This window comes from Vigna umbellata, chromosome 9, assembly GCF_029865625.1.
Source record: "Vigna umbellata cultivar VRB3 chromosome 9, Vumbellata_1.0, whole genome shotgun sequence".
Lineage (NCBI taxonomy): Eukaryota > Viridiplantae > Streptophyta > Magnoliopsida > Fabales > Fabaceae > Vigna > Vigna umbellata.
The window spans coordinates 5,160,389-5,232,477 of NC_142173.1; the positions used below are offsets into that span (position 1 = coordinate 5,160,389).

The 72,089-nt window shown below is 37.9% G+C and overlaps 4 protein-coding genes and 1 long non-coding RNA gene across 5 annotated transcripts; 4 read left to right on the forward strand and 1 right to left on the reverse strand.

Moving 5' to 3' along the window:
• The first annotated feature begins 11,437 nt into the window (after positions 1 to 11,437).
• LOC148192386 (uncharacterized) lies at positions 11,438 to 16,395 on the forward strand. The gene is made up of 6 exons (XM_088099179.1): positions 11,438 to 11,778; positions 11,896 to 12,338; positions 12,648 to 13,006; positions 13,214 to 14,110; positions 14,894 to 14,988; positions 16,323 to 16,395. The coding sequence occupies exons 1-6, from the start codon at positions 11,438 to 11,440 to the stop codon at positions 16,393 to 16,395; spliced, it is 2,208 nt and encodes a 735-aa protein (XP_087955305.1).
• A 2,588-nt stretch (positions 16,396 to 18,983) lies between these two features.
• Positions 18,984 to 20,852, forward strand: LOC124821646 (MLP-like protein 43). The gene is made up of 2 exons (XM_047293562.2): positions 18,984 to 19,208; positions 20,425 to 20,852. Exons 1-2 carry the CDS (start codon positions 19,022 to 19,024, stop codon positions 20,712 to 20,714), a joined length of 477 nt encoding a protein of 158 aa, XP_047149518.2. The 5' UTR covers positions 18,984 to 19,021; the 3' UTR covers positions 20,715 to 20,852.
• Positions 20,853 to 25,794: 4,942 nt separating this feature from the next.
• Positions 25,795 to 29,528, forward strand: LOC124821645 (uncharacterized). The gene is made up of 2 exons (XM_047293561.2): positions 25,795 to 25,945; positions 28,062 to 29,528. Exons 1-2 carry the CDS (start codon positions 25,816 to 25,818, stop codon positions 29,321 to 29,323), a joined length of 1,392 nt encoding a protein of 463 aa, XP_047149517.1. The 5' UTR covers positions 25,795 to 25,815; the 3' UTR covers positions 29,324 to 29,528.
• A 5,268-nt stretch (positions 29,529 to 34,796) lies between these two features.
• Positions 34,797 to 41,870, reverse strand: LOC148192387 (uncharacterized). The gene is made up of 4 exons (XM_088099180.1): positions 40,170 to 41,870; positions 39,600 to 39,704; positions 38,804 to 39,164; positions 34,797 to 34,975 (listed from the first exon to the last, which is right to left on the reverse strand). Exons 1-4 carry the CDS (start codon positions 41,868 to 41,870, stop codon positions 34,797 to 34,799), a joined length of 2,346 nt encoding a protein of 781 aa, XP_087955306.1.
• A 28,826-nt stretch (positions 41,871 to 70,696) lies between these two features.
• LOC148192388 (uncharacterized) lies at positions 70,697 to 71,812 on the forward strand. Its single transcript, XR_015781880.1, has 3 exons — positions 70,697 to 71,185; positions 71,440 to 71,477; positions 71,765 to 71,812. It is a non-coding gene; the product is annotated as an uncharacterized LOC148192388 (long non-coding RNA).
• Positions 71,813 to 72,089: the final 277 nt, after the last annotated feature.

Consider the following 72,089-nt stretch of genomic DNA (forward strand, 5'->3'; position numbering starts at 1 on the left):
TGTAATAGGCGATGTACTCTTGAAGCGTTGCAAAATTCAAGAAAGATTCATTATTGTTTCATATATGTTGAAGATGAATTTGATTTGTAATGTATTGAAGGTATACATCATTACCTCATTCCAGTCATCTGTAATGACAGCTCGAATGATGGTCTTAATCCAACACATCACATAGAAGCCACATTCCCATGAATCTAGCTGCTGGTTACACTAAAATCACAAACTAAATAGTTAAGAATTTAGATCATTCAATAACATAGAAAATGAATTAGAAACTATAAATGACTTACAACCTTTGGATACAAAATTTGAACCAGTTGACCACGAGATTTACCAATAACTCTGTACAGTTTGAAAACACAAAGTATAATTAATATGACTATTTTATCATAAAAGTTGAAGGTGAACATCAAATTCAAAGTCATTTTTGGAGAAACACTTACCCTTGAAGCATGGTTCTCAACTCATTTTTCATCCTCTTGTGCAACAAACAAAACCATATAATTTTACATTGTTTGGGAATGATGACCATCAACTGCCAGTGCGACCTATGACGAAGGACAAATAGTTATTCAACTAATTAAGGAAACTATAATAATGAGCTGACCACATATAACAACACCTACCCGTCAATGTATGGCACAAGGTATACGTCTCTTTTTGACTCATCCATCCATGTTTGCAAATAATGTTGTCTGTTTTGAAGTGTGTTACCAGACGGTTGAATGGTCTGAGGTTCAACAAATCCATACATGGAAGACCGACCTTGGTCTACAGCGATTGTGTCCATGTACCTAAAACAACAAAGTTAAGTTGTTAGAAACTATAACAATGTAAATAAAAGTAATATGAAAGACCAAATTGACTAACTTACATGCACCACAGCTGAATGATGGAAATATTAAACATCCTGTCTCCCCCAATCACCTCCAATGCATCAGAAAATGTGATATAAACTGGCACATGTGGGGGAAGACCAAATACCCTCAAATCCCAGTATAGTTCTAATGATGCTTTCTTCAATCTGGGTAATTTTGTCATTAACTTTGATAGAGGATCATCCTCCGCTTCAGCCATCTCATCATCTTCATGTATGACTGTATCATGAATTGGTTGCTTCTGAGGACGTGTGAACTGAAGATAAGAATTTACGTCAAAGATTTATCAACAATTATATGAAGAATAAACATAGAAATACTAAGGAAAAAGACATTATACCTGTGGAGTAGCAATGTGGGACATGATCAATTCTCTAGGCCAGGCAATACATGATCCTATGGCCTCCCCCACAAAGTTAATTTATGGAGTGGGTACAGGCACCTGAGCCTGGGGATCCCGAACCTCGTCAATGGTCACACGCACGTGCTGGGGTAATATGGCAACACCATGAATGGTCTGCCCTCCCTCAAGCACTCGTCCGACAGCCACAATGCGTGGGGGATCCCCATCAACCAACAGCTCATATTGACCGCTATACTGAGTGGGGTCTACAGCAGAGCATGATCCTCTAGTGCTGACACGAGGTGGTGTGGGAGTTTCATCGGCCCCCATGTTGCCTTGCGTCATGGAATGCAGCTTTTCTTCAAGCACTCTTTGTATTTGTTTTTGTTCTTATAGCTGCTCCATGAATCGTTGCTCCATTGATCTCATGCTTTGGTTGAGTCTTTTCTCCCACTGAAGATCCATCTGCCTCAATGTCTCCTGACTCATTGATTGGGGGGTTTTCTGTGTAGGGCCAAAGTAGTCACGAAGACCAATCGCCCCAGGAACTCCACGTACACGTCCTGGGTGCTCGGGCCTTCCAATGGCTGTTGTCAGAATGTCGTCCTTACCTTGGCCAGCAAATGTGCCCTGAGTCTGCTGCTCAACCAACTCATCCTACACATAAAAAAACCAAGCTACTTAGAAGACATGCTGTGATAGATACACAATCAAATAACTGCTTATAATTTGAACTTACAATTCTCTGTGAGATCAAGGCAGCTGAGGAAGATGTCATGTTCCCATCAGATTTAGTCCGAGCAGCCTTCCACAGCTCGTACCTAGCAGGTGCAGGTGCTAGGTTCGGCGACTCAAGTCCCAAGGCATCCGCTCTAGACATTCTCAGTTTCTTCTCCAGTTTTGCATATCCACCTCGTGATAACAAGTGGGGTGCGTCGTTTAGCCTTTGTCTTTCTTGGGCGGCTAACCTTTTATCCTGTGAAACCATGTATATAAGTAAGTGTAAAATCATAAAAACTCAATGAAAGATGATCTTAAGAAACATACCTTCCATTCCTCAGACTCTCTAGATGCACGAAACTGCATCCAATCCTCCTCTGTGAAGGTATAATGCTGACATGGATTTTCATGTTGTCTATCTCGAAAGACATATAGTCGTGTCAGCCTTGTCTTGAATTCCCTCCATCTTATTGCTATATGCGATAACACTTTCTTTCTGATTTGCATTGTGTTTGGAATATCAAAATGTTGCTGTTTAAAACAAAAAACTTGTTACCAAAAGAAAACATAACAGATAAGTATATCACAAATTGCATGAAGTCTAAACATACCTGAACATCTTGCCATAAGAGGTTCTTGTCGACCTTTGGGACGTCATCCCAACATGCATGAAGGATAGAGACATGACTTTTTGCTAACTTGCCCAGATAACTCCTAAACCTATCATCATTTGGCCCTGATGGATGACCTGATCTGGGGTCGATGTCAACATGCCTCCTCTGACCATCCACGCGTCCGGATGTCACATCTGCCACTCGGGTGACGCCTCGTCCACGTCTGCTCTTTCCCGATCTTGAGTCTGAGGCCGACATACCTGAAAAATTATACAACGTTAGTAATAATTCAATTATGATGAACATACATATAAAGTCAATAAAAGTGAAAATATTAACCTATTAATTAATTGTTTTTTCCCAAATGCCTTCGTTGTGATCACTACGAATTGCCTGCATTACATCGGCAACGTCATCAACTGGGTCTTCAGTGGGTCTACATGCAACAGATGTTGTCTCAAGTATATCAAGAGAATCGTCATCATCATGTCCATGCATGTTTCTACCTTCTAAAACCACTGACCATTTGTTATTCGATGGATCACTTACGTAGAATATTTGTCTTGCTTGACTAGCCATGATAAATGGTTCATCAGTGTAATTCATCTTGTTCAAGTCTACCAATGTGAAACCAAGGTCATCCATCATGACACCAGAATTTATATCAACCCATTTACACTTGAAAACTGGGACTCTAAAAGTGACGTAATCAACTTCCCATATTTCTTGTATTATTCCAAAATAACTGATGGATGCTGTGATTGGATTTTTGTCTTTAGAACTAGCAAAGTGCACAACCTCAGCTTGTAGTGTGACGCCACTATTTTGAACTCTGCTTTTGTCATCTTCTACCTTTGTCTGAAAAGAAATATTGTTTATATAGTACCCACCATATGTAATGAATTTGTGTTCGGCCCACGAGATAACCTCAATAAAGTTTCAGAAACATGTGGAGTCGCATACATCTTTTTCTTAAACCATTGCAAGAAGGTTTTCACATGTTCATTAAGATGCCATTTTTCACTCATTTTTGGGTTTGCTGCCTTTATTTCATTAACGTGGTCAGAAATGTTTTTTTCACATGTATCTTTCGATATTCAAGACCCATTGGACATAATTTTTTGGCCTCGTAATTACGAATAGGTAGAGTATTATTTTCTGGAAGCATCTCCTTCAACAACTCCAACAACTCGGTGAAACTTTTATCGGTCCATCCATTCCTTGCTTTTAAACTAAACAACTTTAATGTTGAAGACAGACGTGTAAAGTTCAAGCATCCTGGGAACAACGGTTGCTCTGAATCATTAATAAGAGAATCATACAAATTAGCCCTTCCAAAATTATCTTCACCGACATCACGTATCATGTCCTCTAAATGGTCACTCATCCATTCTTCCACATAATCCGTTCCCCGTGACGTGGTAGGCTGGTCCAGTACTTCTCCATGCCAACTCCAAATGGTATAAGTCCTCATTATGCCGTACATGAATAGATGGTCACGCACATTGCCTAAGTCTTGCCGTATTTGATTAAGACAACGGACACAAGGACAAAAATATGTCCCGTTGACAGACTTAGCATTTTGTTCAACGTATTGCAAGAACTTCGAAACACCTTTATCATATTCTTCACTGATGCGACGTTCGTTCGTCCAGCTTCGATCCATACTATGTTCGTAAAATCATCAGTTCAAGTTTTTTAACTCTCACAAGGTTAGGCCCTACCCATTCAAAAAAATTAATTTTCATAATTTGCTCAAACACGTGCATTGAAGTCTACATCATAAAATTGATAAGATTTCGGCAGCATTTCGCGTTGGTCTCCGAAATACACGAAATGAGAGTAGTCAACGATGACCACAATCAAATATGCATCCGGAGAACAACACAAGTACTGAACCGAAATTTTATCAATCTTATCCATAAACTCCAATTGACATGTTATTGCAAATTATGAAAATTAATTTTCTCAAACTGTCCAATCGGACAATTCAAAATTTAACACAAACGATTAAAAGATTAATCGTTTGTGTTAAATTTCAAATGGGAACTAAGTGTCACTCAATGATTTGATACTTATAATAACACAACTAATACATGCATATTCAAAAGCCAATAACACATGCACACTTTAGAGTAAAAAACATGCATACACAAAACCCAATTACATGCATATAAAAATTTATCAATAACAACAAGCTAACCTGAAAAGTAGATTCGAAATGAAAGGAGGGAAATCGAGGAGGGAACGGCCTAACACCTCGTCCAAAAACAATCAAAAAAGCCGCCCAAGAAAACGATTTTTAATCGGTTCAAATCAAAGATATTTCATCACAAAGCAATGTAATCGGATTGAAAGTCAATTTAAACGGTCCAAAAGAGAGAAAACGCACTTGGAAAATCAATGGCAGACAGCGTTCGCGGGGGGACGACGATGAACAGTGAGTGTTCTGCTCGCGGGTTCGCGTTTCACGTATTAATACTGTTAGACGTCCGGGCCCCAGAGTGCCGGACGTCTATAATAGCGTAGACGTCCGGCCCGTCACTAATATGACGTCTATGGTAATTTAAAATTGATGTTCGCGGGGTGTTTTAGACGTCCGTGATGCGGGGCACGGACGTCTATAATATTATAGACATCCGTCAGTGGGGGCGGACGTTTAAGGGGCTGAACAACTTAACGTTTCAACTACCCTGTCAGCCCCTTAAACGTCTGTCCTGGGGGGGCTGACGTCTATAATATTATAGACGTCCGTTCCTGGGGGGGCTGACGTCTGTCTTGGGGGTCGGACGTCTACAGTTTCACTTATTTACGAAAATGCCACCGGTCAATTATTTACGTTGGGGCTTTTGGGAACGGACGTCTATGGGGGGACGTTAAAAGCCTATTCTGCACTAGTGACATCGCTACTCCATAGGTATAATGTCTTTGTTATTAGTATTTCTATGTTAAGTTTAAAAATATTTGTTGATAACTCTTTGACGAAATTGTTATCTTCAGTTCACACGTCCTCAGAAGCAGTCGATTCATGAAAAAGTCATACATGAAGATGATGACATGGCTGAAGCAGAGAATGATCCTCTATCAAAGCTAATGACAAGATTACCCAGGTTGAAGAGAGCACCATTAGAATTATACTGGGATTTGAGAGTATTTGGTATGCCCCCCCATGTGCCAGTATATATCACATTTCCTGATGCATTGGAGGTGATTGGGGGAGACAGGATGTTGAATATTTCCATCATTCAACTGTGGTGCATGTAAGATAGTTAATTTTGTCTTCCATATGTCTTTTTCTTTGATTCCTATACTTTCTAACAACTTAACTTTGATCATTTAGGTACATGGACACAATCGTTGTAGACCAAGGTCGGTCTTCCATGTACAGATTTGTTGAACCTCAGACCATTCAACCTTCTGGTAACACACTTGCAAACAGACAACATTATTTGCAAACATGGATGGATGAGTCAAAAAGAGACGTATACCTTGTGCCATACATTGATGGGTAGGTGTTGTTATATGTAAAAGTTCATTATTAAAGTTTCCTTAATTACTTAGTTAAATAACTATTTGTCCTTCATGATAGGTCGCACTAGCAGCTGATGGTCATCATTCCCAAACAATGTAAAATTATATGGTTTTGTTCGTTGCACAGGAAGATGAGAAATGACTTGAGGACCATGCTTCAAGGGTAAGTGTTTCTCCAAAAATGACTTTGAATTTGATGTTCACCTTAAACTTTTATGATCAATATAGTTATGATAATTTTACTTTGTGTTTTTAATCTGTACAGAGTTATTGGTAAATCTCGAGGTCAACTAGTTCAAATTTTATATCCAAAGGTTGATTGTCATTTATAGTTATAATTCATTTTGTATGTTATTGAATGATCTAAATTATTGACGATTTAGTGCATCATTTTAGTGTAACCAACAGCAGGATTCATGGGAATGTGGCTTCTATGTCATGTGCTGGATTAAGACCATCATTCGAGCTGCCATTACAGATGACTGGAATCAGGTAATGATGCATACCTTGAAGACATTACAAATCAAATTCAGCTTTAAACATATATGAAACCATAATGAATCTTTCTTCAATTTTGCAGCGCTTCAAGAGTACATCTCTTATACTAGAGGAAACAATTAGGCAAATAAGGCAGGAGTGGACAGCTTATCTTCTGCAAAGATGGAGTTAGGAACAGTTTTATTTATTGTTGAACATTGATTAATTTTAGTTTTATAAGTTTATATATTGATAGTTTTGGTATTGGATTATTTTGTACATTAAGTATAACTTTCTTTATATGAAACGCAAATATACTATACTATATATTGTTCTGGGACAATTTTCTGCTTTTCAGGTGTGGTTTCAATGCAAAAATAAATTCATTTTAAAAAAAAACGCCAGTAGACGTCGGTTAGTGCACAAACGGACGTCTATAGACGTCTGACAGTGCACAAACCGACGTCCAAACCCGTAAACCCTAAACAACCCGTTCAGCCATATAGACGTCTGTTTTGGCACAACCAGACATCTATATAGACGTCTGTTCTGACAGAGACAGAAGTCTCTATAAACGTCCGTTTGTGTCAGAACAGACGTCTATATAGACGTCTGGTTGTGCCAAAACAAACGTCTATATAGACGTCCGTTTGTGTCAGAACAGGCGTCTATATAGACGTCCGTTTGTGACACAACAGACGTCTGACTAACGTCACCCACAAAGACGTCGAGTGCAGGTCGGACGTCAAAAGGCCAAAATAACAGACGTCTAAAGCCCTTTCTGCACTAGTGTATGCTTCAGTTTCGTAAATAACCGAGGCAGTAGAGAGCATATGCTTCGGTTGCCATTGAACCAAGGCGTATAAGTTCACCTTAATTACAAAAATACCACCGCGTTTTAATACTTCAGTTTTGTGAAAACCGAGGTGTATTAAACACGTTAAAGACTGTTTTTTTACTAGTGAATGATCTTTAATTCACTAGCATTTTCCTCTTTTGGCTTCTCATAGAACAATCGTGGGTTGATGTATGATCGTTGTTATTGCAGTAGAAGAGGTTTGAAGGAATTTTTTGTCCAAGGAATTGAAATGTTTGTCCGGATAGCTCGACAATATAAATATTATGCTCTTGATGGAGGGATTAGATACTGATGCATAAAATGTGAATGTAGTAGAATTTTGAAATATTAAGTGGTAAAAGTTCACTTATACAAAAAGGATTCATATCAAATTACAAGATTTAGACATTTTATGAAGAAATTCCCTCTACCTCATCTATACATGAAAATTGGTAGCTTTTAGGTTCAACCACTTTTATGCATAACAATGAGATGAATCAATTTATGTATACACAATGGTGAATAATTCTTATTTAACATGCTTCATTAGCAGACAATAGATGTGTAGAAGAGTTTCCTAATGAAGCCAATAAGAGGTTGTATAACTTATTGACAGAGGTAAAATGTTAATGAGAAACGTGACTTGATAAATAATAACATGATAATGATTATATAATAATTTATAAGTTTATAACTTTTTTATGTTTTCATGAAACATATTTTAAATTTATATTTGACTTTTTATATACTCTTTTTATAATGTTGTAAAATTTGAATTAAGTTTTTGTTTTTGGAAATGTTAGTTTACTCAAGTGAAATTCCACGAGGAAATTGTGTAAAACCCTCTATAATTAGCAATAATAATTCTGTGTCAAATCAAATTAATTCACACCACAAGCAATGTTTAAATTCTCTTAAAAACCCCCTTACTGCTCGGATTTCATCTCTGCTGTGCACTGAAAAACCGTGCCACAACATTCTCTGAAACACGCACCACGTCACACACACTCAGTGCATTAAAAACGCACCAAGCTCTGCATGCACGCATGCCATCTGTCACGTTAGAAGCTTCTAAAAGCTGTAGTGGGATCCAGGTGGCAGTGCGGGAGTGCACGACCGTTTGACGAGGAAGAGAAAATGATTTCTCTGAAAACATTTCACTCCATTCTATGCATTCACCTTCTTCCTCACGAAACCCTGGCCATTTCTCTTCTCCAGCTTCTCTCTAAGAACCTTCATCTTCTCTCTACCATTACTCACTTCTTTCAACTCCAATCAACTTTCTGAAACCGTAGAAACGTTCACGGGCCAGTAAGCTTCATTTGGAGCCGAACTTCTTTTGATCCTGTAACCGGTAAGTTTCCAGCCATAACCTAGTTCTGGAATTTCTAGGAACACTGTTTCAATTGCATGCAAGGATAAAATCTGAGTTTCTGAGTTCTCTTTGGTTAAACCTAGTTGAGGAGCGTAAGAAAGAGCTTGTCGGGTAGAAATTCCTAGTTGGGAAGAATCAAGTTACACTGTTAAACGTTCACTGCTAGACCAGGTAAGGGAAGCATATATGTTTAATTTATACTGTATGTTGTATGATCTGAGTTACATGTATGAAAAGTATGAAGTTTGAGCTGTTATGGACGTTTGCTGATATCTGATATGATTTCTGGTTTTGATTGATCTGTCATGAACGAACACTGCTCGTATGTACTATATATGTTGTTGATTTTGATTTAAATGCATGTTGATTTGATTATGTATGGATGGAGTATGGTTATTGTATAGTTGGAATGATTAAAATGTTGAAATCTGTATGATGATGATGTTTACAGTGAATTAAATCTGGAAGGAAAGTTGTGAAGTTTATAAAATTGGAAATCTGGAAAATTCGGTTAAGATTGAAAGATCTGAAATTTCAAATCATCCCCTCTGATAAATGACGCTCGTCACTGTACGGTCTTAGACCGTTCGGTTTTCAGTAAAATAACTTAGATTGGGATTCTTTCATTTGGAAGGAATTCTGCTCGAGAACGAGCGTCCCCAATTGAATTATCTGAGCGTTCGTCTAACTCAGCAGTATTTAAATATTTAAAACTTTATGAATAAGTAACGCTCGGTCTTATACCGAAGCGTTCGTCCTTAATATCGTTCGACCTTATGTCGAACGTTCGTTCTACAGGGCGTTCGGTCTTATACCGAAGCGTTCGTCCCAAATAGCGCTCGGGTTTTGCCAAGCGTTCGTTCTGATTTATGCTCGGTCATACACCTAGCGTTCGTCCAAAGCAGGGTTCGGTTTTATAACTGAACGCTCGTCCTTATCATTGAATTCTGAGCGAACGTACTTGGCGTTCGTCCAAAGTTAATTATTGAACGTTCGGTCATTGACAGTAAGTGTTGTTTTCTGAATTAAACATACTCTACTTATTTATCTAAGTTATCCTGTAAGGTATTTATCCTCTTGATTCAACCTAAATTCTTTGTACTCAAAATTTTCTAAGTATTATTCTGATCTTCTAAACTCAATCCCATTTAAATTATTTAAGTATTCTTAACGTCCGTAAGTGGACAAGAGTTCGTTTCTTTTGTTCAGAAACGTGTAGACAAAGGTACATTAATAATTTCGTTCTTATTTGATTAAAGGAGGCATGTTGTTAATGTTACGAGAATGGAACACTGAATGAAAATGTGAATAAGAGAACTGGTTAATATGGGCGAATGATATTTTGAATGAATTAATGGAAGTGGATTTTAACGAGCGTTCCAAGGAGGAACGTCTCAGATGTGTTGAATGTGAAATTTGGTAAAGTATGAACCTGGATAAGTTAAGCCTCGCGGTCCATCCTGATATTCCGTGATACTCTTCTTCAAGTAGAAGGGGGTAGTCATACGTGGGAATGGCAGGAGGCCCTAGTCCATTGAGTACTTCGGGCAGATAGGGTTAACCTCGAGTGGCAGCTGGGAGATTTGATCAGTTACTACACCACTCGGGTGCAAGGACGCTTGTAACTACATGGTTCATACAGTCCGGACGGTCTGTCTTATATACGTATTTCTGTGATTTTTATTGGATAAGTTACATGTTGTATGTGTGAATTGAAATGTAAATGTATGTGTTGATTGTATAAATTAAATATTATAAGCTTACCCTTGCATTTCCATTGTGTTGTCTACTGTCCATGTACTTTCGTCTTGTCAAAATGCAATGATCATCCGTTGTGGATGTGAGCAGATGGTGGTGCATCCCTTGAGCAAATGCTGGAAGAAGAAAATTTGGATGAAGCTAATCTGGTGGACGTTGAAGTAAAGGCTGAGCCTTAGAGTGCTCGTTAGATCAGGACTGTAAATGTTAGTGTAATTTCAACGTTCGGCCAAGTATTTTGTTAGGCCGTTCGTCTTAAATCTTATATTCCTCTATTTTGACGTACGTTGTTTTATATATCAAAGAACGTTCGTTCCAGGTTTTCCCTTGTATGCGTTATGCGCGTTCTTTTGTACTGATGCCGTTTGGCTTTTAATCCTGATTAATGCAAAGACTGTTTATGTTACTGTTAATTGTAATTAATTCTAAATTATGGTAATTACTGTATTTTGGGATGTTACAATAGTGGTATCAGAGCAGTTTTGTTCTATTAAGGGACACTGTAGGGTTATGAGTGCACTGTGTTTTTGCTGTGTGCTTATTGCATGTTTAATGAGTTATTCTTGTTTTAACTCTTGAACTTTACTAACGCTCGTTCTTCTCTGATCCAGAGAACTAATGGCGCCTAGACTTCCTCCTCCTCCCCAACCGAGTGAGTCCGATACGTCCAGCAACACTAGGTTGTTGGAAACTGTGGTTGAAAGGCTGCATCAACAGAACACCACATTGCTGGAGCAGAACGCCACCCTGATGCAGCAAAACCAAGCTGCTATGCAAGGTTTGGAGGCCTCGCGTGTCAATTCTGAAAACACGCAAAGGCAGTTGATGGAGATCTTGGCTGCAACTAGAGGTGCGCCTGGAGCATCTTCTTCAAACGCTGCTCAACCGAACGCTGAATGGAGTATGGAGAGTTTCCTTCAGCATCACCCTGCCAAGTTTAGTGGGAAAGGTCTACCGGACGAAGCTGATCAGTGGCTGAGGGATATGGAGAGAATTTTCAACGCCAAGAGATGTCCGGATGAAAACCGCTTGGCGTATACAGAGTACTTGCTAACTGGAGAGGCGAGCCACTGGTGGGCGAGCGTCAGAGCCATTTTAACGGACGCTCACCAGCAGATTACTTGGGAAGTGTTCAGAAACAAATTCTATGAAGAGTACTTCCCTGACAGTGTCCGTTTTGCAAAGGAGGTTGAATTTTTACAGCTGGTCCAGGGGGGAATGTCAGTTTCTGAATATACGAACAAGTTCAAACACTTGATTCGCTTCAATACAATGGCCACTAGTGAGGAGTGGCAGTGCAGAAAATTTGAGAACGGTCTACGCAGTGATCTAAAGGTTGTGATTTCCAGTTTGTGTATCAGAACGTTCCCTGCTATGGTTGAGAGGGCCAAGGTGTTGGAGAAGAACTTGGCAGAGGCGGAACGGCACAAGAAACAGCAATCAGTAAGGGGGCCGATTGTCCCAAGAGGAAATGTGAATCAGAGAGGATCTCCTTACACTCGTCCAGCAGCCAACACGAGTGGATCTCAAGCCTTGGTTCCTGCCGGACAGTCTGGGCAGCAAGGTAGCGTGGTATGTTACAAGTGTGGGGGGCCACATTACCGTTCGTCATGTCCTCAACTTGTTGGAGTAAAATATTGCACTCGGTGTAGGCGAAATGGCCATCTGGAGAACGAGTGCAACATGGGCGGACGCGCAGTGATGAGACCGCCGAACGCAGGAAGGAATCAACAAGGAAGGGGTGGTCGAGCCCAAGCTACTGGGCGTGTTTATGCGATCACGGGAGCGGAGGCAGCGAGCTCAGGTACGCTCGTCACTGGTACCTGCTTAGTGCATGGAATACCCTGTTGTGTGTTGTTTGACTCTGGGGCGACGCACTCCTTCATCTTGAAGGCGTGTGTTGAAAGGCTGGGAATTGTGGAGAGAGATATGCAGTTCGACTTGGTGGTATCTACACCAGCGGCTGGAGAACTTAGGACATCTACCGTGTGCATTAGATGTCCTATTGAGGTTGAGGGGCATAGCTATAAGGTGAACTTAATCTGTTTACCTTTGAAGGACTTGGAAATAATTCTAGGGATGGATTGGTTGGCTGCCAACCACATTCTCATAGATTGTGGCAAAAAGGAGTTAGTGTTTCCTGACGAAGATGAAGAATGCGTAGGTGTGACGCTCGGTCAATTGAAAGAAGATATTATGGAGGGCGCGTCTTGCTTCTTAATCATGACGCATGAAGACCAAGAGCTGGGAGATTTGAGGCAAGAACGAATGTCCATTTTGGAGGAGTTTCAGGACGTTTTTCCAGAAGAAATACCAGGGTTGCCTCCTGTTCGGGAAGTTGAATTCACCATTGATCTGGTGACCACAGCAGCCCCTATATCTGTTCAACCATACCGTATGGCGCCTGCAGAGTTGGTTGAACTCAAGAAGCAGATTGAAGAACTTATGGAGAAGCAATTCATAAGGCCGAGCGTATCGCCCTGGGGAGCGCCTGTGCTCTTAGTGAAGAAGAAGGATGGCAGCTCTCGGTTATGTATAGACTACAGGCAATTGAACAAGCTGACCATCAAGAACAAATACCCGTTGCCAAGGATTGATGATTTGTTGGATCAACTGCATGGGGCAACGGTGTTCTCTAAGATTGATTTGCGTTCGGGATATCACCAAATCAGGGTGAAGGAGGACGACATCCAGAAGACTGCTTTCAGGTCGCGTTATGGACACTACGAGTATGTAGTGATGCCATTTGGAGTAACGAACGCTCCTGCAGTGTTCATGGATTATATGAACCGCATCTTCCGGCCATACTTGGACAAGTTTGTGGTCGTTTTTATAGATGATATTATCATCTACTCTAAGACGCAAGCTGAACATGAAGAACACTTGAGGGCAGTGCTGAGCGTGTTGAGGGAAAAGGAGTTGTATGCAAAACTGTCCAAGTGTGAATTCTGGATGAAGGAGGTGCAGTTTCTGGGTCATATTGTGTCCGCTGGAGGGATCTCGGTAGACCCAGCAAAGGTACGAGCGGTTATGGAATGGGAACGTCCGCGTTCAGTCACGGAGGTGAGAAGCTTCGTTGGTCTTGCGGGCTACTATAGGCGTTTCATTGAAGGGTTTTCTAAGATAGTAGCACCACTGACGCAGCTTACAGGGAAAGATCAGCCGTTCGCTTGGACTGACTTGTGCGAGGAGCGTTTCCAAGAGCTGAAAGTGAAGTTGACGAGCGCTCCTGTACTAGTCATTCCGGACACGTCCAAGCCCTTTGAAGTGTACTGTGACGCTTCTCATCAAGGGTTGGGTTGTGTGCTCATGCAAGAGAGGCGGGCGGTAGCGTACGCGTCTCGTCAATTGAAGGTTCATGAGCGTAACTATCCAACACACGACCTGGAATTGGCAGCGGTCGTTTTTGCACTGAAGATTTGGAGGCACTACCTGTACGGATCTACATTCCAAGTCTTCAGTGATCACAAGAGCCTCAAGTACTTATTTGATCAGAAGGAGTTGAACATGAGGCAGAGGCGTTGGTTAGAATTTTTGAAGGACTACGAATTTGAGTTGCTCTATCATCCCGGGAAGGCCAATGTAGTGGCGGACGCCCTAAGCAGGAAGTCAGTGCATGTCTCTTTAATGATGGTGAAGGAGCTGCACTTAGTGGAAAGTTTCAGAGATCTAAGGTTGCAGTTTGAGCTGGAACCGAACAGTATCAAGTGTTGTAACCTTAGAATATCAAGTAATGTATTTGACCGTATCTGGATGAAGCAACGTGAGGATGAAGAGTTGGTGAAGATCTTTAGCGCGCTCGGTTCAGATAAAGCTAAGGAATTCAATGCTGGGACGGACGGTATGCTACGTTACCTTGGTAGAACGTGCATTCCTAATGATGGAGAGCTGAAGCGGATTATTTTAGAAGAGGCACATCATAGTCGTCTTAGCATACATCCCGGTATGACTAAGATGTACCAAGATCTTAGGCGTTCGTTCTGGTGGCCTGGAATGAAGAGTGATGTCGCTCGTTTTGTGGCATCCTGTTTAACTTGTCAACGCGCTAAGGCCGAACACCAACGACCAGGAGGGTTGCTTCAACAGTTGGAAATTCCAGAATGGAAGTGGGACAGCATCTCCATGGACTTCGTGACTCATCTACCACGAATGGTTAGGAATCATGATTCAATTTGGGTGATCGTGGATAGATTGACTAAAAGCGCTCATTTCTTGGCCGTGAATCTGAAGATGTCCATGACAAATTTGGCCAAGTTATATATCAAGGAGATCGTTCGTCTTCATGGAGTGCCTTCAAGCATCATTTCTGACCGAGACACGAGATTCACATCTCGGTTTTGGCAATCATTACAAGGCGAGTTGGGGAGCAAGCTGCAGATGAGTTCAGCGTATCATCCGCAAACGGACGGCCAATCCGAACGTACCATTCAGACGCTAGAAGATTTACTGAGGACGTGCGTCCTAGATCACTTAGGCGCATGGGATGAGGTCTTGCCACTGGTGGAGTTCACGTACAACAATAGCTTCCAGTCTAGCATTGGAATGGCGCCGTTTGAAGCTCTCTATGGGAGGAAATGCCGAACGCCACTTTGCTGGTTCCAAGAGGGAGAGAACGTGCTAACTGGACCAGAACTCATCCAGCAAACAACCGAGAAAGTTAAATTGATCCAGGAGAGGTTGAAGACGTCCCTGAGCAGGCAGAAGTCCTATGCGGATAGAAGAAGAAGACCATTGGAGTTTGCTGCAGGAGACCACGTGTTTTTGAGACTAAATCCGATCACGGGAGTAGGGAGAGTGGTTCGTCCAAAGAAGCTGTCTCCCAAGTTCATAGGGCCGTACCAGATTTTGAAGAAGATTGGACCAGTAGCTTATGAACTTGCCTTGCCTCCTCAACTATCAAATCTGCATCCGGTCTTCCATGTGTCTCAACTTAGGAAGTATATAGCTAATCCCTCCCATGTCTTAGAACTGGAAGATATTCAACTGCGTCCAGACCGAACGTTGGAGTTACAACCAGTCCGCATTGAAGACGTTCGCACCAAGCTGCACAAAGGAAAAGACGTTCGTTTAGTGAAAGTTGTGTGGGACGCTAAAACTGAAGATTCAACGTGGGAGGTGGAGAGTGCAATGAAGGATTTGTATCCGCAATTATTTTCATGTAATTTCTGAATTTTCGAGGACGAAAATTTTTGTAGTTAGGGAGAATGTAAAACCCTCTATAATTAGCAATAATAATTCTGTGTCAAATCAAATTAATTCACACCACAAGCAATGTTTAAATTCTCTTAAAAACCCCCTTACTGCTCGGATTTCATCTCTGCTGTGCACTGAAAAACCGTGCCACAACATTCTCTGAAACACGCACCACGTCACACACACTCAGTGCATTAAAAACGCACCAAGCTCTGCATGCACGCATGCCATCTGTCACGTTAGAAGCTTCTAAAAGCTGTAGTGGGATCCAGGTGGCAGTGCGGGAGTGCACGACCGTTTGACGAGGAAGAGAAAATGATTTCTCTGAAAACATTTCACTCCATTCTATGCATTCACCTTCTTCCTCACGAAACCCTGGCCATTTCTCTTCTCCAGCTTCTCTCTAAGAACCTTCATCTTCTCTCTACCATTACTCACTTCTTTCAACTCCAATCAACTTTCTGAAACCGTAGAAACGTTCACGGGCCAGTAAGCTTCATTTGGAGCCGAACTTCTTTTGATCCTGTAACCGGTAAGTTTCCAGCCATAACCTAGTTCTGGAATTTCTAGGAACACTGTTTCAATTGCATGCAAGGATAAAATCTGAGTTTCTGAGTTCTCTTTGGTTAAACCTAGTTGAGGAGCGTAAGAAAGAGCTTGTCGGGTAGAAATTCCTAGTTGGGAAGAATCAAGTTACACTGTTAAACGTTCACTGCTAGACCAGGTAAGGGAAGCATATATGTTTAATTTATACTGTATGTTGTATGATCTGAGTTACATGTATGAAAAGTATGAAGTTTGAGCTGTTATGGACGTTTGCTGATATCTGATATGATTTCTGGTTTTGATTGATCTGTCATGAACGAACACTGCTCGTATGTACTATATATGTTGTTGATTTTGATTTAAATGCATGTTGATTTGATTATGTATGGATGGAGTATGGTTATTGTATAGTTGGAATGATTAAAATGTTGAAATCTGTATGATGATGATGTTTACAGTGAATTAAATCTGGAAGGAAAGTTGTGAAGTTTATAAAATTGGAAATCTGGAAAATTCGGTTAAGATTGAAAGATCTGAAATTTCAAATCATCCCCTCTGATAAATGACGCTCGTCACTGTACGGTCTTAGACCGTTCGGTTTTCAGTAAAATAACTTAGATTGGGATTCTTTCATTTGGAAGGAATTCTGCTCGAGAACGAGCGTCCCCAATTGAATTATCTGAGCGTTCGTCTAACTCAGCAGTATTTAAATATTTAAAACTTTATGAATAAGTAACGCTCGGTCTTATACCGAAGCGTTCGTCCTTAATATCGTTCGACCTTATGTCGAACGTTCGTTCTACAGGGCGTTCGGTCTTATACCGAAGCGTTCGTCCCAAATAGCGCTCGGGTTTTGCCAAGCGTTCGTTCTGATTTATGCTCGGTCATACACCTAGCGTTCGTCCAAAGCAGGGTTCGGTTTTATAACTGAACGCTCGTCCTTATCATTGAATTCTGAGCGAACGTACTTGGCGTTCGTCCAAAGTTAATTATTGAACGTTCGGTCATTGACAGTAAGTGTTGTTTTCTGAATTAAACATACTCTACTTATTTATCTAAGTTATCCTGTAAGGTATTTATCCTCTTGATTCAACCTAAATTCTTTGTACTCAAAATTTTCTAAGTATTATTCTGATCTTCTAAACTCAATCCCATTTAAATTATTTAAGTATTCTTAACGTCCGTAAGTGGACAAGAGTTCGTTTCTTTTGTTCAGAAACGTGTAGACAAAGGTACATTAATAATTTCGTTCTTATTTGATTAAAGGAGGCATGTTGTTAATGTTACGAGAATGGAACACTGAATGAAAATGTGAATAAGAGAACTGGTTAATATGGGCGAATGATATTTTGAATGAATTAATGGAAGTGGATTTTAACGAGCGTTCCAAGGAGGAACGTCTCAGATGTGTTGAATGTGAAATTTGGTAAAGTATGAACCTGGATAAGTTAAGCCTCGCGGTCCATCCTGATATTCCGTGATACTCTTCTTCAAGTAGAAGGGGGTAGTCATACGTGGGAATGGCAGGAGGCCCTAGTCCATTGAGTACTTCGGGCAGATAGGGTTAACCTCGAGTGGCAGCTGGGAGATTTGATCAGTTACTACACCACTCGGGTGCAAGGACGCTTGTAACTACATGGTTCATACAGTCCGGACGGTCTGTCTTATATACGTATTTCTGTGATTTTTATTGGATAAGTTACATGTTGTATGTGTGAATTGAAATGTAAATGTATGTGTTGATTGTATAAATTAAATATTATAAGCTTACCCTTGCATTTCCATTGTGTTGTCTACTGTCCATGTACTTTCGTCTTGTCAAAATGCAATGATCATCCGTTGTGGATGTGAGCAGATGGTGGTGCATCCCTTGAGCAAATGCTGGAAGAAGAAAATTTGGATGAAGCTAATCTGGTGGACGTTGAAGTAAAGGCTGAGCCTTAGAGTGCTCGTTAGATCAGGACTGTAAATGTTAGTGTAATTTCAACGTTCGGCCAAGTATTTTGTTAGGCCGTTCGTCTTAAATCTTATATTCCTCTATTTTGACGTACGTTGTTTTATATATCAAAGAACGTTCGTTCCAGGTTTTCCCTTGTATGCGTTATGCGCGTTCTTTTGTACTGATGCCGTTTGGCTTTTAATCCTGATTAATGCAAAGACTGTTTATGTTACTGTTAATTGTAATTAATTCTAAATTATGGTAATTACTGTATTTTGGGATGTTACAAATTGTCTGTTATATCAATTTTTTTATAATGTTATTCTCTTTGTCTCGTGTTTTTTTTAAGTTGTATTCTTATGTAAATTTTATTTCTTTATTAATAGAATAATTTTTCATTGACACGTTTTTTTCCATCAACTAAAACATAAGTAGTCGTCTACATTAAACATATATTAGAAAAAGAAAACCACTTAGGTTAAGCGTAGTTATAATTAATTAAGTTATCATAGTTATAAGTTTAAGTAATTAGTTACCGTATTAATTATATTACAAGTAAAAGAATTCTATTATATTAGGCATTCACTATATTAAAAGAATTACCCTAGACATCATCACTTTCCATTCAGAGGCAGAACTGATTTCTTGGAGCAAGAATTTATTTCTTCAAAAGCATTAAATGCTCAATTAATTTAATTAGTTGGCAGCCGAAGAGATTGGTAAGGTTTTCCTATTTAAGGAGTGATTCTCATCCCTCTCTACATTATCCCATTCGTTTCCTCAGTTGTTTGTTTCTGCAATCCTTCATAATGTCACTAACTGGAAAAATTAGCACTGAACTTCCAGTTCATGCAGCTGCAGACAAATGGTTCCACATCTTGACCAAAAACCTCCCCCAGGTTCAACACGTTGCTGGTAAAGTTCATGGAACCAAACTCCATCAAGGTGATGATTGGCATACCAATGATTCGGTCAAACACTGGACTTATACCTTAGGTAATTATTTTTATAATTAAATTGTGTTTGCATATGTTAGACAAATCAAAATGCGAGAAATTCATATTATTCATTACTTAGTTTTAATGTATATAGATCAAACCTATAATGCAATTTGGATTATACTTTTATATAGGTATTTAAAGAATAAGAAAATAAAATAAAATAATTAATTCTTATTACATATGCCGAAATTAACAATTAATTACCGTGAAGTTAAACTCGAATAAGCTAAAATAAGATAGCTAATATAAATTACAATAAACTAGTTTCACTCATGCATATAATTTGTTTAGTCTTCTTATTTTATGTTCTTATTAAAATGGTATTTTCAAAGAATTTTTGATAATAAGTTTATGAAAAACACTAATTAGTTTTCTTACATTATATTTCTTTTATCAAGTTACGAAAATATCTAGCAAGATTGATTTATCAACAAAACTAAGTTGTGTTTAAGGATTTGTATGATTTCAAATCCAGAACTAAGGCCGAGTTATAATATATAACTGAGTGCAAACTTTATGTTACAAGTTTATTCTCTAAAATTGAGTTAAACTTAACGTTTACACAAATTTACAATATATAACTGAATACAAACCTTATTTTACAAGTAAATTTTGTAATATTTGATAGAATTAAAGTTCACTTCTCATCCAAAGCTCATTCCCAAAAAATAAGTTGTTTGTGGAGCCTATTATGTCACCCTCCATCATACCATTATTAAATTATTGTCTAATCTTACATTTAAAATGTATATGTTTAGATGTGAGGTAAGTGAGTTGAAAATTCTATATTAACTAAAAATAAGATAGATTTACAAAATATATATATATATATATATATATATATAAATAAATAAATAAATAAAGTGAATACAAATCTCACTTAATAATTCAGCTTAGTAAAATTAAGTTAAGTTTAAAATAGATTTTTATATCACCTTTTAAGAATTTGAAAATCAGTTTGATGTAGGTTTAAATATTGTTTACTCTTTTTTTTCCGAAGCATTTATGGCAAACTTTACCCAAATTAGAGTTTAAACAAAGGTAAGAGAAAGATAGAAATAGAAAACTTACCATTGTATGGAGACCGAAATTGAAAAGAAAAATATTTATACAGGCTAAATATATTTGTCATGAATTTAGCAAATGAGTTATCAATTACATATTCTTCTAATATTTTTGTTTTTTAATGATTGGTTATTGTGAAACAACAGACGGTAAGACAGTAACATGTCTTGAAAGTATTGAATCGGTTGATGAACAGAGCAAAACAATTGTATTCAAGGTCTTTGGTGAAGCTGTCGATGACAAATATAAGCCGTTGAAGCTAACCATTGAAGTCATAGAGAATGATGATGGCAGAACTTCAATCAAATGGACCATTGAATATGAGAAGCTAAGAGAGGATGTTCATCCTCCATATGGCTACCTGGAATTATATGACCATATCATTAAAGATGTTGATGCTCATATTGTCAAGGCAGAAAGAGATGCCACCAAATAAGAATTGAAAGAAGGTTCATGTATGTGTGGCAAATAATACTTTTGTAGTTTGTGTGCAATAATAATAAGTGGCATGTCGGTGATATATATGTCAGAAAGGTATTAAATAAAGGATATCGTTTGGTCTTCTTTTCTCAGAGGGTTAAATATGTTTTTAGTCCCTATACTATCAAGCGGTTTTGTTTCTCAGAGGGTTAAATAATGGCGATGAAGGTAATAAAAAAGGGTCTCATTTGAAACGTACTCGTATATCAACAAAGGGTGTTCAAGTTCCAAGCAACAACCAAGGAGTTTCACCAAGGTTCTGTGGTTTACTTGGCACATAATTCGAACCTCGTTTCACCTCTGATCAATGCATTTGGTGCTTCCAAGCTTCGCACGCTTGATGGAAAACACGGTTCCATCATTGAATGTCCCCTTGCACACTTCACCGAATCCACCAATTCCAATCAGATTTTCTCGGGAGAAATCGTTCGTTGCCTTTCTTATCTCTCTGCCAGTGAAGATTCTTGATGATAAAGCACTGGCTTTCACACTTGAGACTTCTTTTCTCTTATTAATTTTAGTCTCATTTGCTTTTCTTTTTGCTTGGTTATGCTTCTTGTAGAAGATCACTCCTGTGATTGCTAGAACAAACACTATTCCTCCTATGGAAAAAACCACTGCCCGAAACAAGAGTTCATAACAGAAAAATTATAAATTTTTGTGCTTTTATCTTCATTTTTATGATTTATCTTACTGTTAGTTAGTGTGTATCATCTCACCATCAAGTAATAGAAAATTTCCCACTCATAAATGGTTTATTGTTATATCTTGCAAAATTGTATCGCACGTGATCAGAACTGTTAAATGTTGGCATATAGCAGAAGAAAACTAAAGAGGCTGATAGACACAAAAGACCTCCTCTACCGCATGGTAAAGACCTCTATTGCCTCGGTTGCATTTGGACCGAGGAAAAAGCATACATTTTTTTGCCTCGGTTTAGAACTGAGGTAGAAAGTGATAGACATTTTACTTTGCCTATATATGTCTCGGTTGCATAACTGGTGTAAATAGGTAAAAATAACCGCTGTCGTTTCCCTTTACTGCACTAGTGATTACCAAAGATGAATAACAACATATATAAACAAAAGTTCTTCACGTCGTCCATGGCTATACAGAACCTAATATGAAGAGAAAGGCCAATCAACAATTATTAGAGGGAGAATAAAGAATAACATATATACCACACACGTTCTCTCACTGCACAAAGTCCTTCAATAAAATATTGTCCTTGCCTCACGCTTTTCCTCATGACCTCATCTTGCGAACCATTAGCCACATGGATTTTCTGCCTAACAACTTTTCCTTCCTTATCTCTCTCTTCAACATTTCCTGTACACGTTACAATACTCCCGCCATAAAAAGCAACCTTGTCCTCAAGGTTGAATTACGGAAAAAACTCCTTAATGTCTTGAACATCCTCCCAGGTTATTCCTGAAGGTTCCAAGAGTCCCATTGAATTAACACTTGTGGAATCGATTTGGACTAACGCATGACTATGCAGACATCTAAAACCAAAAAAGGTTGTATCGAAGGACCAAACTCAGTTGTAGCGAGTAGCAAGGGTAAATACTGTTGTGAAGGACTCCCAACAAATCTTTTAAGTAAAGAAATATGAAACACCGAGTGGATACGAGCTGAATATGGTAAATTGAGTTTATAAGCGACCTCACCAATCTTGGCGATGACTTCAAAAGGTCTAAAATAACGCATATTTAATTTTTGAACTTTTCTCAAAATCAACTTGATGGAAGCTTGTCAGGCCTGGAACTCGCAGGTTGCAACTCCAAACAGCAAGCCATGAAAGTGCAGCTGAATGGAAGTAGATGAATGGTGTTTTGGTGTGTTTTTAATGGAAGGAGTGTGTGTAGAGACCTCTCAGCTCAGAAGGCCTTCCTACTATGAAAGGAAGCTAGAGGAAAGGGTAGAGAAAGTGAAGAGAAGGAGTGACTCAAGAGCAATAGGGCTGGAAAACAATTTCTACAGCATTTCACTAAGCTCAAAAGTGAGAAAATACAAAGGGGAGACCCTCTTATTTATAAGTGAAGAAGGGCCTCAATTCTGAGCTAAATTCCCTCCAAAAATTCAAAATAAAAGATGAGCTTGGAGGCCAAGTTAGCTGGGTCATGGGAAGCATGCTGGGTCACATGGACAATGCTTCCAAAACGTGCTTTAGGTTGCTTCGCTGGCGTTAGAGCGCACGTGAGCCAAGAAGTCCATTTGGTGCATCTAAGCTGGAGCCCCCCTGTCTGAGGACGCTGGAGCGACCCTGGTGTTGATCCCTTGAAGAATGCTTTTCCCAAATCTGATTGGTTGACCATGACTCTTGCTTTTATTGTACAAGAGAAGAAGGATTTTCATAAGTAACCTTCCATAGAAGTAAAGTGTTAGGTGATCCTTCTTCTTTTTGAATCTTCCTTGTCATGGCTCTAGTAAGAGGTCCAATGTGATTCCTTGATGGTCTTCCATCAGTGAATGTTGCCTATATGATTACAATTTCACAAGAACCCAATCTCCTATCTCAAAACACAAAAATATGCGTCTTTTATCAGCTTGGGCTTTCATGTATTGTTGAACCTTAAACAAATTTGCTTTCAATTACCGCAACAAAACATCATGTTCCCGCAAGAACTCTTGAACTGAAATAGGATCTTGTACATTGGTTTATATCTCAAAATCGGAGGAGGATCCTTACCATACAAAGCCTTGAAAGGTGACATGCGAGTACTATGATGCAAAGAAGAATTATACCAAAATTGTGCCTATGACAGCATTGAGTACCACCCTTTTGGATTATTGATACATGAGTCTTGTTCAAATTTTCATTACAATCCTTTTAGTTAATAATATGCCTAGACTACAAATAATCATGGGTTGGATAATATTTAAGCAAATCTATTAATCAATTTATTCCAAAAACAAGTTTAAATTTTCATATTTTATATATTAAATCTAATTCAGCACAATTCATTTTAATTGAATTTAGGTGGACTGAATTAATTAGCTTTAAGATATTGAAAAATTTTCATTTTTTTACTAAAATTAATCTTTTTAATTAAAGATTATAACTTTTTAGTATCTATCTAATGATATTTTTACAACAAATAAATTAATTAAACTTTTAATTGAGTTAAGAAGGTAAGTTATAACTAATTTGTTCAAATTAATATGTAATATATGAAAACATAATACAAATATAAAAGTAACTCTGAAGTTATTTATATTAAATCTATTACTCATGTAAAAGTGAAGTAGTTTGGATTGAGTTAAATTTGACTCAATCATAAATGAAATATAATTCAATCTATCTGAGTTGAATTCAATCATTACTTCGTATAAAAGAAAAAAGAGAACTACTAAAAATATATTATTGATTTGTTATACTAAAGTGGGTAGAAACTTCTCAATAATATGAAACTTAATAAATACAAAACTAACAAAAATAAACTAAATTTGCTTTATCAATACCATTATTGCAATTTGAAACTTATTCCATAAATGATATTTCTATACATAACGAAACTTCTATATCATATCCCCAACAAGGAACATGAAGAAAAAAACATACATATGATAAATATTTCTCTATTAAAAACATGAGATTATTGAAATTGAATATTTACAAAATAAGGATCTAGTTGCATGAGATTAACTGAGTTTATATTTTTTTTAATTGGTTTTTTTATGTTATTGTCTAGCATTAAAAATATATTGATATTAGTATATTGTAATTCTTTTTAATATGTTTTAAAACAGGAAAATCAGTGTCAATATATTTTAAAGATACAGTAAAAGAGACAACACAAAAAAGTCAATAAAAAATTCAAATTCCAGAATAACTAACTCATTATTTTGATAGTTAAACACATGCATTGACCTAATAACTACCTTCATGCATTACTTTCAAGCACATAAGAAAGTTGTAACTACCTCTACATATCCTTTTCAATCACACATGGTGATTGTAACTTTCTTTACTTGTTTTCTCTTTTTAGTTTTACTTGTAAAAAGTATTCAAACTCTCTATAAATAAGAGTTCTTTCTAATACAATTTTGACTTTAATAAATGAAATACAATTAACATATGAGCTTCTTACATTAAAAATCTTCTTCTAAGTGATAAATTTCTATTGCAGTTATCCTTAAATTTCAATCTAACGTGTTCTAAATCATTCTCTAGTCTTAATTTATTCCTATTTTTCTCTCCATAGGTAATGACTTCTTCAACACTTTATTGAGTACATAAATTCGTCCACTTTCCAAAAAATAACCCAATAACCTCCTTATGAAAAGAAAAAAAAAATAAGGCTTGGTAGTAAAGTTTTATTCTTGGTGAATAAAGAGCTCATTCTTGCATGAAAGAAATGCTACACCGGGAGAAAAATATCAAAGAGATTCACTATTTCAAAAGAATTACAAATTTATGAAATTTAGATGGCATTCAATCCAAATTGTTTCACTTTTAAAATCTGTCATTTTAATAATTCAAATTAGTTAAATTTAATAGTTTTTAATAGGATACTTCAATTAAAATTAAAACAAAAATTCGTTTTAATATATATATATATATATATATATATATATATATATATATATATATATATATATATATAATATCGATCTATATTTTTTTATCAACAAAAGTTACGTATATTTTATTTTTCCACACAGCTACGAAGTAATGGATCAAATCCATAAGATAGGATTAATTGGTACTATATAGGCATCAAACTTTTACAATTTTTTTGATAAATTTCCATAGAATATGAATTATAAGTATCCATGAATAACATTTTGCATGGCTAGTATACGTAGCATTGTAAGTGTGTGAACAAGACAAAGAACAATTATATTAAAAAGTTATTCCTTGTATATAATTGAAGTTCAACCAACCATTTATTAACTTTAAAAAACCAACTACCACAACAAACAAAGAATTGTCTCTCTGACAAGAAAACTTGTTAATTTTAATACTTTTCACTCCTTATATAAACCTAGAAAACATCGAAAACTGAAGATAAACCCTAATATTTTTTCCCTTTAACACATATTCTAAAGCTATGGCTTTCAGGCAGAGAACACCAACTTTTCGTCCTAACCTTTCTATTCGTCGCGTCTATGAAACTTTGCAGCCACGTTCAGAGATAAAAGATCTCCCAGAAGCTTACCTTCTACGTCTTTATCTTCCGGGTTTGCAAATCTTACTCTTCTCTTAGTTCATGCTTTTTCATTCCTTTATAAATCAACAAATAATATTTTATTTATTATTATACATTTTCATTTCAAGTATGAATTCCAAATAAAACCATATATGAACCAAATTGATTTTTCATTTCATTTTAATATTTATTTATGTTGTTAGATATTATATATTGAATAGAAATAAGATTAATATAAAGTATATAAGGAACTAACATAAGACTGATTAAGACTCAATTTTAATCAAGATTTAGGTCTATTATATCTTTCGTAATATAATTCTCTATTTCTAGTTTGATGTTTTTTATTTGAGAAGTGGGATTTTACTACTTTAATATATGTATTAATACATAAAAAATGTAAAATTGAAAGAAAAGAAAAATAAAGTAAAAGAAGACATGTGTGCAAGTTTTGAATCAATGCAGAAAGATTCACAAAATGTAATTAATTATAATGCTTATTATAAAGGATTAAAATAGTTACTTGGTGAAGAACTGAAGTACTGTAAATGAAAATTTAGTAGTATTTAGTAGGACATGACAAAAGAATTAATGCATATTATAATTAATCCTTATATAACACAGAATAAACAGTGGAAGAGTCAAACCTAGGTTATATTTAAATAGTTTTTCTTTTTCATAAACACTTCTAAAATAGAAAAATAAAAAAAATTAGACAAATTATACAACTCTTTCATATACTTTCTCTATTATTTTTAAATTGGGGATAAACTAATTTTAATTTATAGAAAAAACTTATCATTTTATTTTATGTTCTTAGTTTTTTCTTCTAAAAATTCTTACAATTTTTTTGTATCGACAAACCAAACCAACTAATTCACACCGTGTAGATGAAAAAAATATATATTTATTTTCTTTCTTTTTTGAAGAAAAGATACATCATTCTCACTACCATACAAGTTTAATCAGCATTCATACGTTGTTCAAGATTGCTAGAAACAATTCGCCTCAACGCTTACGTAACAAACATAAATTAAAAAAACTTTATTTATTAAAGAATTATTTAATTCTATTGCAGAAATTAATTCAATTCATGCAGAACCATTAACTACTATCGTGTAAGCTAATTGACATTTCCCAAGTATATGTCCCACAAAAATATTAGTCTTATATTTTTAGTAATTATTGTTATAGATGATTATTTTTTTGCAACTTTTATAATACACGTGTACTCCTTACTATTCTTTAGGAAGATATACATTTACTCAATAACGAGGAACGTGTTAAAAATAATATAACAAAAAATGCATTATCAAATATGCTAATTGATACCATAATTACCAAGTTTATCGTGTAGACGAGTGTCTTTGTTTTTATCACTTCTAATTAACCAAATTTCTTACATTTCAAGTTATCCAATAGCTATGTTCATGTTTACTTTGAATTTTACAACATTAATTATAACACACAAAAAAGTTTCAACTAATATGAATATATAGTTTACATTTATGGTTCAAAATCGTGTTCATTACAATCAATTTTACCAAAATCTAACTCAACACGAGAGAAACTATTAAATAGAAATCAACCACATTATCCTTTCTAATCTCACTGTTCTTTTTTCCCCTGATATATATATATATATATATATATATATATATATATATATAAATTAAATATGCAATGTGCTTTCAATTTATTCTTTTAAAAAATAAAATATCTTAGTAACTAAAAACAAAAAAATTTCTACAACTACATCTCATGATTAAATTTTGTGAAACCCTTTGTTATTGAAAAATATTTTAAAATGCCAATTTAACCCTAAACTAGAAACTATTCTACACATTATTAAGTTATAATACTAGATATAAAGTTGAACTTTTTTACTTATTTACTAACTAGTTTAGATTTTTTGTTATTTCAATAACTCTTATGTATTACACGAGCATATTCATCATTTCCCTTTATTAGAAAATTTAATAGAAACCATAAAAATGTTTTAGTCCTCCACACCTAATTAATATAACTCTTCAAACATACTCTAGTAAAAAGACAAATTGAGTTTAAATATGTTTTTCTGCTTGTTCTTTAGGTAACACTTGCATGCATGTGTCGAACTAATCATCTTCCTGACCTAAATTTTACAGGTTTTCAGAGGGACAGTGTAAAGGTAACCTATGTGGCCTCTTCACGAACGGTGAGAATTACAGGAGAAAGACAAATTCAAGGCACGAGATGGTACCGATTTGACCAATCGTATCCCATTCCTGATTATATTGAACCAGAGGCACTTGGGGCAAAGTTTGAAACTCCAGTTCTCACCCTTACAATGCCAAAGAAGGCCACTTCACAAGAGAAAGGTGTTGTAGATGAACCAAAGCCTGATCAAAAACTCCAAGATACTACCACCACACCACAACCTTCAATTACGATTGGAGACACACGATCTTCAGAACCAATTAAGGATCAAGCTGTTGAAAGAGTTGGTCCTTCTGGTGAGCCTCAAATGGGTGAGAAGGACTTGGAGGCAAAACCAAGAACAACCACAGTGCAAAGAGATGAAAAGATTCAAAAGGGTCGAGAGGAATTTGAACCGAAACCAACACCAACAAGGACAGCCACAATGCAAAGACATGAAAAGATTCAAAAGGGTCAAGAGATTGAATCAAAACCAACACCGACACTGCCAACCAAAATGGAAACAGATGAAAAGCCTCAAAAGGGTCAAGAGGATTTTGAACCGAAACCAACACCAACAATGCTAAACAGGGTCGAAACAGCTGAAAAGCCTAAAAAAGGGGAAGAGGAATTTGAACCTAAAGCAGCATCAACAATGGAACCAAACACCAAAACAGATGCGCAACCTCCAAAGGGTCAAGAGGAAGACGAGCCAAAAGCTGATATAACAAACGTTACCAGAAAGCCGACAGTTAAAGAGCAATTGAAGGAAAAGAAGACAGAGGAAACTAGAGATGAAGATTCGGAGAAAACAAGTTATGAAGATGCAGAGGGAACAACTGATGAAGATGAAGAGAAGGAAAGGATCACAAAAAGGGAAGTTAAAGAGGAACCTTATAAATCAAGAAAGTCTGTGAAAGATAAGAAGCAGACTGATTTTGGACAGAAAGAAACCGAGACAGAAAAATTGTTAGCCAAGGAAGCAGAAACTTCTGCTACAAAAGCTCATAAGGAAAAGGAAAAGCAATCTAACGACATAACCTCTCTTAAAAAGGAGCTGAAGAGTGAAGAGAATGAAGTGGAAAAGGTTGGTTCTGTCTCCCAAGTTTTCACAAAATTTGCAGAAGGGGCATTGAATGAGGAAGAGAAAAAATTAGCAGCAAATATTGGTGCTGCAGTTCTTGTCATTGCTGCATTGGGATACTACGTATCTTATAGGTTTGCCTCTTGAGGGATAACCAAAAATATGTTCTACTCAATGAATCTTTTCTCACACTTGTACATGAATGATGAACTGTAACCAAAATAAAAATTGCATACCCATCTCCGATACATTTCATGTTCTATACGAACGGGACATGGTTATATTGTTGAATGTGTTCTTATAAGTATTTATTTTGAACCATTATTAAAAGTCTAGTTTTTTTTTTCAGTGATATTTACTTTCATATATATATTTATAATTATTATATACAAAATTTTAATTGTTTCTTAGATGCATTGCACAGGAAGTAAGTAAAATATACCACTACTTTAAATGCATTGTTGCAGAAAGTAAGCAAAGAAATACAACTAATAGATCTTTGCAAAAAAAAAAATATTCAAAGGGAATAATAATGACCACACATAACACTCTAAAAATGCACAAAAATTTATTAAAGTTCGTTCCTCTGTTGAAGGAAAAAAAATATTCAAAGGGAATAATAATGACCACACATTAACACTTCTAATGGTGGCAGCTTTGTAAAGGAAGAGGAGTGGAAGAGGATGCTATGTATAACAGGGAAGGAAAAGGTTATAAATCGCATGGAACCTAAACACATCATACGTCTAAAATGTCGTCGTATTTGATTAGATCTTTTTTCGTTTGAGGCCTCTCGCGCTGCTCCTGTCTCATGGTGATTCGAGTTTACAACTTTATATTTTAGTTGAAGAGAATGGATTGTACATTTTTTTTTGTATTGGATGGTTTTAAAAACGTAGTGGAGGGAATTGGAGGAGTGCAACGCAAGAAATCGTCGCCCAAGAACGCCACCCAAGGACACGAGCAAAACTGCACCAAAACCCAACGAAAATGCATTTTAATCGGTTCAAATGAAAGATAATTCATCAAAGAGTAGTGTAATCGGAGTAAAATTAATTTAAAATGGTGCAAAACTAAGAAAAAGAACCTGAAAAAGTAGCCCATGGAGAGAAAACGCAAGGAAGATAATGAACAGCGAGTGGCGGGATCCCCCCATAACATACGTCTAAATGGCTTTAGAAGTCGGAGTGACGGGATCAGACGTCTAAATGGAGTAAAAAAGTTACTTTTTAAATTTCTGGGCTAAGTATTTAGAAGTGGGTTCCCCATAACAAACGTTTAAATGGTTTTAGAAGTCGGAGTGGCGGAATCAGACGTCTAAATGGAGTCCAAAAGTGACTTTTTAAATTTTTGGGCTGAGTATTTAGAAGTCGGTTCCCCCATAACAGACGTCTAAATGGCTTTAGAAGTCGGAGTCCTCCATAACAAATGTCTAAATAGTTGTTTTATTTACGGAAAATGTCACCAGTCATTTTTTACGTTGGATATTCAAGGGTCGGACCTTTAAAGGATGACGTTAAAGGTCTTTTCTACTTAGAATATGATATAAATGTCAAATTATAATATGTTAAGACATGATGAATGATTTAAGAAACTCTTTTCTTCTTTCATTCATAATAACTTGGCGAAGGTCATATTTATACAAAGTTCAAACTTATTACCAAGAGTTTACGGATTATTTTTTAATTAATCATTAATTCTCAAATTTAATTACCCAATAATCATGAAGCATTAGATGTCGGATATCAAAGTATAAAAGATAACTTGTTAATTTCTATGATAATCTCCAATTTAAAGAAATTATATATTTTCAAAAGAATTTTTCATTGATAATTCAAATTTAATATTAACTATTAGGAATTTTTTTTTTCAGTCAGTTCAATGTTCATATCTCTATATCTACTATGTATATGTGTAATTTAAAAAATTAAATCTTTTAATCCTTATTTGATAAACACCATTACACATATATTGATCTCTTTGAATTAATGATGTCTGTAACATCCCAAAATACAGTAATTACCATAAATTAGAATTAATTATGATTAACAGTAAACCGTGCAGTCTTTAAAATTAACAGAGTACAAAAGCCGAACGGCTTAAGCTGCAGCGTTTCAATATACAGCTCGAATAACGAACGCTAAAATAACGAACGATTTTACAAAGCATTTAACCGAACGTCCAAAAATAAACTAAACCTAATATAACGAGCACTCTAAGGCTCGGCCTTTACTTCTACTTCAACCAGATTTGCATCTTCCAAAATTTCTTCTTCCAGTATTTCTTCAAGAGATGCACCACCATCTGCTCACATCCACAACGGATGATCATTGCAAGACAGGACGAACGTACATGGACAATTGACAACACAAGGAAAACGAAAGGGTAAGCTTATAATATTTAATTCATACATCCAACATACACATTCAATATTTCAATGCATACGCACAACATACAATTTAACATAATTCATCATAGTAATTTATAAGTATAATAGACGACCGTCCGGACTGTATGAACCGTGTAGCTACAGGCGTCCTTGCACCCGAGTGATGTAGTAACTGGGATACACTCAACAGCTGCCACTCGAGGTTAGCTCTATCCAAAGTACCCCTAAGGAATAGAACCTCCTGCCATTCCCACACATGACTACCCCCTTCTACGTGAAGATGAGTATCATGGAATATCAGGATGGACCAAGCCAGCATTAGCTAACCACAGTTATACTTTACCAATTCAATATTCAACATATATGAGACGTTCCTCCCTGGAACGCTCGTCCAAAATCCAACATCATAGATTCAGTTCTCATAGTGTTCACACATTAATATATCATATTCCATCATCTTTTACATCTTTAGTTTCAGGAGTCAAAAATGACGAACGTTCAGTCCACTGAAGAGTTAGGACGAACGTCCAAATGAAGTTACTGGATATTCAGGAAGAATATATAACGAACGTAATTTCTGTTTGACCAATTAAATGAACTGACTCGACTTGAAGTGTACTGGTCCTTAGAAAATATTTGGGATAAAAACTTGTACCAGATTTAATGCACAATGGAGGGTCAAGAACACTTAGAATTTATCTTTGAAGAGATTTGCATAGGAAAAACCAATGCCAGGAATTTAACGAACGTAAATAAAATGAATAGTTAATACTTTACACGAACGCTATTTTATCAGTTATTTATCCAATCAGTACGAGCGCTTGATATGAGACCTAGCGCGACTCAGGACGGACGCTCGTTATAAGACCGAGCACTATTTAGGACGAACGCTTGGTAGAATACCGTGCGCCATTTAAACGAAAGTTCGGTATCAGACCGAACGTTACTAAGGACGAACGTTCGACATAAGGCCGAACGCTATTAAGAACGAACGTTCGACATAAGGTCGAACGTTCTCGTTTCAGCATTGTTTAATTTAAGGCGTACGACAACTCTATGTGGAGCCGAACGCTCAAACACAGTAACTCAAATGAAGACTCTCGTTCTCACACCGAATTCCTCCCAAATGAAAGAATTCAATTCTAAGTCTTTTCAGGGAAACCGAACAGTATAAGACCGTACGGTGACGAGCGTCTATTATCATAGGGAATTTATCAGATCCAGATTTTCAAATATCTTAACTTTAACATTTTTCACATGAATCAAACTCTGAAATTTCATATCCACATAATTTTCATACTTTATAACATTAATTCTCGTCATCAAATCCAACTATACACTACTCATTTATCCTTCATACGCATCAAAATCAGCATGCAGTACATACAATCAAAAGCAGATTCATACAGCGCAACAGGGTTCATTCATAACAGCTCAAACATCTTATTTTCATACATCCAGACCAGATCATACAACATGCAGTATAAATTAACATATAAGCTTCCCTTACCCGGATTGGCAACCAAACTTGTCCTAGATGTAAAAGTGGCTTCGTTCAACAAGCTTTTCTTATATTCTTGACTCTTCCAAAACAAAATCTAACCACGGAATACAGAACACTTAGAATACAAGCTTGCATGAAACTAAAAACCCTATTTTTCCAGAAACCTAAGGACGAACTACGGAAAGGGGACTCACCAGCTTAGATTCCAATTTTGTTCGGTCCAAAAGGAAGATCACAGCAGGACGAACACTCCTACGGTGCTGCAAACGTGATCGGAGAATAGATGTGAGTTTTACAGTAGAGAGAAGGTGACTGGTTTCAGAGAGAAGTTGGAGAAGATGAAGGGTTTGAGTTCAGAGAAAAGAGATGAGTGGTGCAGGTGAGAGAAAGAGTTTTCAAAAATCTGGTTTTGTAAATCTCACGCTCGTTTGAACGAACGTGTCCCAAGTTGACACCTGCACACCAAACTCTGATTTCAGAAACTTCTCCCACGACACGTGGCGTGCGTGCATGTGTGGCTTGGTGCGTTTTTAATGTTGCAGAGAATGATTGTGGCTTGGTTTCAGTGCAAAGCAGAGGGGTTTATTAGATTTGGAAGTGGGTTTTAATGGCTGAGAAGTGATGTGGCGCGCATTAATGGTGAGGTGTCAGAATTAATTTATACTAATTATTAAGGGTTTCACATTCTCCCTAACTACAAAAATTTTCGTCCTCGAAAATTTAGAACTTACCCGTGAATAAGTGTGGATACAAGTCCCTCATTGCACTCTCCACTTCCCACGTTGAATCTCCAGTCTTGGCATCCCACACCACCTTCACTAATCGAACGTCCTTTCTCTTGTGTAGCTTGGTGCGAACGCCTTCAATACGTACTGGTTGTAACTCCAGCGTTCGATTCGGTTGTAGTTGAATGTCTTCCAGTTCTAAGACATGAGAGGGATTAGCTATGTATTTTCTGAGTTGGGATACGTGGAAAACAGGATGAAGATTTGCTAGTTGAGGAGGCAACGCGAGTTCATAAGCTACTGGTCCAATCTTCTTCAAAATCTGGTACGACCCTATGAACTTGGGAGATAGCTTCTTTGGACGAACGACTCTGCCTACTCCAGTGATTGGATTCAGTCTCAAGAATACATGGTCTCCTGCAGCAAACTCCAAGGGTCTTCTCCTCCTATCCGCATATGATTTCTGTCTGCTCAGGGACGTCTTCAATCTCTCCTGGATCAACTTAACTTTGTCAGTCGTTTGCTGGATGAGCTCAGGTCCAGTTAGCACGTTCTCTCCTTCCTGGAACCAGCAAAGTGGCGTTCGACACTTCCTTCCATAGAGAGCTTCAAACGGCGCCATCCCAATGCTAGTTTGAAAGCTATTGTTGTAAGTACACTAGTAGAAAAATGACATTTTATAACAAACCTATTATAACGTATAAAAATTATCCATCGTAATAGGGAGATATTATAACGTAGTTTTCAAAATCAGTTATAATATGAGACGCGGTGGCAAACTTGTAAATAAGTTTAAGATATATTATAACGTAGTTTTGAAAATCAGTTATAATATAAAAAGCGGTGGCAAACTTGTAAATAAGTTGAAAACCTATTATTGATGTATTATAACGTATTTTTAGAAATCAGTTATAATATCTCGGTATCCCTCTTACTCTCGTTCCCCTCTTCACGTTCTCTCTCACTCTCATTCCTCTCTTCCTCTTCGTCTCATTGCTCTCTTCACGTTCTCACTCTCATTCCTCTCACGCAGTGGCTCTTCGTCTCATTCCTCTCTTCAGGTTCCCTCTCACTCTCATTCCTCTCACGCAGTGGCTCCGCTGCCTCTTTCCTCTCACGCTCCGCTGCCTCTTTCCTCTCACGCAGTGGCTCCGTTGCCTCTTCCTCGAAATCTCTGAAGTCTAACCAAGTAGGTTTTATGTTTTTCCATAATTTGTTATGTTTTTCTTCTATTAATTTCACTAATTTCTTAGATTGGTGGGGATTGTGTTTCGTTTGGTAGAGATCTTTTCATTCGCACCCTGTTCGCCATTGGTGTTGTTGTTCTCTCCTCTGATACAAAAGATTAAAACTTTGATCATGGGAAACAGCTGCAGAAAACCAGTGGCTCATGTGTCTTCCACAAGTTTCTTTGGTCAGTTTTAATTTGGTTGTTTTAATCGTGTGTGTGTGTGTGTTTGCCCTCATTTTTCTTTAGTGCAAAATATAAATAAGCCTTGATTTGTTTTTCTTCTGCTTTGATGCTTTGAATTTTGATATTTGTTTGTCATGGTGGATGGTTCCATTTTTGTGTCTTTGGTTTACACGGAGAGAAGAAGAAGAAGGCGATGGTTTCCAAAGGGTAAGAGTTAAAACAATAGTTCACAGGCTGTAACCTGGAAGATTACTGGACTAGCTATTTTTCTATGAACCTTCTTGTTCTGTTTTCTTGTTTTTTAGTGTTCTCAAGGCCTTGGTTTCGTAGAACTGGATGGATTTTTTTGTCTTTTTGTTAACTTAAATGTAAGCCTCCAGATTGTGTGGGTATTGGTATGAAAATGATGGAAATTGTGAGTTTCTTCGCTTTGATTCAGGTTCTAAATAATGTTGAATGATTTTCGCCTTTTATTTCTTCTTAGAAGAATCGAGACGATGTTGGCTACAATCAACTCCTCAAGGTACTGGATCCAATTTTTGTTTCATTTTTATTTTGTTTTGATGTTAATGTTCGTTTTAATTGCTTCCGAGGCTTTTTGTTTGTTTTGTTAATTGGTGCTGGATCACTGTTTTGGTATTGGTTGTGAGTTGTGACTGTGGTGTTGTTAATGGTGATGTGAATGGATTTCTTTGTTTGAGGTGGTTAGAAAGATTCATGTTAGGCATATGGACTAGTTTTATCTTGTCCGTACAGAGCTTAACACAATTGATTTCTTTGTTTGAGGTTTGGGATTTGCTATGATTACATTTAAATGAGATGAAGTTAATGAAAATGGACACAGGATATAAAACAATCGAGAGTTATGTGTAATTTGTGAAGCATCTACCATGTTCAAAGAGAAGTTTTATTATATTCTTTTTTGAAGTAATGAATGTTGGACTTTTAACGGAAAAGAGAAAAAGATGAAACTGGAAAAATAAAATGCACATGCTAAGATGAATGTGTGATGATACAAGAAATTATACGATACAACATAATTTGTATTCAATGAGATATTGATGTTGAGATGATGTTAACAAAGATTAGAAAATAAGTAAAAGTAGTTTAGATATATGCAAAGAAAGCTGCTAAAAGTATTTTTTGAGAAGAGTAGATTGTATGATTTTTATCCCTGTAAAAGTAAGTGGGATCATGAAAATATCAGAGGAAGCTGAAAAGAGAATAACTAGTTTTGGTCTCTAATTAAACATTATGATATCATAGAATTTGTGTAGTTAGTATAACTAATAAAAACTCTATGAAGGGAACTCAAAATTATTATCATGATATTTTTAACTGTTGCAACTTTTAAGGTATTACTGTTTTTTTTTTCTAAACGCGACTCAATTTGTGCCTTGTTCATTGAATCCATAATAATTATGTTGTTTATGGCCTTATTATTGCATTGACCTGTGACAAAGCTGTAACAGTAATATCTTAATTTAGAGAGCGTATATGTTTGAAGTATGTTTAACATTTCTGTGATTGAGAAGATAATGTATTTTTCCACATTTGTAGAGCATATAATGTATCTTAATCCATAGTGTATTTTTTTCCACATTTGAAGCTTTACTTCCAAGCAAAACTAATCCATAGGTGAAGAATATTTTCCATGTTATTACCATGTTTTAATTCCTTGAAAAGAAGGTAGGTAAATTCATTGAAGTTACAGTAGCCTCGTCTTTGGATGAAATATTTTGCATTTCTATAAATTTTAAAAATTTCATAATAGAATATGTTGTTTGGATATATAATTTTAAGAAAATAAATTTTAGAATTTTTGAGAATAATTTGATTACTTAAATTACAGCATTTCAGACATCGTTTAAAAGGTAAAAATTTGAAAATTAGCATACTTTCTTTTAAATTATAATGTATGTTCTGATGCAGGCCTTTTCCCTATTTGGTAGCTTAACTTTACGCATAATAGTACAATCTTCTGTACAGAAATAGAGAAGTTACTGTAGTGGCTGATTGTAACTTGCATTTCATTTACTCTCAGGACTCTCAAAGTCTCGAAGTAAGACAAAAGAGAACTCAAAATCTACTCGAAGTAACTTGCATTTCATTTATATTTCTGCAGAAGGTGTTCAACCTATTCCCTGGACTATCCGGATCAACATTGCAGTTGTTGTTGCAAGAGGATTAACATTTTTACATACCCTGGATAGAAATGTTATATATCGTGATTTAAAGGCCGCCAACATCCTACTGATTCGATATTTAACACTGAAAGTTTGGCTTGTGAATTTGTGAAGAAAACAACACCTGTTGTTTCTTTTATTTTAAGTGTTAAGTAGAAACTTGGCTACACTTAAATAGTGTATGTACATTAATGTAATATTTGGATTTAATATATAGTTTCATGTATAAATGATGTATTAAATATTAGACTATTTAATATTTGATATGAATTTTATTTTGTTAGTTTCAATAAATTTGTTTATTTAAAGCTATATTTATTATAAATGGATTGGATGAGATGATAATACAGGAATATTATTATAATTTCAATGGATGTCAAATTTAATAATCAATTTTTTTTTAAAAACATTTATTATAACGTACTAAGCAATGTATGATATGGTACGTTGATCACATATTATAACGTACAATAATATATACGTAATAGTATATAACATATTATAACGTACAAAATTTTCTACGTTATAATATCTTCCACCTATTATAACGGACAAATGAAGAATTTGTTATAATAAACTGCGCATATTATAACGTACTTCAGAAACTACGTTATAATATGTTGAACATATTATAACGTAAATTTTTGCTACGTTATAAAATGCGCAGACTTACTATATCGCCCAGAACTATATCCCCAGTAACTACGATATAAAATATCATTTTTGTACGTTATAAAAAGTCATTTTTCCACTAGTGGTAAATTCCACTAGCGGCAGTATTTCATCCCAGGCGCCCAAGTGATCTAGGACGCACGTCCTCAGTAAATCTTCCAGCGTCTGGATGGTACGTTCGGACTGACCGTCCGTTTGAGGATGATACGTTGAACTCATCTGCAGTTTGCTTCCCAACTCGCCTTATAACGATTGCCAAAACCGAGATGTGAATCTCGTGTCTCGGTCAGAAATTATGCTTGAAGGCACTCCATGAAGACGAACGATCTCCTTGATGTACAACTTAGCCAAATTTGTCATTGACATCTTCAAGTTAACGGCTAAGAAGTGGGCGCTCTTAGTTAATCTGTCCACGATCACCCAGATTGAATCATGATTCCTGACCGTGCGTGGTAGATGAGTCACAAAGTCCATGGAGATGCTGTCCCACTTCCATTCAGGAATCTCCAATTGTTGAAGTAAGCCGCCTGGTCGTTGGTGTTCATCCTTTGCACGTTGACAGGTCAAGCAAGATGCCACAAACCGAGCGACATCATTCTTCATTCCAGGCCACCAGAACGAGCGTCTAAGATCTTGGTACATCTTAGTCATACCGGGGTGTATGCTAAGACGACTGTGATGTGCTTCCTCCAGTATGATCCGCTTCAGCTCGCCATCATTGGGAACGCACGTCCTACCCATGTAACGCAGTAGGCCGTCCGTTCCTGTATTGAAATGTTTGGCCTGATCCGAACCGAGCGCGCTTAAAATCTTCACCAACTCTTCATCCTCTCGTTGCTTCATTCTAATCCGATCAAAGATGTTGCTAGATATTCTAAGGTTACAACACTTAATGCTGTTCGGTTCCAACTCAAATTGTAACCTTAGGTCTCGGAAACTCTCCACTAAATGCAGTTCCTTCACCATCATCAACGAGACATGCACTGTCTTCCTGCTTAGGGCGTCCGCCACTACATTGGCCTTTCCAGGGTGATAAAGCAACTCGAATTCATAGTCTTTCAAGAATTCTAACCAACGTCTTTGCCTCATATTCAGCTCCTTCTGATCAAACAAATACTTGAGGCTCTTGTGATCACTGAAGACTTGGAATGTAGATTCGTACAAGTAGTGCCTCCAAATCTTCAGTGCAAAAACGACCGCTGCCAATTCCAGGTCGTGCGTGGGATAGTTGCGTTCATGAATCTTTAATTGACGAGACGCGTACGCTACCGCTCGTCTCTCTTGCATAAGCACACAGCCCAACCCTTGATGAGACGCGTCACAGTAAACTTCAAAGGGTTTGGACGTGTCTGGAATTATCAAAACTGGAGCGCTCGTCAGTTTTACCTTCAGCTCCTGGAAACGCTCCTCACACAGATCAGTCCAAGCGAAGGGCTGATCCTTTCTAGTCAATTGTGTAAGCGGAGCCACTATCTTGGCGAACCCCTCTATGAAGCGTCTGTAGTAGCCCGCAAGTCGCACAAAGCTACGAACCTCAGGGACCGTACGCGGACTCTTCCAATCCAACACCGCTCGCACTTTAGCTGGATCTACTGAGATGCCTCCAGCCGACACCACATGTCCCAAAAACTGCACCTCCTTCATCCAGAATTCACACTTGGACAGCTTTGCATACAACTCTTTTTCTCTCAACACACTCAGCACTGCCCTCAAGTGTTCTTCATGTTCGTCATTGGTCTTGGAGTAGATGAGAATATCATCTATAAAGACGACCACAAACTTGTCCAAATAAGGTCTGAATATCCGGTTCATGTAATCCATGAAAATGGCTGGAGCGTTCGTCACTCCAAATGGCATCACCACGTATTCATAATGCCCATAACGTGATCTGAACGCTGTCTTCTGGATGTCGTCCTCCTTAACCCTTATTTGGTGATATCCCGAACGTAAATCAATCTTAGAAAATACCGTTGCTCCATGCAATTGATCCAACAAGTCATCTATCCTTGGCAACGGGTATTTGTTCTTGATAGTCAGCTTGTTCAATTGCCTGTAATCTATGCACAACCGAGAGCTGTCATCCTTCTTCTTCACTAATAGTACAGGCGCTCCCCATGGTGACACGCTCGGTCTAATAAACTGCTTGTCCATGAGTTCTTCAATCTGCTTCTTGAGTTCAACCAACTCTGCAGGTGCCATACGGTATGGTTGAACAGATATAGGGGCTGCCGTTGTCACCAAATCAATGGTGAATTCAACTTCCCGAGCAGGAGGCAACCCTGGTATTTCCTCTGGAAAAACGTCCAGAAACTCCTCCACAACGGACGTTCGCTCTTTACTGTCAATAACGGACGTTCGTTTCTGCCTCAAATCTCCAAGCTCTTGGTCTTCATGCGTCATGATGATGAAACAGCTGGCGCCTTCCATAATATCTTCTGTAAGTTGGCTGAGCGTTATTGATAGCACTACTTCTTCTTCATCCGGAAAAATCAATTCCTTCCTTTCGCAATCTATAAGGATGCGATTGGTAGCCAACCAATTCATCCCTAAAATCACCTCCAAACCTTGAAGAGGTAAGCAGATGAGATTCACTTTAAATTTACGCCCCTCCACTTCTATAGAACATTTGACACACATAGTGGACGTCCGGACCTCTCCAGCCGCTGGTGTTGACACCACCAGATCAAATGGCATCTCACTCACTTCTAATCCCAGTTTGCGAACGCACGCCTTCGAGATGAAGGAATGTGTTGCTCCCGAATCAAACAGCACGCAACAAGATCTACCATATACTAAACATGTACTGATGATGAGTGTACCTGAACTAGCTGCCTCTGCACCAGTAATAGCATACACGCGTCCAGATGCTTGGGCTCGTCCTCCTCTAGGCTGATTCCTGCCAGCATTTGGTGGCCTCATCACTGCCCGTCCACCCATGTTACACTCATTTTCCAAGTGTCCGTTTCGCCCACAACGATTACAGTGCTTCACTCCCACCAGTTGAGGACAGGACGAACGGTAGTGTGGTCCTCCACACTGGAAACACGTAACATTCCCATACTGTCCAGCTCGTCCAGCAGGAACTAAAGCTTGAGAACTGCTCGTGTTAGATGGCTGATTTGAACGAGCGTACGGGGCTCTTCTTGGAGTAACATTGCCCCTGGAAACTATAGGTCCTCTACTCACTTGCTGTTGCTTCTTGTGCCTTTCCGCTTCTGCCATGTTCTTCTCTAAAACCTTGGCCCTTTCAACCATGGCAGGAAACGTCCTGATACATAAGCTGGAGATTAGTACCTTCAAGTCACTCCGCAGTCCGTTTTCAAACTTACGGCACTGCCATTCTTCATTTGTGGCCATCGTGTTGAAACGAACCAAGTGTTTAAACTTGTTCGTGTACTCAGAAACGGTCATTCCTCCTTGCACCAGCTGTAGGAATTCTACCTCTTTTGCAAAGCGTACGCTGTCTGGAAAATACTCCTCATAAAATTTGCTCCTAAACACCTCCCAAGTGACCGGTTGGTGAGCGTCCGTCAATATCGCCTTCATGCTCGCCCACCAGTGGCTCGCTTCTCCCGTTAACAGATATTCCGTGTAAGCCAAACGGTTCTCATCCGGACACCTCTTGGCGTTATAAATTCTCTCCATGTCTTGTAGCCAATGATCGGCCTCATCCGGAATACACTTTCCACTGAACTTGGCAGGGTGATGCTGAAGGAAACTCTCCAAACTCCATTCAGCATTCGGTTGGGCAATGTTTGAAGAGGATGCTCCAGGCGCACCTCTGGTGGCAGCAAGAATCTCCATCAATTGTCTTTGCGTGTTTTCAGAATTGACACGTGAAGCCTCCAAACCTTGCATAGCAGCCTGGTTTTGCTGCATCAACGTGGCGTTCTGCTCCAGTAACGTTGTGTTCTGTTGATGCAGCCTTTCAACCACGGTTTCCAACAACCTAGTGTTGCTGGACGTATCAGACTCGTTCGGTTGAGGAGGAGGAGGTAGCCTAGGCGCCATTTGTTCTCTGGATGCAGAGAAAAACAAACGAGCGTTAGTTATGTCCAAGAGTTAAAACAATAATAACTCATTTATCATTCAATAAGCACACAGCAAAATCACAGTGCACTCATAACCCTACAGTGTCCTTAAATAGAACAAAACTGCTCTGATACCACTAATGTAACATCCCAAAATACAGTAATTACCATAAATTAGAATTAATTACGATTAACAGTAAACCGTGCAGTCTTTAAAATTAACAGAGTACAAAAGCCGAACGGCTTAAGCTGCAGCGTTTCAATATACAGCTCGAATAACGAACGCTAAAATAACGAACGATTTTACAAAGCATTTAACCGAACGTCCAAAAATAAACTAAACCTAATATAACGAGCACTCTAAGGCTCGGCCTTTACTTCTACTTCAACCAGATTTGCATCTTCCAAAATTTCTTCTTCCAGTATTTCTTCAAGAGATGCACCACCATCTGCTCACATCCACAACGGATGATCATTGCAAGACAGGACGAACGTACATGGACAATTGACAACACAAGGAAAACGAAAGGGTAAGCTTATAATATTTAATTCATACATCCAACATACACATTCAATATTTCAATGCATACGCACAACATACAATTTAACATAATTCATCATAGTAATTTATAAGTATAATAGACGACCGTCCGGACTGTATGAACCGTGTAGCTACAGGCGTCCTTGCACCCGAGTGATGTAGTAACTGGGATACACTCAACAGCTGCCACTCGAGGTTAGCTCTATCCAAAGTACCCCTAAGGAATAGAACCTCCTGCCATTCCCACACATGACTACCCCCTTCTACGTGAAGATGAGTATCATGGAATATCAGGATGGACCAAGCCAGCATTAGCTAACCACAGTTATACTTTACCAATTCAATATTCAACATATATGAGACGTTCCTCCCTGGAACGCTCGTCCAAAATCCAACATCATAGATTCAGTTCTCATAGTGTTCACACATTAATATATCATATTCCATCATCTTTTACATCTTTAGTTTCAGGAGTCAAAAATGACGAACGTTCAGTCCACTGAAGAGTTAGGACGAACGTCCAAATGAAGTTACTGGATATTCAGGAAGAATATATAACGAACGTAATTTCTGTTTGACCAATTAAATGAACTGACTCGACTTGAAGTGTACTGGTCCTTAGAAAATATTTGGGATAAAAACTTGTACCAGATTTAATGCACAATGGAGGGTCAAGAACACTTAGAATTTATCTTTGAAGAAATTTGCATAGGAAAAACCAATGCCAGGAATTTAACGAACGTAAATAAAATGAATAGTTAATACTTTACACGAACGCTATTTTATCAGTTATTTATCCAATCAGTACGAGCGCTTGATATGAGACCTAGCGCGACTCAGGACGGACGCTCGTTATAAGACCGAGCACTATTTAGGACGAACGCTTGGTAGAATACCGTGCGCCATTTAAACGAAAGTTCGGTATCAGACCGAACGTTACTAAGGACGAACGTTCGACATAAGGCCGAACGCTATTAAGAACGAACGTTCGACATAAGGCCGAACGTTCTCGTTTCAGCATTGTTTAATTTAAGGCGTACGACAACTCTATGTGGAGCCGAACGCTCAAACACAGTAACTCAAATGAAGAATCTCGTTCTCACACCGAATTCCTCCCAAATGAAAGAATTCAATTCTAAGTCTTTTCAGGGAAACCGAACGGTATAAGACCGTACGGTGACGAGCGTCTATTATCATAGGGAATTTATCAGATCCAGATTTTCAAATATCTTAACTTTAACATTTTTCACATGAATCAAACTCTGAAATTTCATATCCACATAATTTTCATACTTTATAACATTAATTCTCGTCATCAAATCCAACTATACACTACTCATTTATCCTTCATACGCATCAAAATCAGCATGCAGTACATACAATCAAAAGCAGATTCATACAGCGCAACAGGGTTCATTCATAACAGCTCAAACATCTTATTTTCATACATCCAGACCAGATCATACAACATGCAGTATAAATTAACATATAAGCTTCCCTTACCCGGATTGGCAACCAAACTTGTCCTAGATGTAAAAGTGGCTTCGTTCAACAAGCTTTTCTTATATTCTTGACTCTTCCAAAACAAAATCTAACCACGGAATACAGAACACTTAGAATACAAGCTTGCATGAAACTAAAAACCCTATTTTTCCAGAAACCTAAGGACGAACTACGGAAAGGGGACTCACCAGCTTAGATTCCAATTTTGTTCGGTCCAAAAGGAAGATCACAGCAGGACGAACACTCCTACGGTGCTGCAAACGTGATCGGAGAATAGATGTGAGTTTTACAGTAGAGAGAAGGTGACTGGTTTCAGAGAGAAGTTGGAGAAGATGAAGGGTTTGAGTTCAGAGAAAAGAGATGAGTGGTGCAGGTGAGAGAAAGAGTTTTCAAAAATCTGGTTTTGTAAATCTCACGCTCGTTTGAACGAACGTGTCCCAAGTTGACACCTGCACACCAAACTCTGATTTCTGAAACTTCTCCCGCGACACGTGGCGTGCGTGCATGTGTGGCTTGGTGCGTTTTTAATGTTGCAGAGAATGATTGTGGCTTGGTTTCAGTGCAAAGCAGAGGGGTTTATTAGATTTGGAAGTGGGTTTTAATGGCTGAGAAGTGATGCGGCGCGCATTAATGGTGAGGTGTCAGAATTAATTTATACTAATTATTAAGGGTTTCACAATGTCATATCCCTAATAATTCTATAATAAAAAATAATTTAAACTAAAAGCATATAAAACATATATTTCATTATTATAATCTCTATTATAATAACGAATCTTTAATTTTAATTAAGAACCTTATCATGAATTCAATAAATATGATCGATAGTAAAATAAATAATAATAAACACAATATACTAACATGAAATATTAGGACATACTTCAAATCCAATAGTTGCGTAAACGGAAATAATGGACGATCAAACAAAATGATGTGGAATATGTAAGAAGAACAATGAAGAAAAAGTTTTTGAAATAAAGGTAAGCCACAATGTTATAACCGTGAAAGGATAACATGTTGGTAAAAAAAGTGAATAAAAAAGCTAAGTGACAACCGTTTTCCTAGAAAACTATTGTTGAAAATTTTAAAAATAACGACGATTTGATTTTGAACCGTCGTTGAACATTTTGGAACAGAAAATTAATGACATTAGCTGAAGTAATCATCCTTAAATAGTTAAAGAGGTTTCACCTTTTCACATACGGATGCAAAATATTTCTCTCATCTTTTTGTCGTCGAAGCACACTGCAGCACTAGCCTTTCTTCACTATTTTGGAGCACATTGCATCATCTAAATAGCACATTATGGTTCGTTGCTCCATTCGTTGTCGACCTTGGTTGCACCACGAAATGATTGTTGTTCCTCTACACATTACAAAATGTCAAAATGTCACTGATTCTTTCCATACCGCAAAATGTCGCCGACCTCTTCCCACCACCACAGCATCCCCTTATCTCAATCTCCAATTCCAAAATTTTTAAATGAGATGGACCTATAAAGACAATTAGATAGATAGTTGCTCAGGTCTTATGCTCTCTTTGATTTATTTTTTATTTAATTTATTTATTTAGCGACGGTGTTGAGAAACCATTGTGGTTTGAAACTTTAACGACAAGTTATCATTACAAGAAATTGGCGGATTACCGAAGGGTATTTACAGACGGCCTCACGGCCTTCGGTAAAAGTGCTTTACCGACGGTCAGTTAGACTATTACTGAAGGTCTTTGAGCCCTCAGTATTGAATACAAAAATAGAGCAAAATACCGGCGGCCTTTTACCGAAGGTCCTTAGGCCCTCGGTAATGAAGTGGTGATTTTAAAAACCGAGGGTCCTAGGCCGTCGGTATGTTTGAGGGTGAATTAAAACCAAAACTTCTGATTTCCCTCTCCCATTTCGAGCTCGTCGACGAAACCCTATTTCCCTCTCCCTGCGAATCATCTCCTCAGGCGCATTGTCTCTGTCGTCACGGTTGTTCTGAGGGCATAACTGCGTCATCCTTCACTCGGTCGTGTTAGTAAGGCGGGACAGCGGTTGTCGTTGACGGTGTGAGGACGGTTGGTGACTGAGGCGACTGCCGTGGAGTAGGGATGGATGAAAGTGACTGAGGCGTAATCCTTCATTCGGTAGGCTTGGAGCTGTTGTTGAGGGATTCTCCGGGAAGGGTGTTGGTGGACGGTGATTGGGGCATTTATTGCGGCTGCCGTGGAGTAGGGAGGGTGTTGCCGCTAGGATTGTAGTAAGGTTAGTGTTCTGTTCATGTGAATTTTAGGTTTGGGGCTTGCTCCTTAATTGATTGCTATTTGTTTTCATGCTTCCAATTTCTTGCAATTCCTTGCAAGTCATTCTATATTGGATTGTGGTTGTGTCAACAGGGGTCGTGCTTCGTGGATAGCGTGACGAGGGCATTCCAGTGGTGATGTGTTGTGGATGCTGCTTTAAGTGGTGGTCTACTTGGGCTGGGGCTGCCATTGCAGAGGGTGCTGTGGAGCTTTTTATCAGGTTTGCTAACTTCCACCGCTGTAGTTAACTGCATTTAGAAGTTCCTCTTTTAGTGCTGGATAATAGCATGATTTTTCCTTATTTATGTTCTGGAAGAATTTAAACACTATATCAAAATGTAACAGAAGATTTATGCACAAAGTTGTTTGTTTGTTTTTGTCGAACACCATCAAATATAGTTAGCTTCTACTTCTTGATTTGATATGAAACTGTACATCAGTATGTCAAAACTATGTATTGGATTTTCTGGTTGTTTTATCTGAATCTATACATTACAGCCAAGTAATAACCAATACTTATCATTGAATCGCTTGTTTGTTGCACAGTTTCTTTTGTTGTTTTTAAATAAATTCGTTATAAAACATCTTTTATACATGAGTAAGATACAGTCTAATTTAGAATTCCTTATTCAGAACTAAACTAGTACTACGTGAACCAGCCCAACCAAGTTTCCAGACTTCATAACCAAATCAACATCAGCCTAGAGGTTTAATTCTCTTTAGGTTGAGTCCTCTTCTTCAATATAATATTATATTCAATGCACATTACCCTTCTTTTTCATACCTTTAAACCAGTTAAGTGTGCCCTTCACCATGACCATAAATAACTTTACAGTTACCTTTTATTTTCCCTCTCTCATTTACCATTTACACAATTTCATACTGGGCCACTTGGCCTCCACTTTCTCAGTTTCCCAAACATGGATGTTGACTCAAACACCATCATCGTGTTATGAGTGCAAAGAAAGAGTATAAAAATCAGCCTAAAATGTGACAGAAGTAGGAAAATTATAAACGTTTTGATTTGATATATGTCTGATTCTAATAATTGATGCCTTGTCTGGCACCTTAGAATTTAGAAGGATACTAGTGCTCTTCTTAGTTTGTCCTTGGCCCATATTTATCTGTGACCTATATAAAATTTTATCAACATTTATCATTCTGTGGTTCTGAATTTATGTATGTTTTAGTTATAAGGATTTAACTTTATCTTCTGTTAATGGACCTAGAACATGATTCTGAAATAGAGCAATTGAACAGTGAGGCATAATTAAAGATCCTGCCAAATGGGATATTTCTTCAACTTAAAACCCAACCCATTTGCTACTCCTGGAATGTTGTTTTCCCCTATGCAAAATTTCCCATCTTCATATCTCATTATTAAATCCAAAAGAGAATAATACAGTCCACAACATTTGCCTTTTGTCACTCCTTTAAACTCATGACCAATTTATTATCACACTGCCACTGACCTTACTTGTACTTGTATTTCACTTAATTTATTCTTTCTCTTTTCTATTTCTCCCTTCTATATCTTATGGTTATCCTTTCTTCATCTCTTATTTTCACACACTCTCTGTCCCGTGGAACTTCCCTCTATTAACAATAAGACTTCCGCTTCATCATTCACCTTTCACACCACAATACAAAACCCACTCCTACTTTTCTTCAACACCAAACTTAACTACATTTTCCTTTGGTATCTCAAGTGTGCTCAAAACAATTGGCATTAACAAAAATGTCCACAAGTTGTACAATGTAGCTTACACAAGTGGATCACACTAGAATCAAACAATTAGGGTCAAATATCTCTAACTATAGAATGTGCCATAATAGGTGCACATTGTTTGAACATATAAGATACCTATCCAACAATGAAAAGAGTGTAAAAGCTAGTTGGAAAGTTGTGTACTCAGTTCAGAAACTTCTACATATATACACATCATGAAATTGACAATAATGCAATAGTAGAGGTGGAAAATGTACAACAGACACCTGAAATAGTGACTAAACTATGTACACAAGTTCTATTTAGCTCAAAATAACCAAAAACTTCCTCAAAAATTAATTCGTAATAGAACTTTAAACATCAAAATGTCAATTTAAAACTTGAAACATGAGTCAGCATTAAGTATATTTTTATACCAGTAAATTATAGATATAGTTAGCAATATATTTTTAATGTAATGTATATAAAGAAATACTAAAAACAGTGGGATCTGAAGTAAGTATACATAAAAGGAACTTAATTTGGACAGTTTAGTCAAAGGAAATTGATCTTCATCACTGGAATAATAGGAAATGATATTTTTTAAGTTGTCTTTTGTTTGTAACTTTTTAAGAGCAATATTATGATAAAATTTTGATCTAACATGAGACAAATTTGGGTAAGTAGTTGTACCTATCTTTGACACTTGTGATGTGAACATCAGAGTTATGTGAAGTAGTGAGGAAAACTAGTCATTGGAAACTAAATTTTATATATGCAGTTAGTGATCATGGTGAAAACTTCATCCTAAGAAATATTAAAACCTGTACTTGTGTGAGGTATCTTAAACAGTCCACACAGTATAATTGTTGATTGTCTCAATCATTACTTAACCTTCATTTTCTGTATGTGGGTCAGCCCTATATTGATGTTGGTTTTGGTTCTCTTCAAGTTGCAGTAGTAAAATACATAATCCAGACTGAGGTTTATATCATTTAGAATATATGTACCAGTCTTCTTATTAAAAAAATTTATTCCTTCATTGTTAGAAAATAAATAATGTTATAGATTGATGATCCTACAATGCAAATGTGGTTCATGAGTTTATTTAGGAAATTAATTTAAATGTGAGTGGAAACTTGTATGGTTGAGTTGATGATACCATCAGTAGGTTCCTCGGTGGGTAAAGCCAAAGCTCTCCTTTTCCACTTCAGTGCCTTATATTCCCTTGGAAAGTCCAATATCTACTTCTTTTAGAGCAGGTGCGTCATTTGTGGCATCACCTGTGATTGGCACCACATTACCCTTCTGCTTTAAACATTGAACCATTAGAAGCTTGTGAAATGGAGATGATTTGGCCATGTCCCTGATTCTGTCAATCTTATCCATTCTTTCCTCATGTACTGAGATTGTAAAGTATTTCAGAATCAAGAGTGTTATAAAATCAATAAAATGCTTTCCTTTTAAAAGAATTTAAAAAACCAAAGTGGTTACTAACTAAGATAATTGATTCTGTTCTTTTTATTTGTCATTAATTATTTGAATTGTATGGCTGCAAAGCTTATGTTATTTTTAATTATTTAAAAGTGTTTATTACAAATGAAGTTTGATATTGATTGAATGGTTTAAAAGTGTTGTTGAAGGAGGGTGGTTTGGGTGGTGGAGGAAGCAGAGTCTGGATTGTGGAAGGAGTAGCAGTGTGAAAAGGGTGAGTTTAGTGATGAGGAAGTGAGGGACAAAGGGAACAAAGGGTGTTAATTTATAGAGGAAAAAACACAGAAGAGAGAGGAAGAGCAGAGAGTCACACAGACACACAAAGGATGAAAATAAAAACATAAATAAATAAAAAACAGAGAGAGAGTGGGGGGGGGGGGGGGACATGCCCCTCTACCTTTCATTTTGCTTTTATATTTTTTTAAGGTACGTTCTTTGTTCTTTCAACACTAAAATGTTGGTCAGGATTCACATTTGCCACCAACTATACTTTGACATGATTGGTACATATATATTTATTGTAGATTTGTTAGAAGGTGCGGTTTAGATATCACTCTTGAACTTTATGTCCAATTGAACAGAAACAAAACAAAGCAATTTGGTAAGAAACTAATCTGGTTTAAGACAGAAGAAAACAAGGAAAAATGTGTATGGGGAGGATAGAGTGGGGATACAAGTGGTTATAATGGGAGAGAAGAGGAGAGGAACAATATTGGGGGCTTTCAGTTTAGGGTCTGGAAAATGATTATGGGGTAGGCCGTCCCAAGATAATTAATGATGGTTTGGATTGGGTCCAAAACCACCATCAGCACCCTTCCTTACCCCCTCACCCTCATCATGAATTACTCTTGTTTTATTTATACTTTGGTTGTTCTATTTTGAGGTGTCCATAATTTAGAGTTTCGTTTGTGTAATTTTCATGTGTTGGGAAGTGTTGGCAGTAATCATTATTCTTACCGTATTGATGAGAAATGATATGAGTGAGATGTCCAAAACCAAATCCAGCTGCCTTAGCTCATGTCTTAATTTGCATGCTTTGTTTTTATATGGTTTAGAGAGTGCTTTAACTTTTCAACAAAGTAAATGTGAAATGATTAAAAAGGTTCCATAAAAGGATGGATGGGTGTTATGCATTGTCATTATACTAAAGCAGGGTTGATTTAGTGGCACAGGCTCTGTTTGAGAATTAAGTGTTAGCTAATTAGTGGCACAGCTCCATCTTTCTCAAATTACTCTTTCTCAAATTAGCTCTGTTTGTTATTACTTGTTATAGCAAATTTTGGATATTAGTTTAGATCATTTCTGTGTTAGATCAACTGGATGACTTTGGATGTTAGAACATCATTATGTTACATTGTTATATGTTTTAACTATATAAATACATGTTCTATGGATTAATAATGGATGTTCTATGGATATTATGTTCTATGGATATTGATCAATGATTGCATCTTTGAGATGCACATTATGCAGGTCTGTATGTGCTTGAAAATTGTTATGCAGGTCTGTTTGTGCTTGAAAACTGTTATGCAGGTCTGTTTGTGTTGTTAGTTTCATCAGAAATACATTTGTCTTTTAAATTTCCCTCCAACTTACCGAAGGCTTTTGCCCTTCGGTAAATACACATGTTAGGTACTTACCGAGGGCTTTTGCCCTTCGGTACTTACCGAAGGCTTTTGCCCTTCGGTAATTACCGAAGGGCGGAAGCCCCCGGTAAATGTTAGCGACAAGGGATTTACCGAGGGCTCTTTGACCGTCGATAAGCCGTCTGTAATTACCTTTTACCGACGGTTTTGGGCTGTTTTCGAGGGCTTCTGGCCTTCGGTAATGCCCCTCTTTTTTGTAGTGTATTAACCGTAGTTGTTTTGATCAAAATTTTAATGATGACCTAATCATTGACGATTTGAAAGTCATAGTAGAAAAACTCATTTAATCGTCATCAAAAGTCTTTTCTACAGTAGTGGTGTGTGTGAATGTGTGTGTATGTTTTTGTATTTGTGTTTATGTATTTGTGTTTATGATTGTGTGTCCGTGTTTAAGTATTTGTGTCTATGTGTCTGTATGTGTGTCTGTTTGTCTATTTCTGTGTGTGTGTGTGTGTTTCTATGTATGTGTGTGTCTCTGTGTATGTGCATGCTTGTGTATGTGTTACTATGAGTCGGTGACATTGTGTGTGTGCCTTTGTGCATGTCATTGTGTGTGTGTCTTTGTGCATGTCATTGTGTGTATGTGTATTTGTAGGTTTGTGTGTGTGTATTTGTATGTTTGTGTGCACGTCTATTTGTTTGTGACTTTGTCTTTTTATTATGTGTGTGTTTATGTGTATGTGTGTTTGTCTCATTGTGTGTGTGTCATTATGTTTGTGTGTGTGCTACATTTTTACAAAGATGTTATTTGTTTATAATCATTCTGAGTTTTCTTATTGTGATATATAAAAAATATGATTGTATTTCGAATTTGAAAGACTCGGATAGATTTTGAAGATGTTAAGAATCACTATAGGAAATTCATTGATTACCAGCGGGCTATTAGCGACGGCCCTTAGGCCTTCGGTAAACTTTGTTTGCCGAAGGATTTTCCGACGATCTGTGAAGTAGTACATAATTGGAGGATTTTGGCCTTCGGTAATCGACATGGGACATTACCGAAGGAACTTGACCTTCGGTAAGTGGTTGGTGTATAAGAAAATTTTTCCCTCCCCCTCATTTCGCGAAAGCTCTTCTTCCCCCAATATTCAGAATCTCCCAACTCTTTCTTCCCCTAAGTCCTTCTCCCAACTCCCTCTACTACTTGTGCACACTGTTCCCTCCACCATCATTGCGCTCCAGCCTCGCCGTTCAATCAAGGAATCCATCTTCATCATTCGGCCGACCATTCCAAGAACGTCCTTAGAGTCATCTTCTCGAAGGGGCTTGGTCGTTGGCTACCGGTGTTCGCCTGCGTTAGGTGCCGGAGTTCGCCGCTCACATTATCATTAGGGCGAAAAGCAGGTATTCCATCTCACATTTTCATTTCGCATTCAAACACATTTGCCCTCCCTTCTCTGATTTCCCCAATCTAAGAACCGTCACAATTATTTGGTCCGAGGGCCTAGGCATGGGGTGCTGGAGTTCGCCTCCCTCCATTGTGCTTCAACCGCAACGTGAGCTCATGAACCGCCATTGCAGTTCAATCGTGCCTCTGCAAACCTGTATTGGCCTGAGCTTCACTTCCGGTTTGAGGACTCCTGTTCAGGACACTTCACTCGCGAGGTAATATTCCTTTGTTACCCACCTGAAACCCTACAGATATGATATACATGTGTTGGAAATGTGGTGTGGTGTGTGATTCTGTATTGTTGTGATTATTGAATTGATGAATTTGTAATTGTATAATGAGAAACATGAGATTCTGTTCCATTTTTCTTCTTTCATTTGATTTGCCTGATCTTGGTTCTGGTTTCTAGTTATAAATAGGAATGTAGGTTAGTTATTGTGTTCTCATTCAAACAATCAAACATGAGACCACCATAAGCATAAAGAGTTTATTTATGAATGTACATATACCTTGAGGTGCTGCTGAACTCATAGAGCTTGCCAAGGTGGGAAAAAATGATGAGGGAAACCTCAACATCATAAAGGACTGAGAGATCATAAAGGCCTTGTTGAGCAAGCCATTTCTTCTCTTGGCAAATGTGACTTGCCTGTTAATTTGGTTCTTTATCCTCTTCAGTTAAACCCTCCCTCTTCCCATCTCAATTTTCTCTGTCTACATCTCTTAAAAACACACACTCTTTCTTGCTCTGGAAACTCTTTCCTGTATTGGTTAATAGAAGATTGTGCTTTCTTGAATTGACTCTTTGGTTAGGGTACCAAAAGGGATAAAACAGTAGTGTAATAGTGGAAATAAAAGAGGAAACCTGAAAAAGGTTCCCTTATGTTTTTCTTTCATCTCCCTGCCGTATACCTTCCATAATATGTTTAATCAGCTTACTAACTTACCACAATTCGACACCTCAACTTTTTGTGTAAATGCTACACACATTTACTACTTCATTAAACAAAATAACCCCATAACCTCCCTGATACCTTCCAGTTGATTGGCTGCTCCAGCTGGCTGCCCCCTATTGATGCCAGAAGATTTGGTGACCTCCTTAACATCCCTGGCAATGTCCATTTCAACAAATGTCTGGGGTTGTGGGCCTAATCTGGCTCTTTATATCTCCCTACAGTATAACAAAGAAATAGCCCAATAGGTGTTCCTCTATCAACTCAGTAATGTGTTTATTAATCTTTTAAAATCCTAGGAACCACTCAGATTGTTGTAGGAGAGGTCCCTATACATATTAAAGTCATAAGAGTTAACATAACAGTCTTTTACATAAAAATCAAAGGTTAGAATGTGCCCCTGGTTCTGTAAGCTAAAACTGAAATATGATTAGGCAAAAAGGCTTGCAATCAAAGTCTTTAACCATAAACAATTAGGCTCAAAGTTTTGTCTGGTCCATTTTTGACACAAAAATGACTCACAATTTGGTGGTTTAAGACACAAAATCAATAGTGATCGGATGATAACATTTTCGGATTTATTTTCGGATGTCAAAATCCGACGAATATTTAATATGTTATATAAAGATTTAATTATTTAAATTAGACTCAACATTCCTTAAATTTCAGAAAAAAGCTAACTTCCTCCTCTACCTTTGATTTCCACTCTAAAATTCCTTCATACATCACACATAGACTCAACATCCCCTTACTACTTCCAGCCACACTCTTTTCTTCTTCTCCTACTAATAAACCTATCATTCTCAAAACTATTCAGACATGCACTGGTTCATTTAAATCATGCATTCTAGTTTAAGAAACCCATCTCCATCTCTTTCCTCATCTACACACTCCCTGATACTTAAAAATATAAAGCATTGAATTCGAGGTCAGGCTGCCTCCTCAGAAAAGGCAAGGTAAGAAATGAAATACTTTTTCGTTCCCTCTTCTCCAATGCACAGTACAAACATATAAGCTGATGACTCAAAATATTCTCTCGGACAGGTGGCACGCAAGCCAAATAACATAATAACAAATCCTAACCAACTCTTTCTAGAACTATGGAAAACCAACAGCATTGGACAAAAAGGTCAAACAGACGTAATCCACTAATGATGAATGAAATCATCCCAACCCAACGGTTTCTTAGACACCCTCTTGGGCCTAGAATCAGCTCCCTTACCAACTTGTGTATCAATACCTTCCCCTTCGACAAGGACCTTGTCCTCAAGGTCATAAATAAGCTTGAGTTCGTCCCACTTCTCCCAAGAAGTATCATCCGGAGACAGCCCGTGCCATTGAACCAAGGCCATACGCGTAGGGGTGCCATCTATGGGCACTGTTTTCAAATCCAGAACTACTAGAGGGGTGATCAAGGGACTGCTATGCACTGAGTCAGGCGGAAGGAGGTCAAACTGAGTAGGAATTGGCCCTTCATGACGTTTTAGCATTGAACAGTGAAAAACGTTGTGTATTTTGGATGATGAAGGGAGCTCTAGTCTGTAAGCCACAGGTCCAATGCGTTCAATAACTTTATAAGGACCATAAAAGCGCTTGGCTAGCTTATGATACTTGTGACCAGAAATGGAAACCTGCTTATATGGCTGAAGTTTCAAATAAACCCATGTCTTTTCTTCAAAAACCACTTCCCTACGTTTCGAATATGCTTGTTTCTTCATGCGACTTTGTGCCTTAAGCAAATTGCGATGTAAAAGGGACAAAATCTCTTCCCAAGAAGAAAGGACATCATCACAACCTGCATTTGATGAAGTACCTTCTATGTATGATGGCAAGGATGGGGGTGGCTTTCCATAGACCACTTCAAACGGAGTCACTCCTGACCCAAAATGCCAAGAAGTGTTGTAATGGTACTCTGCCCATGGAAGATACTTGAACCAAAGACTTGGCTTTTGATGAACAAAGGCACGCAGATATTGCTCAATAGTACGATTCATAACCTCAGTTTGCCCATCCGTTTGAGGATGATATGAGGAACTCATCCGAAGGAGCGTTCCACTGAACTTGAATAAATCAGACCAAAACCGGCTAATGAAAACCGGGTCTCTATCAGAAACGATGCTCTTTGGCAACCCATGATGTTTACACACCATAGAGACAAACAACTCTGCCACCTTGTAAGCTGTAAAGCCCGAATTAAGTGCCCCCAAATGGACTGCCTTCGAAAATCGGTCTACTACTACCAATAACACCGTGTAACCGTTAGATGGCGGAAGTCCGGTCACAAAATCTAGTGAGATATCCTCCCACACTCCGGAAGGAATAGGCAAAGGATACAAGAGTCCCCCAGGTCTTGCTGTGCTATACTTGGTATGCTGGCAAGCGACACACTGATCAAACGCCTTAGTGTCCTTAGCCATGGATCCCCAAAAAAAATTAGCACTGATCCTCTTCAAAGTTTTGCTGACCCCCGCATGACCCCCAACAGGAGTCTCATGGAATTCTCGTAACAGTAAGGGAATAAATTTGGACTGATTGCTGATCCAAATCTTTCCACGATACAGAAGCAAATCGCCATTCCAACGAAAAAGAGGATAAGAGGAGGGATTCGACAGTACTTTATCCCTCATAAGAATGAATTCAGAGTCCAATAATTGTGATTCCTTCAACTCATTTAAGAACACAAACTATGAGGTAGAGAGCATATGTAACTCACCCTGAAGTGGACAATCGGATTGCGAAAGTGCATCCGCCACCACGTTCAATCTCCCTGGTTTGTACTGAATCTCGTAGTCATAACCCAACAACTTTACAAGATAGTGTTGTTGTTCGGGGGTCTGAATGACTTGCGTCAAGAGCTCTTTCAAACTCCTCTGATCAGTTTGAATGATGAAAAAGTGTCCCAACAAATATTGTCGCCATCGTTTCACTGCACTAGTGATGGCGTGGAGCTCTCGGACATACGCGGAGGACTTAGACAATCGAGGACAAAACACCTTGCTAAAGTAAGCAATTGGTCGATTGTCTTGAGTCAAAACTGCACCCATGGTTGTCCCTGATGCATCTATTTGGACATAAAAAGTCTTATCAAAATCCGGCAAAGCTAAGACTGTGATGTTGGTCATGGCAGATTTCAGAGAGTCGAAAGCCTTCTGAGCATGGGTAGACCACTGAAATTGCCCCTTTTTAAGTAGATCAGTTAGAGGTTGGGCTATTGCTGCATAATGACGAACGAATTTCCGGTAAAAACCGGTCAAGCCCAAAAACCCACGTAGCCCTTTGGTGCAGGTAGGAACTGGCCATTTAACCATAGCCTCAATTTTTCCAGGATCGGGAGACACTCCCCCATTAGAAACTATATGCCCCAAGTATGCAATCTGTGTCTGAAAGAAGGAACACTTGTGAGGTTGCAAGAAGAAACTATTACTTCCCAAAATCTCGAATACCTGGCGCAGATGAGTCAAGTGTTGATCAAAGTCAGCACTGAATACCAAAAATATCATCAAAGAAGACAATAACTGTCCTACGCAATAGAGGCCTGAAAATATCATTCATGGTAGATTGGAATGTTGCCGGGGCGTTGCACAATCCGAATGGCATTACACAATATTCGTAATGTCCATCGTGAGTCCGGAAGGCTGTCTTGGGAATATCAGAGGGTTGGAGGCGGATTTGATGGAAACCTGAAGTCAAATCCAATTTCGAAAAGCATCGAGCAGAACCCAATTCATCCAACAACTCCTCTACCATAGGAAGTGGGAAACGGTCCTTGACCGTAATGGCATTCAAAGCGCGGTAATCCACACACATACGCCAAGATCCATCTTTCTTCTTCAGAAGGAGAACCAGAGAAGAAAATGGACTTGAACTTGGCTGAATCCAACCAGAGGCAATCATTTTGGAAACCTGTCTTTCAATCTCAAGTTTCTGAAAATGCGGATATTTGTAAGGCCGAACATTGACTGGTTGTGAATTAGGGAGCAACGGAATTGCATGATCAGTATTTCGGGGTGGAGGCTGAGAAGAGGGTTCAGAGAAAAGTGATGTGAAGGAAGAAAGTAAATCACGTACTTTAGGATTAGGATGATCTGGAAGTGTGTTTGGAGTAGTAGAAGGCCTTACCACCAATGAGAAAAACTGGGCTGTTGGATCTGCTCGAGCAACCCGTTTGAGTTGATGCAGGGAAAGAGAGATGGGCTGCGGTCCAGAATCTCCCTTAAGCTCAATAATGGATTGGTTGAATACAAACTTCATAGTGAGTGTTTGATAGTCCATTAAGATGGGCCCTAATTGCTTTAACCATTGGGCCCCAAGAACCACATCGGATCCGCCCATATCAAGCACGTAAAGAGCAATGTGGAACGAATGCCCTTGGATCAATAACTCCACTGAAGGACAAACCTGTGTACACGCCAGTTCTTCCCCACTTCCAACCAAGACCTTAAGGGGGGCAGTAGGGGATTGGGCCAAGCCCAAACGAGTAGCTACTTCTTTTTGGATGAAATTGTGTGTGCTACCCCCGTCTACCAACACACGGATCGGGTGATGTGCAATGTGGCCCGTTAATTGGAGTGTCTCTGGAGCTCCAGTACCCGATAAAGCATGTAAACTGATTTGGGCTGGAGGGTCCAACAAGTCCACAGGTGAGGTATCCAATTCAGGGTCCCAATCTGAAAACGGTGGATCCGGAAGGGAGCCACTGACTGGGTCATCTTCCTCAGAAATAAAAAGGAAGAAACGAGCTGGGCACCGATGCGACCGTGAATACTTCTGATCGAAATTAAAGCACAACCCCTTCTCGCGGCGGTCTGCCATCTCAGCTTCAGTTAATTGGCGGTAACGAGTCTTGGGGGTAGGAGTAGGCAACAAGGGAGGAAAAGCTCTTGGTGGTTGTTGCGGTGGAGCGACGGTAACGGTGCGGGTCAACGGGGGAGAGGACCAAGAGTTGAGTGGCCTAGGTCGCTGCACCCTGGAGATATCCAACAACTTCTTCTCTTGTAACCGGGCCAAGCCCACCGCCGTGGACAACGATTGAGGCTGTTGTGCCACCACATCACGCCGGATCTCCGGCTTAAGACCGGAGAGGAAGCAACTCAGAAGGAAAGGCGGCGACAAACCCGTGACGCGATTCGCGGTGGCTTCGAACTCAGTGAGGTAAGAAGAAACAGAGGAAGTTTGGGACAGCTTAAAGAGCTTACCTCTAGGATCTTCAAACGCAGTGGGGGCGAATCTGGCTTCCAAAGCTTGTAAGAGGTGAGGCCATGAGAGGATCTGACCATTCCGATACATCCACTGGAACCAAGCTAAGGCAGCACCATCAAGGTAGAAGGAAGCCACGGTAATGCGTTCTTCTTCCGGAGTATTGTGATACTCGAAGAATTGAGAGATCTTGAATATCCACCCTACTGGATTTGTACCATCGAAGCGGGGAACATCTAGTTTCAAGAAGTGGCGCTGAGAAGAGGTATTATCGGAGGAGTGAGGATGGCGAGGGGAAGAAGGAGGACTGGTATGCTGAGTTTCCAAAAGAGAGAGTCGATTATGCATATCGGTCATTTGAGTAGAAAAAAGTGACATCTGAGAAAGCAATTCATCGATTTTGTTAGAAAGGAGCGTGGAACGGGTACCCTCAGCCATAGAGAAAAAAACAACGAGAGCACTAAATGATACTTAAAAATATAAAGCACTGAATTCGAGGTCAGGCTGCCTCCTCAGAAAAGGCAAGGTAAGAAATGAAATACTTTTTCGTTCCCTCTTCTCCAATGCACAGTACAAACATATAAGCTGATGACTCAAAATATTCTCTCGGACAGGTGGCACGCAGGCCAAATAACATAATAACAAATCCTAACCAACTCTTTCTAGAACTATGGAAAACCAACAGTATTGGACAAAAAGGTCAAACAGACGTAATCCACTAATGATGAATGAAATCATCCCAACCCAACGGTTTCTTAGACACCCTCTTGGGCCTAGAATCAGCTCCCTTACCAACTTGTGTATCACTCCCTTTCCTCTTTCATGTATAAAACTGGCCAATATCTACTACCTCCCTTTCCTCCCTCATTCTTCTCTTTCTTCCATTTGTTCCCACTAAGATTTACGTATATTATCAACGTTCCACATTACCCACCACTCACAATGCTCTTCTTCCTCGTTTCTATTATCACGTTATCTCTTCTTCTCTTTTCCTTCATTCCCTTGCATCTCATAGCTCACAGACCATACTCTTCTACTATTCTTTCCTCCATGCTTCTCTTATTTCCTTATTCTTTTCCCAACTTAACACGCCAAGCACGTAACAACCAGGCCGTGGTAGACAACCATGCAACCAACACTATCTTTTCTTCTCTCATTTAACTTTTATAACTCTCGCTTTTCTTCCTTTCATATTTATATCTCACCCCTTCCTCTCTCAATTATATTCTCTCTTAAATTTCTTACTCTTAATCGACCAAGAGCATCCTCTCAGTTTCCTTGGCAACTACCACCACAACCACTTCTACTAACTCTCTTCTCATCACACATCATCCACACCAGGGAGGGGGAAAAACGCGGCTATGTGCCTGCTTGACAGAGGAAGAAGAAAGGCATGAGTGTGGTGGCCTATGTGTGTAAAAATTGAGAGACGAAAGAAAGTCCAGAAAATGAGATGCGAGGACTGTAATTGAAATGCAAGAGAGAAGTAAGAGGGAAAGTCTGTGCTGACAGCAATAAAAAAAATATTAAAATTTTCTTAATTCGGGGTAGTGTAGGTATTTTATAAAACTTTGGAGGTGCATTTCAATCACACTACTTTAAACCTTAAAAAGTGTGGTAAAATTGAGTCATTGCAGGTCATTTTTCGTTTTGCTGTGATTTTGTGATGTTTGGAAGTTTAAACAAGTCCAAATTGATGTATTAAAGCTGTTAGAACCATTCATCTGAAGTTACGAAGACCTGTATGCAATTTAGTATGTCAAATCATGATATTTGAGCCATTTTTGGAACTTGCAAAGTGAATCTGAGTTCCAGTTCTGTTTTGTGCCTAATTAGAGGTCAAACAAGTGTATTTTGATGAATTAAAACTGTTGAAATGATTACCAAAGTGTCAGAATGGCTTAGGCACAATATCACTTCCAATTCCACAAATTTTGAGTCAATTTTGGGAAGTAGAAAGGTGATTTTGAGTAGCAGTTTGGTTTTGAGTTAAATATCAGTTTTAACATGTTTCAATTCATGAAACAAAGTTCTTGAAGTGGTTAGTATTGACTCCCCCAAATTGTATACACAACCACTTAGGATGTCAAAGGCATTTCTATACTGAGGACTTCTCTTTGGATGCCCTTATTGAATGCCTATGACAATAGTGTTGAAACTGCCTTCCATGTTTGACTTGAGTAGTAATAGGTTTATTACTTATGTCACATGAAGTGTTGCTGTTTTGGCTAAATTTTTATTTGTTTGGCTTGTCACAGAACATGGCCCATTTTCCCAACCATCGTGGATGGATGTACGACCGTTGTTATAGTGGAAGGAGAGGTTTGAAGGAATCTTTTTCATCGGAGTTGAAGAGTTTGTGGAGACGGCCCGACGATATCAATATTATGCTGTTGATGGAGGGATTCGATGTCCATGCATGAAGTGCGAATGTAGAAGGATTTTGAAAGATGAAGTCGTCAAACTTCACCTATACCAAAAAGGGTTCATGCCTAATTACACGGTTTGGACATTTCATGGTGAAGAAATTCCTTCGACCTCCACTGCAGCTGAAAAGTGGCTTGCATCAGGTTTGAATACTATTGTACATACATCTGAGATAGATCAATTTGCCGATATGCAAGAGATGGTCGACAATGCTCTTCGTCGCTATGCTGAACAAGAAGAAAACGATAGTCATTATCAAGAGCCTCCAAATGAAACCACTCAGAGGGTTTACAATTTACTGACAAAGGCAAATCTACCTGTATTTAAAGGTTCAACTGAGTCAAAATTATCAGTGTGCATTAGACTCATGGCTGACAAATCTAATTGGAACGTGCTCATCGAAGCAGTGGACTTTTATACAAAATTGATGTTAGATTTGACACCACCAAACAATTTTATGACGAAGAATTATTACCAAGCCAAAAAATGTGTTTCAAAGTTGGGATTGGAAGTCAAGAAGATTGATTGTTGTGTTAATGGATGTATGTTATTCTACGACAATGACAGTGGCAAAAATGATGCATTGTTGGTTGAATGCAAGTTTTGTGGCTCACCTCGATATCATACGATCCATGCTGGCCAGAGGCAAAAAAAACCCATTCCCTTAAAGTCCATGTTCTACTTGCCTATAATTCCAAGATTACAAAAAAAGTTTACTTCAATGAAAACATCAGAACACATGACATGGCATGATGGTAACAAAACTGAAGGATTTTTGCGTCATCCTTCTGATGGTGAAGCTTGGAAGCACTTCAATCGTAAATATCCATCCTTTGCTAGTGAGTCGCGCAACGTCAGACTTGGGCTATGCTTTGATGGGTTTATCCCGTACATTCAGGCCTCTGCATCACCATAATCATGCTGGCACGTGATAGTTACCCCATACAATCTACCACCTGAGATGTGTATGACAAAGCCTTGCATGTTTTTATCGTGTATAATACCAGGTCCATCTAATACCAAATCATTGATTGATGTTTATTTGGAGCCTTTGGTTGATGATTTGAAGAAGTTATGGAATGGTGTTTGGACGTATGACGTTTCAAGGAAGCAAAATTTCCTTATGAGGGCAGCCTTGATGTGGACTATTAATGACTTCCCAGCGTACGACATGTTATCTGGTTGGAGCATGCATGGTCGATTAGCTTGTCCACATTGCATGGAACATACAAAGTCATTCCAATTGATTTATGGTAGGAAAACTAGTTGGTTTGACTGCCATCGACGGTTCTTGCCTATTGATCACCCCTTTAGAAGAAACAAAAAGGAATTTCACAAAGGGCAAGTTGAAACAGATTTGCCCCCGCCGAAGTTGACTGGAGCACACGTTTGGAGAAGAGTTAAATATTATCCAAAAGTCACTGAATCTGGTCAGAATAGGATATAAGGGTTTGGAGAATGGCATAATTGGACTAAAAGAAGCATATTTTGGGAACTTCCCTATTGGAAAGACAACTTGCTAAGACACAACCTCGATGTCATGCACACAGAAAAAAATTTCTTTGACAATGTCTTCAACACAGTTATGAATGTTATAGGTAAGACAAAAGACAATGAGAAAGAAAGAAAAAATTTACCTTTGTATTGTGGACGAAAAGACTTAGAGTTGAAGGCGCAAGGTAACGACCGATTGTTTAAACCAAAAGCAAATTACACCATGTCAAAAGACGAGACAAGAATAGTGTGTGGATGGATCAAGGAGCTTAGAATGCCAGATGGATATGCTTCTAACTTGTCCATATGTGCCAATGTTCAGAACGGTACTATTCAAGGGTTGAAGAGTCATGATTGTCATGTATTCATGGAGACTTTCATCCCTCTTGCATTCAGTTGTTTGCCAATGCACGTGTTAAATCCACTGATAGAAATTAGTAACTTCTTTAAAGATTTGTGTTGCACGACACTAAAGGAGAATTCCCTTAAAAAGATGGATGAAAATATCCCAATTATTCTCTGCAAATTGGAAAGAATATTCCCTCCTGCATTCTTTGATTCACTAGAGCATATTTCGATTCATCTTGCATATGAAGCTTGGCTTGGGGGACTGGTGCAACACAGGTGGATGTATCCATTTGAAAGGTTTATGGGAGAATCCAAATGTTCAGTTAAAAATAAAGCTAGAGTAGAAGGCTCAATTTGTGCAGCTTACTTGCACAGAGAGACAACGTATTTTTGTTCACATTATTTCAAAAACTTCATGTTGTCCCCCACTCATGTCAGAAATGAAATGCAATGGAAAGTTGAACCACGTGAAGGTGCATTATCAGTTTTCCGACAATCAGGCCGTCCCGCAGGGAAAGAATTCACACATTGGTTAACTGATGCTGAATTCAATTCTGCTCATGTCCATGTCTTAATCAATTGCAGTGAAGTTAAGTCGTACCTTGAGTATGTCATCATCCATCCCTAAACCCTAAACGACACAATTGTTATACACTAATGAATTTCATTTGTACCAGCTCATTTCTTGTCGCCGAGCAAGTCGTAGAAGGAAATACTTCTGCTAGAATACACTCTGAGTTTCCCCATTGGTTTAGAAATCAGGTCTGTAGTTTTTCCTACGTTTAAAAATCGGTTAATTTGACTCTTGTTTTTATAATTTTTTTAGTATCTTTGTAGGTTTTTAATCAGGCATTAAACCCCACAGTTCAAGAGTTAAGACATCTCTCGAATTGGCCAATGAGATGTGTCAAAGAATGGCACACTTACTTCACCAATGGTTACAAATTCCTTACACATGAATGGTCTAAAGGAAAGAAAACATCAAATTGTGGTGTGTATGTGAAGGGCCTAACAGAGGGTTGTTATGATGATTTCTACGGCATCATTCATAAAATATATGAGGTAGAGTACAACAACACTACTTCTCCAAACAAAGTAGTACTTTTTTATTGTGAATGGTTTGATCCTTCTAGAGCTGGTACTAGAGTTGATCCACGCTTTAATATTGTCGAACTCAACCAGAGATTAAGATATGGACTGTTTGATCCTTTCATTCTACCAACTAATGTCAGACAGGTTTATTATGTTCAATATCCACCATTTCGCAATATTGACAAGCGTGGTTGGGCCGTAGCAATACAAACAAAGCCTAGAGGTTGCATTGAATCAAATGAGGTTGAGGAAGATGTTGCCTACCAACTTGACCAAATGTCACAACCACAAGAAATTATTGAAGTTGAACGTATAACCGCATTGGACGACCCTGATGGTGATGGAGATGAATTAGAAGCAACAATACAAGGTGATGAAGAACAAGAAGAAGAGGAAGAAGAAGAAGAAGAAGAAGAAGAAGATGATGATGATGATGACGATGAAGAAAAAGAAGATGATGATGATAATGACGATGATGAAGAAGAAGAAGATGAAGATGAAGATCATGATGACGACGATTGAATGTTGGACATCTATTGTAGCAAATTGAACTATCATTTGAATAGAGTTATCTAAAATACTATCTTAAAAGTTGTATGCAATTATTTATACATTGACTTTAAAAACCATTGATCCTTCCTTATTCAATCCTTTTTTTTCCCTTTATTTGTAACCATTTCAATGCAGTAATGACAGGACAAGGTTCAGAACGTCCTGATAAAGGAAAGGGGGTAGCAAGGCCTAAAAAGAGGCAACGACAGACACCAAAGTATGTACTTAGGGTGCCTGCTAGACTACCTACCATTACTGCCCCCGATACATCATCTGTGGGGCCTCCTCCTACCCCTACAATACAGCCTCTTACCCCTACAGTACACCCTTCTCCTACTCCTGTAGCACACCCTTCTACTACCCCTGCAGCAGACCCTCTTCCTCCTCTTGCGATTATAACCCCCACTCCTCCCCCTGACCCTACTTCTATACCTTCCTCATCTTGTATACCGCCTTCTGAGACTGTCACACCATCTGCTGATCCAGATTCAAGTGGTGATGGTGAAGGTCTTGACCCGCCCCTCCATGATCGACCATGGATTGAGCCGTATGGTAAAGGGTAAGATTTTAATCTCTTCATATAATTTGATGTTTATACCTTACTGTAATTGAAATGACTTTTATTATGCAGGTTTATTCCATCTAGGGTTGCTTCCCAGGCCATCACACGTTCAATTAAGCAACAATTTTTAAGTCCATGGCCTACATGGGGAGCAATACCTGATGACGACAGAAAGCCATTCTGGGAGCGCTTTCAGGTGAACAATCCATTAAACTAATTGTCCCTCTTATTTTAGTATGTTCATTAATCAATGTTTGTTCTGTTTAATGTTACAGATGAAGGTGTAGTGGAAACCTGAACATGAAACACAGATATACAGAAATTTTCACATGAAAGCATCTCATCGGCTGTCAGAGATGTTTACGGATGCCCGCAATGCAGGAGAGCGCCCTTACTGGCTGGGCGAACAAATTTGGAACTCTTTACTGGCTCATTGGAGTACAGTAGAGTTTCGCAATAAGTGTGCCAAGGAGTAGAGAAATAGAGCATCTGAAAAGGGTGGCACCCTGCATACTGGTGGGTCAATAACCATTCATGAGCATGTCATTCGTATGGTAAAATTTCATTACATAACTTTTTCTTTCATATATAAGTTATGTATTTTCTATTTCATATGTACACTTATAATTGTAAATTATGTTACAGGCACAAGCTCTAGGACGGGCGGTCCATGTTGATGAGGTCTTTGCACAGACTCATGTAAGGAAGGGCACTAATCAATTTGTTGATGAAAGATCTCGGAAGACTCATGTAAGTAAATAACACTATTACTATTACTAATTTTTCATTTATGTTATATCATTCCCTAACATTGCTTTTAATGTTTCAACAGGAAGAATTTTCTACGAGACTTTCACAGGTTAGATCTGAACATGAGTCAGCTCCTACACCGGATGATGGCAGTAATGTAGAAGACGACATACGTAGGACATAGTGCTGGGTCGAGATCGTTGGTGGGAAGAAAAAGGGTCGACTGTACGATGCAGGACAACTTGCTGCAAACTATACAACATCGAGAGGAGGTACTCTGAAGCACCAACCTTCTTCTTCCACCACTACTCCTGACGAGGTCGTTCTCCGCCTCACGTAGGCACTAGAGCAACGTGACCAGGAAATCACTGATCTGAGAGCAAAGTTTACAAACTTTAAGGCCCTGGTCATGAGAGTGTTGCCTGAAACTTCATAGGACGTACAAAATATCCTTCCGAGCCAGCCAGGACCCTCCTCGTCAACCGCTGCCCCTCAGTAGCCCACATCAGTCCAACCCTCATCAGTCCAACCCTCATCAGTCCAACCCACACCAGTCCAGCCATCAATAGAGGAGCAGGATGATGAAGATCATTTTGATGATAACTATGTACATTATTGGTTTCATTTTGTTATTACTTGTTATAGAAACATTTGGATATTAGAACATTTGGAGTTTAGATCATTTTGATGTTAGATCAACTGGATGACTTTGGATGTTAGAACATCATTATGTTACATTGTTTGATGTTTTAACTATAAATACATGTTCTATGGATTAATGGATGTTCTATGGATATTGATCAATGATTGCATCTTTGAGATGCACATTATGCAGGTCTGTATGTGCTTGAAAACTGTTATGCAGGTCTGTTTGTGATTGAAAACTGTTATGCAGGTCTGTTTATGTTGTTGGTTTCATAAGAAATACAATTGTCTCTTACATTTCCCTCCAACTTACCGAAGGCTTTTGCCCTTCGGTAAATACCCACGTTAGGTAATTACCGAAGGCTTCTGGCCCCCGGTAATTACCGAAGGCTTCTGGCCCTCAGTAATTACCAAACGGCAGAAGCCCTCGGTAATTGTTAGCGACAAGGGATTTACCGAGGCCTCATTGGTCGTCGATAAGCCGTTTGTAAATACCATTTTTCGATGGCTTCTGGCATTTTGCGAGGGCTTTTGGCCTTTGGTAATGCCCTCCTTTTTTGTAGTGAATGATTTATACTGATAAGAATTTGTATATAAGAAAGATAAATTCTTGTTTTTCTTAAAGGTGTTAGAAAAAAAATATTAGATTTCTTTGGTTTAATAAATATGGGATGGGTATGTTGCATTTTGTCTAGGTTTTGACTAAAGAAGGAGTTAGACTAGCATACAACATTTTGGAGGAGTAAAGGAATCGAGGAATCTAGATTAAAGAAGTTAATATTCAAATATAGTAACTATTTTGAGTTTGCAGTGATGGTTGTTGTTTGAGAGTTTTTTGTTGATAGAAAGCATGTTGTTTGTTGTTTGAGAAATTTTTTTCTTGATAGAAAGCATGTTGCTTGTATATTGTTTGATAATATTATGTTCATGAAAAGCTTGTCTTAGGATGTTTATTGATTATCATATTAAAGTTTTATGGTTATGTAATTATTTGATGAGGGTATTTTGTATTTGTAAGATAAAGATGGAGGTTTTCTTTATGTTTGACTTTCATATCTTCATCATTTGTGCTCAAACGAGAGGTTCTCACTCAAGCAAAACGTTAGTGGCGTTGATGTGACTTAGGGTGAGAACCTTTTGGCTCAAGCAAAGAGTCTTTTCTTAAGATAAAGTGTTGGTGGTGTTTATGTGACCCAAGACAATGAGGTTTTTGCTTAAATAAAAGTTTTGACAATGTTGAAGTGGCTTAAAACAGTCAGTTTTTCACTCAAGCGGTAAATATCTCATTTAGTTGAAAGTTTTACTGGTACAAATTTTAACTTATAAGAGAACGGTCCCTTTCTAAGCCTAATGCAACAAGATGAACACGGTATTCGAATGACAACAACAAACTACAATCAAACTATACCTAACTGCAAATCGCTTCGTATCTAGTTAGTGTATAGTATGGACTGACTAGTCAAGACATCTAAGAGAATGGACAAACTTAGAGGTTGATCAGCTAGAACAGTCATCAAGATCATGAAAGAACTAAAAGCAAGGGAAAGAAGACAAAGTAGACCAAAGTGATAGAAACGCTCTCCAACTGACCAAAATGCTCTCTAAATAATATAGGTTGTATCATTATTCGACCATGATTTTACACAAAATCATTGTGATTTCCTATATATGATGACAATTTTTTTTAACCATGAAATTTTAAACTAATTACAAAGGAATAAAGTAGTACTGTTATAACCCACGTCAACATGAATGCCAGTAATTAAACATTCAAAATTGTGTTAAGATGTGTTGGGTTTTAAAGTATAAGACACAAAAGAATAAAAGAGAAACGAATATCTTTTATTGAGCATAAGCAGTAAATATTTAAACTACAAGATTTGTAATCAACTTTGAGAAATATCTACTAAATCTAATTAATTAAATAATGCATAAAATCCTCCTAAAAAATAGGATAGGGATATATTTTTATTTAACTTATTTGACTCCTTCAACCCGAATGTTGTTTGAGTCAAAAAACTCCAACAAACTCCTCCTTGACTCAAAGTCAGCATACACTAAGTTTTTTTGTCCTTGACCGTATCATCTAAAGTTCCTTCATATTTGTAAGTCCCGATCACAATTTCTTGCTTAGTTTGCACGCCCTTACAATCTTTTGTAACTTTTTCATCTACTTGTAGTTGTTCTTTTGGCTTTTCCACATTTTCTAGTTCATTTTGACTTTCACCAACTTTAACACCCACTAGCTTTACTTTTTTGTCATTCAGAGATGGGTTTTTTTAGGTCCGCTGACATCCTGCAATTTCTTTTCCTTCTCCAAGATTTGTCTTTTGGAAAAAGTAACCTTGTTTATTTTTCATATTGCAAAGTTGCGCATACAGGTGATTTCTCCTTCAATTCAGGCAACCCTTGTACCTGCATGTTGTCTTCAACCTTGTGCACATCAAACTTCTCTTTATCAATCAAATTCAAAGCAAAGCTCTTGCCTTTCATTTGAACTCTGAATAATTCTTTATTATCTGAATCTTTAATCATGCAGGTTTATCTTCAAATATAACTTTATAGCCTTTCTCTAGAAGTTGGCCAACACTCAACAAGTTTTGATCAATTTCAGGAACGTATATAACATCAATACTTAATTTCAAACTTGTGCAACCTTTGATCCTGATGGTTCCTTTGCCCTTCACTGCTATTTTTGCTCCATTTTCAATTCTGACATTTGTGTTGTAGGTTGCATCAAGATCTTTGAATAATTCTTTATTGTAAGTCATGTGGTTCGTGCAACCACTATCAATTAGCCAACTTTCTGTTGATCTTGCAGTAACAAAGCAAGAAAAAAAAGTTTTTCTTCCTCACCTTCTTCAACAACAACTTGTATATTGTCTTGTTTGTTTTATGACTTGCAGATTTTCTCCACATGCCCTGATTGTCCATATTTATGACATTTTACATCTGGCCTCCACCAACACTTTGTATGTGGATGATTGTTTTTCTTACAAAAAGGACATGATGGAAAAACATGAGAGGATTTGCTATCATTTTTGTGGTTGAAACTTCCTAACTTTTTTTTTCAGCAATTTAGCTGCCAAAGCCCCTTCAATATGCCATTCATCTCTCATGAGTCTTCTTTGTTCTAGAGCCTGAAGTGCGGTGAAAAGTTCTACCAAGGTAATAGTAGAAAGATTTTTTGAGTTCTCCAAGGAAGTCAATGTGGCTTCATATCTTTCTGGAATTGTTACAAGTATTTTTTGAACAATTTGAGAATCAGGAATATCAGTGCCAAGAAGACGTATTTTGTTTGCAATGCCGAGAAGCTTGTTCGCATAATCTTATTGTCTCCGAATCTTTCATCCTCTACATCTCAAGTTCTCGAACCAGATTCAAAGCTTTCATTCCTTTGATTCTCTTACTGCCTTCGTACTCTTCCTTCAAAAAATTCCAGATTTCATATGCTGTTTTCAACGTCATTATTTTGTTGAAAATGATTGGAGATAGGCTGTGAACAAAATTGATTTGGCTTTGGATTTTCAAAGCCTCTTTTCCTTGTGACTTTTCATTTGAGCAACCGTAGGATTATTTGGCAAGGAAGGCACATCGTAATCTTCTTCTACTGCTTCCCTTACATCGTTAGCATCTAGATATGCTTCCATTCACTACAAGAAAAACTGAAATTACCTACCAATATTTATATACGGATTCTAATCCGTATGTAATGTAAGTATTACATACGGATTTTATATACGGATTTAGAAAAATAAATTATATATAGATTTTATATACGGATTTTTATTTATCTATAATTCGTATGTGGATATGTAAGTAAGGCGCGTTGTGGCGGGAAAGATTTATAAAGACTGAAATTTATGTAGTGGCCTCAACGTGTGTATAATTAAAAGTGAATCTTTTCTACCGAAACTACATACGGATCTGGAAAAGATTTAATTAAAAAAAATTATATAGTATTTGTATTAAGAAACCCTCTTGCCCCAGGTCTTAATTTCCTCTGCTCTCTCAACGAAGAACCCTCTTTATAGAAGATGCTCCTTAGACTTCTCGAAGCTTCTCAATGAAGGGCCTTAGCAAGAGAACTCGAAAGAGGAGGAACGCGCCTGGAAAACCCTAGGTTCGCGAGGATACTCCAGGAGCGGAAAGGATTTGAAGCGGAGTGAAAAATAGGAAGATTGTTCGGTGAGAAATGCGATTTAGGTCGCGTGTTCGGTGGAAAAGGACGATTCAACGACTGAATCGGTGAAACAGTGCCAAAATGAGGATGTAATCGATGGAAAAGGCTGTAACGAGGACAAATGAAGTCGCAAAATATGATTTGGTGATGTCAATCACGACGATGAAGGCTCTGTGAGAGTCATGAGGTGAGGACATTCGCGAGCTCGAGAAGAAGCTAGGTTGAGGTTGTTGGACTCGTGAAAGCTTAAACCGTAGCCGCTGTGTGACCGGGCTATTGTTCCATAACCACTATTGCATCTTCTCACCTCCTACGAGGGTTTCCAAGGTTAGTGCATTCATATTAGGTTTAGTTAATTACTTTGTTAAATATGGTTTGGATTGGGCATGTTTTTGGAAAAGGGTTGTTTGAGACCTATAAGTATAAAGAATAAAGCCACACATAATGGGGTTATCAAACTGATGTTCCTTTGATACCATACTTTAAGTATAATCTTATCTCAGTTTCGAAGCTTGTTTCTCCAAACATGTTTCTCATTCAGAAGTAATTTTTTTTTTACTAATGATGGTTATTTTGTCCAGGATTCGAGAGTGGAGGCAGCGGGAGGGATAAGTTGAGAGTGAGATGTTCAAAATTAAAGCTAGAAGTGTTTTCATTTCAGTTTTACATAATTTATTCACTTTTTTTTTCTACTGTCATTGTTATCATTGTGTTTTGACTAACAATATTTTTTTTCTTTGGTTAATAATATGACTTATTGTTTACAATAAGTTGAGTCTTATATTTTTATCATAATATCTATAGGTTGTTTACCTTTTTCAGCCTTACTTGATATCTGTGCCTTATTTTCTTTAGTCCATTTCAAGTATAAGTGTATCTAACTGCCTATCTACTACTATCCATTAGGTGTTTCAGGGGAATACTTGAACTTCTACAAACAAATCAAAGTTTCATGTAAGTTTTGGTAATGAAGCTTTAAATGTAATTTTGAAGCCTTTTTCTTTAATTGTAAGACTATTGTTTATTTTGATGCATTTTTGTGTTTGGAATTGGTATTGGTTTGGGTTTTGAGATTTCCAGTGATATCATTTGGTGTTCCAGTGGTAGTTGTAATTACACCTTCATTCTGTGTTTACTGGTTTAGGTTCTTCCTGTATATATGTGATTAGTTTATAGGGTATAAAAATAGGGTTAGGGATACTGAAGTGATGGATTTATTTATAAATAAAAC

Bases quoted from the DNA above. Each gene is read 5' to 3' on its own strand.
- LOC148192386 (XM_088099179.1), top strand. From the start codon at position 11,438: ATGGAGAGTTTCCTTCAGCATCACCCTGCCAAGTTTAGTGGGAAAGGT. The intron at 12,339-12,647 runs GTACGCTCGTCA...ACATTCTCATAG, and splicing joins AGCGGAGGCAGCGAGCTCAG to ATTGTGGCAAAAAGGAGTTA. The intron at 14,989-16,322 runs GTGCGTCCTAGA...ATTGCATGCAAG, and splicing joins CTAGAAGATTTACTGAGGAC to GATAAAATCTGAGTTTCTGA.
- LOC124821646 (XM_047293562.2), top strand. From the start codon at position 19,022: ATGTCACTAACTGGAAAAATTAGCACTGAACTTCCAGTTCATGCAGCT. The intron at 19,209-20,424 runs GTAATTATTTTT...GTGAAACAACAG, and splicing joins ACACTGGACTTATACCTTAG to ACGGTAAGACAGTAACATGT.
- LOC124821645 (XM_047293561.2), top strand. From the start codon at position 25,816: ATGGCTTTCAGGCAGAGAACACCAACTTTTCGTCCTAACCTTTCTATT. The intron at 25,946-28,061 runs GTTTGCAAATCT...TAAATTTTACAG, and splicing joins TCTACGTCTTTATCTTCCGG to GTTTTCAGAGGGACAGTGTA.
- LOC148192387 (XM_088099180.1), bottom strand. From the start codon at position 41,870: ATGGAGATTCTTGCTGCCACCAGAGGTGCGCCTGGAGCATCCTCTTCA. The intron at 39,705-40,169 runs GTACTATTAGTG...TTCTGGATGAAG, and splicing joins TGTCACCATGGGGAGCGCCT to GAGGTGCAGTTTTTGGGACA. The intron at 34,976-38,803 runs GTAGGACGTGCG...CTACTTGGTTAG, and splicing joins CGGCCTACTGCGTTACATGG to ACTTCAGAGATTTCGAGGAA.